Raw genomic sequence first — 72,089 nt, 5'->3', positions numbered from 1 at the left:
AATGCAGGGGAGTGAGGTACACAGTCCTACATGCTGGGATGGTAACTGCTCCTGGTATGCAGATCAATGTACTGGAGTGGTGTACGCAGTCCTAAAAGCTGGGAGGGTAACTGCTCCTGGGTTACAGATCAATGCACTGGGGTGGTGTACACAGTCCTACATGCTGGGAGGGTAGCTGCGCCAGATTTACAGATGAATTCATGGCTGATCACTGCGCAGGTCGCTGTGCTGCCAGACTATCTGTTTGAGGTTTATAGATAATGCAATGATATGGTCCGTGCAGCTCCTGGTGCTGGACAGATATCCAGTCTGGGTTTACCGATCAATGCACTGCTGTGGTCTGCACAGCTCGAAGCGCTGGACAGATATATGGTCGAGGTTAATAAATCAATACCCTGATCTGATCTGTACAGTGTTCCACTCTGGATAGATTGTTGGTTTGTATTGACCAGTGCAATGGATGAATCTGGACAAATTGCTGGATTGTACTGAGCAGGACACTAGTCTGGTCTACACAGTGTTCCACAGTGAACAGATATCTCCTCTGGGTTGATGATGTCTGGGCTGGTTCTGCGATATGGGTTGAGAATGTGGTATATCGAACCATTTCAGCTGATCTAGCAATGCCTTTAGTTCCCATTCCTGTGATTGGACCCTCCGTCTCTCAACCCATTAATGTTACAGTGTGCCCAGGCACAGTACATCATGTTGGTGGGCTGGGTAGGGGGCAGAAGTGATGGACAGGTCAAGGAGTTCCCAGGAACATTCTGTCCCCAACATTTTATAACTGACAATCCCCGGAACGTTCTGTCCCCGACATTCTATAACTGACATTTCCCGGAACGTTCTGTACCCTACATTCTATAACTGACATTCCCAGGAATGTTCTGTACCCGACATTCTATAACTGACATTTTCCAGAAAGTTCTGTCCCTAAAATTCTACAACTGACATTCCCCGGGACGTTCTGTTCCTGATATTGTTTGTGAACCGGTCGTCAGTGAATTGAACAAACGATAAGATCCCGTTCCAGGGAGAAGGAGACACTGTTTCAAAGGTCCCTCAAGCAGTTAAAGGGGTGAATACGTTTTCTCTACGTTTACATTTCTTCCCGACACAGGATCGTCCACAATTTAAACCAAAATACAGAAATTCCCAAACTCCATCTGTCTTCAGGAAACTGGGAGAAAATCCTTCAGGACAGCAACGTTTCCACCCTCCATATAAGGAACTGGGAAGGAGTGTCCTGTGTCCGGTCTCGAGTGATCGAGTGTGTAGGAATGTTCTAGAAACCATCTGGCCTTATGGGTGTGTCTCTGTGTGTTTGGGGAGGGAGGGTTTCTTGTGGTTTATGTCACATTTTTGTCAGTAATTCCGACCTTCCCAATTGTTATTCCAGCTCCAATTATTTCAATAAATCCCTGAATACAGGGATAAATTTGAAAATCTCTCTGCGTCCCCGATCAAACGGGTCCCTTTGCCTCCAGGCTGATGGATAATGGGTTTGTTTTCCTTCCTCACAGTTAACGTAGTGACCAGCTACGTCCTGCTTCCTAAAGATTGTGGATTGTCTCCATGTGTCAGACGTTACCTGGGGGCCATGGCAGCGGCGGATCACCTGGTCATTATCTTCGACCTGATTCTGAGACACATTCCCAATGTTTATCGGGAACAGTATTATATCCTGATGGACTCGGTCCCCGTGTGTAGTATCCACGCCGTCCTGCTTTATGCAAACACTGACTGCTCTGTCTGGTTCACCGTCACTTTCACCTTTGATTGGTTTGTGGCCATTTGTTGCCAGAAGCTGAAAAGTAAATATTGCAGTGAGATAACGGCGGCTGTGGTTCTGAGAGCAGTGACTGTGCTGAGCTGCTTAAAGAACATTTCCCGGTATTCTATGCTCACGGCTCGGTATCGGCTGCAGAACGTCAATGGTTTTGTGATGTAACACTCGCTGCCCGTTACTCCATTGTCTGGGTAACAATCGAGTTCCTCCACCACATTCTAACCCCGTGTGTCCCATTTCTCCTGATTCTGATGCTCAATGTTCTCACCGTCAGACACATTTTAGTGACCAGCAGAGCCCGCAGGAGACTCCGCGCTCACACCAATGGGGACGCTCAGTCTGACACTGAAATGAGAAACCGAAAAAAATCCATTATTTTACTGTTTGTGATCTCGGCCAATTTCATCCTGTTATAGTCAACGTTAATGCTGTTTTCTATATGGAGACGGATGTGGGATTTTGGGTATTGGACTGTGTATCTCCATTGGTTTGTGGGGGAATTAGGCTTTTTGTTGCAGCTCCTCAGTTGGTGCTCAAACACCATGATTTATGCCGTGACCCAGACTAACTTCAAGCAGCAACTGAAGAATGTGCTGAAATATCCCTTCACCCAAATCCGTCCATCCATCAAATTTCCTCATTAATCAATCCATTCGGGACTTTCTCATTTCAGTTCAGTTTTTCAGCGATGGAGCAGCCTGTCGCTATGGTAGCAGACTGAGGGTAGCGCTGGTTTGTCACTCCTTATCCCACAGTGGGGTTACAGGGAAACATTTCAATGTTTCTCACAACTCGGGGCCCAGTGAGAAAAGGCACAATCCCACTGTTTCTATCCATCACATGAAGCAGAGAGAATGATGTTGTTGTGTGTCTTTATGTTGGAGAAGCTCAGCTGGAGAGCGACAGACTCAGCCCCAAGTCCTGGTCCTCAGGGAAGGGGAGGGCACCGGGCCTGTGCTCAGGATCTGGGTTTAACTCCATCTAGCCCCATTCCACTGCAACTTGGCTTCCCATTTCCTCTCACTTACTCTTTCGCAACAATTCTCTCCCTCTCTCTCGCGTTCTGCACACTGTCTCTTTCACACCTCCTCTCCCTTTCATTCTCTCTGATCCCCTCTCAGACACCCCTCCAACCCCGGTTTCTCCACCTGCCTCCTCTATTCTTTCTCCCTCACCCTCCCCCTCTCCCTCTCTCTCTCCTGCCGTCTCTCTCTTCCTCCCGCAATTACATCACTGTCCCATTTCCCAAACTCCCACTTCCCACATCTCTCTCATCTCACCCCACCCCACACACGCAGCCTCACCAACACCACCAGTCTCTGGGTCAGAGGAAGAGGGAAGGACCAGGGAGACCTGAGTGTGTCAGATCGAGAGGGAGGGCGGGAGGGAGATTTAGTCAAAGAGAAATGATAGGAGGTGGGGAGAGAGAGACACGGAGTTCGGGGGATTGAGAGTGAGAGAAGGTGGAGAGAAAGTGAAGGAGCAGGGAGAGAGAAAGAGGGGCAAGAATGAGATCGGGTGAGGGAGAGTGAGAGAGAGACAGGGGAAAAGATAACGAGAGAGAGGGCCGAGAGAGAGGGGCGAGAGAGAGAGGTTGAGAGACAGGACCGAGAGAGGGGAAGAGAGGGGGAGAGAGAGTTGGCCGAGAGAGAGTGGGCAGAGAGAGAGTAGGGGAGAGAGAGTGGGGGAGAGAAAGTGGGGGAGAGAAAGAGGGGGAGAGAAAGAGGGGGAGAGAGGGGGGAGAGAGGAGGGGAGAGAGGAGGGGAGAGAGGAGGGGAGGGAGGGGTGCGAAGAGAGAGGAGAGAAAAAAGTGTAGGGAGGAGGGAGCAGGGAAGAGAGAGGAGGGAAGAGAGAGGAGGGAAGAGGGAGGAGGAAAGAGAGAGGAAGGAAGAGAGATGAAGGAAGAGAGAGGAGGGGGAGAGAGGAGACGGAGAGGAGGGAGTGAGAGAGGGGAGGGGTGGAGAGGAGAGGGTTAGAGAGAGGGTGAGGAGAGAGGGCATAGAGAGAGGGTGAGGAGCTAGGCTGAGGAGAGAGAGCGGTAGAGAGAGGGGTAGAGAGAGGGGAGTAGAGAGCGGGGGTAGAGAGAGTGGTGTAGAGAGAGGGGAGGTCGAGCGAGGGGAGGGCGAGAGAGAGGGGAGGGCGAGAGTGCGGGGAGGGCGAGAGTGAGTGGTGGGCGAGAGGGAGGGGAGGGCGGTAGAGAGGGGAGAGTGAGATAGAGGAGGGCGAGAGAGAGAGGAGTGGAGAGAGGAGGGGAGAGAGGGACGCAAAGAGGGAGGAGAGAAAAGAGAGTAGGGAAGAGGGAGAAGGGAAGAGAGGGAAGGGAAGAGAGAGGAGGGAAGAGAGAGGAGGAAAGAGAGAGGAAGTAAGAGAGAGGAAGGAAGAGAGAGGAGGGGGAGAGAGGAAGGGAGAGAGGAGATGGAGAGGAGGGAGTGAGAGAGGGGAGGGTGTAGAGAGGAGATGGTTAGAGAGAGGGTGAGGAGAGAGGGGAGAGAGAGAGGGTGAGGAGAGAGGATGAGGAGAGAGGGGGTAGAGAGAGGGGTAGAGAGAGGGGAGTAGAGAGAGGGGGTAGAGAGAGAGTTGTAGAGAGAGGGGAGGTCGAGCGAGGGGAGGGCTAGAGAGAGGGGAGGGCGAGAGTGAGTGGAGGGCGAGAATGAGGGGAGGGCGAGCGAGGGGAGGGCTAGAGAGAGGGGAGGGCGAGAGTGAGTGGAGGGCGAGAATGAGGGGAGTGTGAGAGAGATGGGAGGGTGAGAGAGAGGGGAGGACGAGTGAGAGGGAAGGACGAGTGAGAGGGGAGGGCGAGAGAGGAGAGGGCTAGAGAGGGGAGGGCGAGAGAGGGGTGGAAGAAAGAGGGGAGGTTGAGAGAGGGCAGGGAGAGAGGGGGAGGGAGAGAGGAGAGGGCGAGAGAGAGGGGAGGGCGAGAGAGGGCGACAGGGAGGGAGGTGAGAGAGAAAAGGATGCAAGAGCGAGAGAGAGGGTATGAGTGAGAGCGAATGGGGGAAAGAGTTTACGAGTGGGATAGGGGAGCGAGGGGGAGAGTGGGAGAGCGTGGGGCAATGGAGTGACAGAGAGGAGAGAGAGGGGTTGAGAGAGAGAGAGACAGACAGACACAGAGAGGTGGGGTGGGAGAGAGTGGTGTAGAGAGAGACAGAGAGAGAGGGGAGTACAGAGAGAGAGGGGATAGAGAAAGGGACAGAGGGGACAGAGACAAGAGAGAGTGAGAGAGAGAGAGAAAGAGAGACAGTGAGCGAGCAAGAGAGATGGTTGAGAGAGAGAAAAGGGGGCGGGAGTCAGAGAGAGAGAGGAGAGGGGGTGGAGAGAAAGGGTGTAGAGAGAGATAGTTCAAGAGTGAGAGAGAAGATGTGAGAGAGGTAGGGAGGACTGAGAGAGAGGGAGAGAGAGACAGTGAGTCAAAGAGAGAGTGAGGGAAGAGAGAGGAAGAGAGGCAGGGAGAGAGAGAGATTATGAGAAGAGGGTGGGAGAGTGAGAGAGAAAGAGAGCAAGAGGAAAAGTGAGAGAGAGAGGATGCGAGAGAGAGGGGGCGAGAGGGGGCACGAGAGGCGGAGCAGCAGGTGGGGTGGGGGGGCAGAGGGGTGGGCGAGAGGGGTGCGAGGGGCGGGGCGAGAGGGGGGTGAGAGGGAGGGGTTGAGAGAGAGAGATTGAGAAAGAGTGATGAGAGAGCGAGGGGTGAGAGAGCGAGGGGTGAGAGAGCGGTGTGAGAGCGCGAGGGGTGAGAGAGGGGGTTTGAGATTGAGGGGGGTGAAAGAGAGATGGGGTTGAGAGAGTGTGTGTGGGTGGGGGTGAGAGAGAGAGACAAGGGTGAGAGGGAGAGAGAGAGTTGAGAGAGAGGGGTGGGAAAGAGGCGGGTGAGAGGGAGAGGTGGGAGTGAGTGACAGGGAGGGGTTGGGAGAGGGAGGGGTGAGAGAGCGAGGTTGTGTGAGAGAGTGTGAGAAAGAGAGGGGGATGTGAAAGAGATTGGGATAGGAGAGAGGGGTGATGGAGAGAGAGGGGTGAGGGAGAGATCGATGTGGGAGAAGGAGAGGGAGTGAGAGAGAGAGCTGAGAGACTGAGGGGGTGAAAGAGTGAGGGGATGACAGATTGAGGGCGGGGGGGGCGAGAGGGCTGCGGGAGGGCGAGAGGGGAGGGCGAGAGGGGGCGAGAGGCAAGGGGATAGAGGAGTGGAGAGAGGAGGGTGAGGGAGGGGAGGGAGGGAGAACGGGAGAAGGGGCGGGAGTGGGCGCAGAGAGAGGGGGAGAGAGCAAGGGGGAGAGAGGGGGAGAGGGAGAGGGGATGTGAGAGAGGGGATGTGAGAGAGGAGAGAGAAAGAGAGAGAGAGCGAGAGGGCCTGAGACAGATAGGGTGAGAGTCGGGGTGAGAGAGAAGGGGTGTGAGATAGAGGGGCTGTGAGAGAGATCAGGGTGGGAGAGACTGGGGAGAGAGAGGGGCTGAGAGAGAGTGGGGCTGCGAAAGAGAGGGTGAGAGAGAAGGTGTGAGAGAGAGAGAGGTTGCGAGGGAGAGGGGTGAGATTAAGAGAGAGAAGGGTGAGGTAGAGAGAGGGGAGAGGGAAAGAGAGGGCTGTGTGAGAGGGGTGTGAGACAGAGGGTGAGAGAGAGAGAGAGAAGCGGTCTGAGAGAATTGGGTAAGAGAGAGAGGGTTGAGAGAGGGGTTAGAGAGAGAGGGTGAGAGAGAGGGGGTGTTAGAGAAACAGGGGTTTAGAGAGAGGTGTGTGAGAGAGACGGGTGTGTGAGAGGGAGAGGAGCTGAAAGAGAGGGGCTGAGAGAGAGGGTGTGAGAGAGGGGGTGAGAGAGAATGGGTGAGAGAGAGTGGGTGAGAGAGAGGGTGAGAGAGAGGGTGAGAGAGAGGGGAGAGGGGTGATGAGAGCTAGAGAGAGGTAAGAGAGTGAAGGATGAGAGAGTGAGAGAGAGGGTGTGAGAGAGAGTGAGGGGTGAGAGAGAGGGCGAGAGAGAGAGATGTGTTAGAGAAAGAGGGGTGAGAGAGAGTGGTGAGAGAGAGAGGGTGTGAGAGAGAAACGGTGTGGGAGAGACGGGTAAGAGAGAGAAGGGTGAGAGAGAGAGAGGGTGAGAGAGAGAGAAGCGGTCTGAGAGAGATGGATAAGAGAGAGAGGGTTGAGAGAGGGGTTTGAGAGAGAGGGTGAGAGAGAGGGGGTGTTAGAGGGACAGGGGTTTTTGAGAGAGGTGTGTGAGAGAGACGGATGTGTGAGAGAGAGAGGAGCTGAAAGAGAGGGTCTGAGAGAGAGGGTGTGAGAGAGGGGGTGAGAGAGAAGGGGTGTGAGAGAGACAGGCTGAGAGAGAGGGGGTGAAAGAGTGGTGTTGAGAGAGAGGGGGTGAGAGAGGGGGTGAGACAGAGTGGGTGAGAGAGAGTGGGTGAGAGAGAGGATGTGAGAGAGAGTGAGGCGTGAGAGAGGGTGAGAGAGAGATGTGTTAGAGAAAGTGGGGTGAGAGAGAATGGTGAGAGAGAGAGGCTGTGAGAGAGAAGCGGTGTGGGAGAGACGGGTAAGAGAGAGAAGGGTGAGAGAGAGAGAGGGTGAGGGACAGAAGCAGTAAGAGAGAGAGGGTATGAGAGAGGGTGAGAGAGAGAGAAGCGTGTGAGTGAGATGGGGTTGAGAGAGTGGGTGAGAGAGAGGGTGAGAGAGAGGTGTGTGAGAGAGAGACGTAAGAGAGAGAGGGATGAGAGAGAGGGTGAGAGAGAGAGGTGGATGTGAGAGTGAGGGATGTGAGATAGAGATTTTGAGAGAGGGGTGATTGAGAGAGAGGGTGAGAGTGAAAGAGAAGTAAGAGAGAGAGGTGAGAGAGAGAGGGTGAGAGAGAGGGTGAGAGAGAGGAGTGTGAGAGAGACAGGGGAGTAGAGAGAGTTGTGTGAGGGACGAGGTGTGAGCGAGAGTGGGTGTGAGCGAGAGAGGGGCTGAAAGAGAGGGCCTGATAGAGGGTGTGAGAGAGGAGGTGAGAGAGAGAGGTAAGAGAGAGAGGTAGGAAAGAGAGAGGGTGAGAGGGAGAGAGGCGGATGTGGGAGTGAGGGTTGTGAGATAGAGAGGGTGAGAGAGGGGTGATAGAGAGAGAGGGGTGAGAGTGAGAGAGGAGTAAGAGAGAGAGAGAGAGAGAGGTGAGAGAGAGGGGGCCTGAGAGAGAGAGGGTGAGAGAGTGGGGGTGAGAGAGAAGGGGGTGACAGAGAGAGGGGGTAAGAAACAGAGAGGGGCTGAGAGAGAGAAAGGGGCTGCGAAAGAGAGGGTGAGAGAGAAGGAGTGAGAAAGAGAGGTGTGTGTGTGAGAGAGAGAAACGGGTAAGAGAGAGAAGGGTCAGAGAGAGAGAGGGGGTGAGAGCGGGGTGAGAGATAGGTGGGGTGAGGTAGAGAGGGGGTGTGAGAGAGATCAGGGTCGAAGAAAGAGCGGGTGTGAATGAAACAGGGGCTGAGAGAGACAAGCTGAGAGAGAGAGGGTGAAAGAGTGGTGGTGAGAGAAAGAGAATGAGAGAGGGTTGAGAGAGAGAGGGGTAAGAGAGAGAGGGTGAGAGAGACAGACGGTTAAGAGAGAAAGGAGTGAGAGAGAGGGGGGTGAAGGAGAGATGGGGTGTGAGAGAGACTGGGGTGGAAGAGAGAGCGGGTGAGAAAGAGACAGGGGGTGACAGAGAGACAGGCTGAGTGAGAGGGGTGTGAGACAGAGCGGGGTGAGAAAGAGGGGGTGAGAAAGAGAGGGGTGTGAGAGAGAGGGGGTGAGAGAGAGAGAGTGGTGAGAGAGAGAAGGGTGAGAGAGAGAGGGGTGAGAGAGAGGGTGCTGAGAGAGAAGGGTGTTGAGAGAGAGGGGTGTGAGAGAGAGGGGTGTGAGAGAGGGGGGTGTTGAGAGAGGGGTGTGTGAGAGATGGGGTGGGAGAGAGAGGAGAGTGAGAGAGGGTGTGTGAGAGAGAGCAGGGTGAGGGAGACTGGGAGTGAGTAGGGGCTGAGAGAGAGAGACAGGAATTGCACGCAATATTCCAATACTGGCTTATCCAATGCCCTGTATTGCCACAACATGACCTCCCACCTCCTCTACTCAATGCTCTGATCAATGAACGCACGCATACCAAACTCCTTCTTTACTATCCTATCGACCCATAATTCTCCTTTCAAGGAACAATGAACCTGCACTCCCAGGTCTTTTTGTTCAGAAACACTCCCTGGGAACTTAACATTAAGTGTATCACTCCTGCGAAGAGTTGCTTTCCCAACATGCAGCACCAGCCATTTATGTAAATGAAGCTCCATCTGCCACTCCTCAGTCCATTGGCCCATCAGTTCACGAACCTGCTGTAATGTGAAGTAACATTCTTCACAGTCCACTACACCTCCAATTGTGGTGTCATCTGCAAACTTACTAACTATACCTGCTATGTTCACATTCAAATCTTTTATATAATTACTGGAAAGTAGTGGACCGATCCTTGTGGCACTCCACTGGTCACAGGTCTTCAGTCTGGAAAACCACCTCCACAACCACACTCTGTCTTCTACCTTCGTGCCAGTTCTGTATCCAAATGGCTGGTTTTCCTTCTATTCCATGAGATCTATCCTTGCTCTTCAATCTCCCATGTGGAAACTTTTCGAACACCTTACTGAAGTCCATATCACGCACATCCATCCCTCTGCTCTCATCAATCCATTTGTTACTTCTTCAAAAAACTCAACATCTTGAAACATGATATTCCACGCACATAGCAATGCTGACTATCCCCAATTTGACATTGCCTTTCGAAATACATGTAATTCCTGTCCCTCATGTTTCCGTATTTCAACGTGCCACGACTGACGTCAGGCGAACCAGTGTGTAGTTCCCTGGCTTGTCCTTGCCACCCTTCTTAAACAGTGGTATCACGTTAGCCAACCTCCAATCTTTTGGCACCTCACCTGTGTCTATCGATGATGCAAACATTTCAGCACGGGGCACAGCAATCACTTCTCTAGCTTCCCACAGAGATCGAGAGTACACCTGATAAGGTCCTGGGGATTTATCCACCTTGATGTGTTTCAAGAGATCCAGCACCTCCTCCTCTGTAATGTGGACAGTTTGCAAGATGAATCATCTATTTCCCAATGCTATTTCCCAAACTATCATTCTATTCTATATATTCCATGTCCTTCTCTACAGGAAATACTTGTACAGTATTTTCCCAATCTCCTGCAGCTCCACGTGCAGGCTGTCTTGATCTTTGAGGGGCCCTATTCTCTCCCCACTGACCGTTTGGACTTTATGTATTTGTAAAAGCTCTTTGGATTCTCCTTAACCCTAATTGACAAAGCAATCACATTTCCACTTTTTGCCCTCCTGCTTTCCAATCTACCCCTACACAACACCATCCCTGCCTGATCCCTATCAAAGACTGGAATCTCCCCATCCCTGAATGAACCCTACCCAACACTGCAATCTACCCCTCCCTGACTGATCCCGAACCCAACAGTGCAATCTCCCCCTCCAAGTCAGATTCCTACCAAACACTGCAATCTCTCCCTTCCCGAAAGATCCCTTCGCAACACTGCAATCTCCCCCTCCCTGACGGATCGCTACCCAACACTGCACTCACGCCCTTTCCGACTGATCCTTACTCAACACTTCACTCACCCCCTCCCGGACTGATCCCTACCCAACACTGCACTAATCCCCCCGCCGCCGACTGCTATCGACTCAACACTTCAATCACCCCTATCTGACAGATCCCTTCCAAAACTGCCATCTACCCCACTGACTGCTCGCTACACAACACTGAAAACTCTCCCTCTCTGACTGATCCCTACACAACACTGCACTCACACCATTCCCTGACTGATCCCGACACAACACTGCAATCACCCCCTCCCTGACTGATCTCTACCCAACACGGCAATCTCCCGCTTCCTGAAAGATCCCTACACAACGCTGCACTCACCCCTCCCTGAGAGATCCCTAGCCAACACTGCGATCTCCTCCTCCCTGACTGATCCCTACCCAACACAGCAATCTCCCGCTCCCTGACTGATCCCTAAACAACAATGCAATCTCCCCTCCCTGACTGATCCCTACCCACTACTTCCATTACCCCCACCCTGACCGATCACTACCCACCACTGCAATCTTCCCTCCCTGACTGATCCCGATCCAAAAATGCAATTTCCCTCTCCCTGACTGATCCCTACTCAATACTGCAATCTCCTCCTCCCTGACTGATCCCTACCCAACACAGCAATCATCCCCTCCCGGACTGATCCCTACCCAACACTGCAATCCCCCCCTCCCTGACTGATTCCTACCCAACACTGCACGCACCCCCAATCCTGACTGATCCCTACCCAACACAGGACTCACACTCCCCCAACAGAACCCTACCCAACACAGCAATCATCCCCTCCCGGACTGATCCCTACCCAACACTGCAACGTCCCCCTCTCTGACTGAGCCCTACCCAACACTGCAATCTCCCCCTCCCTGACTGATTCCTACTCAACACTGCACTCACCCCCACTCCTGACTGATCCCTACCCATCACTGCACTCACACTCCCCCAACAGAACCCTACCCAAAACTGCACTCAGCCCCTCCCTGGACTGATCTGTACCCAGCACTGCAATTACCCCATCCCTGACTGATTCCTACTCAACACTGCAATCATCCCCACAATGACGGATCCCTACCCAACACTGCACTCAATCCCTCCCTGGACTGATCCCTACCCCGCACTGCAATTACCCCATCCCTGACTGATCCCTACCCAACATTGCAGTTACCCTCATCCCTGAGTGATCCCTACCCCACACTGCGATCTCCCCCACCCTGACTGATCCCTACGCAACACTGGAATCACCCCCTCCCTGATGGATCCCTACCCAACATTGTAATCACCCCCCTCATCCCTACCCAACACAGCAATCAACCCCTCCCTGACTGATCGCAAACAAACACTGCAATCTCTCCCTCTCTGACTGATCCCTACACAACACTGCAATCTCCTCCTCTCTGACTGATCCCAAACCAACACTGTGATCTCCCCCTCCCTGACTGATCCCTACCCAACACAGCAATCTTCCGCTCCCTGACTAATCCCTAAACAACAATGCAATCTCCCCTCCCTGACTGATCCCTACCCATACTTCCATTACCCCCACCCTGACTGATCACTATCCAACACTGTAATCTTCCCCCCTGACTGATCCCTATCCAACACTGCAATTTCCCCCTATCTGACTGATCCCTACTCAATACTGCAATCTCCTCCTCCCTGACTGATTCCTACCCAACACTGCAATCATCCCCTCCCTGACTGATCCCTACCCAACACTGCATCGTCCGGCTCTCTGACTCAGCCCTACCCAACACTGCAATCTCACCCTCCCTGTCAGTTCCCTACCCAACACTGCACTCACACCCCCCGAGAGAACCCTACCCAATACTGCACTCACCCCTCCGTAACGGATATCTACACAACACTGCATTCTCCCCCTCACGGACTGATCTCTACACAACACTGCAATCTCCCCCTCTCTGACTGATCCCAACCCAACACTGCAATCACCTCATCCCTGACTGATCCCTACTCAACATGGCAGTTAACGCCATCCCTGACTGATCACTACCCCACAACGCGATCTCCCCCTCCCTGATTGACCCCTACCCAACACAGCAATCACGCCCTCCCTGATTGATCCCTACCCAACATTGTAATCACGACCCTCTCATCCCTACCCAACACTGCAATCAACCCCTCCCTGACTGATCCCAAACCAAAACTGCAATCTCCCCCTCCCTGACTGATCATACGCAACACTGCGATCTCCCCCTCCATGACTGATCCCTACTCAATACTGCAATCATCTCCTCCCTGACTGATCCCTACCCAACACTACAATCATCCCCTCCCTGACTGATCCCTACCCAACACTGCAACTTCCCCCTCTCTGACTGAGCCCTACCCAACACTACAATCATCCCCTCCCTGACTGATCCCTACCCAACACTGCAACTTCCCCCTCTCTGACTGAGCCCTACCCAACACTGAAATCTTTCCCTCCTTGACTGATCCCTTCCCAACACTGCACTCACCCCCGCTCCTGACTAATCCCTACCCAACACTGCACTCCCACCCCCCGACAGAACTCTACCCACCACGGCACTCACCCCTCCCAGACTGATCCCTACACAAGACTGCATTCACCCCCTCACTGACTGATCTCTACACAACACTGCAATCTCCCCCCTCTGACTGATCCCAACCCAACACTGCACTCACCCCCTCCCTGACTGATCCCCACCCAACACTGCAAACATCCCCACCCTGACTGATCCCTACCCAACACTGCACTCAACCTCTCCCTGACTGATCCCTACCCGGCACTGCAATTATCCCATCCCTGACTGATCCCTACCCAACATTGCAGTTACCCCCGTCCCTGACTGATCCCTACCCCACACTGCAATCTCCCCCTCTTGACTGATCCCGACTCAACACTGCAATCACCCACTCCCTGATGGATCCCTACCCAACATTGTAATCACCCCCCTCTCATCCCTACCCAACACTGCAATTTACCCCTCCCTGACTGATCCCAAACCAACACTGCAATCTCCCCCGCCCTGACTGATCCCTACAAAGCACTGCAATCCCCTCTCTCTGACTGATCCCAAACCAACACTGCGATCTCCCCCTACCTGACTGAGCCCTACCTAACACTGCAATCTCCCCCTCCCTGACTGATCCCTACCAACACTGCACTCACACCCCTCCACATAACCCCACCCAACACTGCACTCACCCCTCCATGACTGACCCCTACACAACACTGCATTCTCCCCCTCACTGACTGATCTCTACACAACACTGCAATCTCCCCCTCTCTGACTGATCCCTACCCAACACTGCACTCGCCCCCTCCCTGACTGATCCCTACACAGCCCTGCAATCACCCCCTCCCTGACTGATACTTACCCGAAAATGCACTCAACCCCTCCCTGGCTGATCCCTACCCAACATTGCTGTTACCCCCATCCCTGACTGATCCCTACCCCACTCTGCAATCACGCCCTCCCTGATTGATCCCTACCCAACATTGTAATCACCCTCCTCTCATCCCTACCCAACACTGCAATCAACCCCTCCCTGACTGATCCCAAACCAACACTGCAATCTCCCCCTCCCTGACTGATCCCTACACAACACTGCAATTCCCTCTCCCTGACTGATCCCAAACAAGCACTGCGATCTCCCCCTCCCTGACAGATCCCAACCCAACACTGCACTCACCCGCTGCCTGATGGATCCCTACCCAACATTGCAATCACCCCCTCTCATCCCTACCCAACCATGCAATCACCCCCTCCCTGACTGATCCCTACCCAACAATGCACTCAACCCCTCCCTGACTGATCCCTACCTAAACATCGCAGTTACCCCCATCACTGACTGATCCCTACCCCACACTGCGATCTCCCCCGACCTGACTGACCCCTACGCAACACTGGAATCACCCCCTCCCATATGGATCCCTACCCAACATTATAATCACCCCCCTCATCCCTACCCAACACAGCAATCAACCCCTCCCTGACTGATCGCAAACCAGCACTGCAATCTCTCCCTCTCTGACTGATCCCTACGCAACACTGCAATCCCCTCCTCTCTGACTGATCCCAAACCAACACTGCGATCTCCTCCTCCCTGACTGATCCCTACCCAACACAGCAATCACCCGCTCCCTGACTGATCCCTAAACAACATTCAATCTCCCCTCCCTGACTGATCCCTACCCACTACTTCCATTACCCCCACCCTGACCGATCACTACCCACCACTGCAGTCTTCCCTCCCTGACTGATCCCAAACCAACACTGCGATCTCCTCCTCCCTGACTGATCCCTACCCAACACAGCAATCTCCCGCTCCCTGACTGATCCCTAAACAACATTCAATCTCCCCTCCCTGACTGATCCCTACCCACTACTTCCATTACCCCCACCCTGACCGATCACTACCCACCACTGCAGTCTTCCCTCCCTGACTGATCCCGATCCAACAATGCAATTTCCCCCTCCCTGACTGATCCCTACTCAATACTGCAATCTCCTCCTCCCTGACAGATCCCTACCCAACACAGCAATCATCCCCTCCCGGACTGATCCCTACCCAACACTGCAACGTCCCCCTCTCTGACTGAGCCCTACCCAACACTGCAATCTCCCCCTCCCTGACTGATTCCTACCCAACACTGGGCTCACCCCCACTCCTGACTGATCCCTACCCAACACTGCACTCACACTCCCCCAACAGAACCCTACCCAACACTGCACTCAGCCCCTCCCTGGACTGATCCCTACCCAGCACTGCAATTACCCCATCCCTGACTGATCCCTACCCAACATTGCAGTTACACTGATCCCTACCCCACACTGCGATCTCCCCCACCCTGACTGATCCCTACGAAACACTGGAATCACCCCCTCCCTGATGAATCCCTACCCAACATTGTAATCACCCCCCTCATCTCTACCCAACACAGCAATCAACCCCTCCCTGACTGATCGCAAACAAACACTGCAATCTCTCCCTCTCTGACTGATCCCTACACAACACTGCAATCTCCTCCTCTCTGACTGATCCCAAACCAACACTGCGATCTCCCCCTCCCTGACTGATCCCTACCCAACACAGCAATCTCCCGCTCCCTGACTGATCCCTAAACAAAAATGCAATCTCCCCTCCCTGACTGATCCCTATCCATACTTCCATTACCCCCACCCTGACTGATCACTATCCAACACTGTAATCTTCCCTCCCTGACTGATCCCTATCCAACACTGCAATTTCCCCCTATCTGACTGATCCCTACTCAATACTGCAATCTGCTCCTCCCTGACTGATTCCTACCCAACACTGGGTAGGCACGGTGGCACAGTGGTTAGCACTGCTGCCTCACAGCGCCTGAAGACCCGGGTTCAATTCCCGACTCAGGCGACTGACTGTGTGGAGTTTGCACGTTCTCCCCGTGTCTGCGTGGGTTTCCTCCGGGTGCTCCGGTTTCCTCCCACAGTCCAAAGATGTGCGGGTCAGGTGAATTGGCCATGCTAAATTGCCCGTAGTGTTAGGTAAGGGGTAATGTAGGGGTATGGGTGGGTTTCGCTTCGGCGGGTCGGTGTGGACTTGTTGGGCCGAAGGGCCTGTTTCCACACTGTAAGTCTAATCTAAAAAAAAAACTGCAATCACGCCCTCCCTGATTGATCCCTACCCAACATTGTAATCACCACCCTCTCATCCCTACCCAACACTGCAATCAACCCCTCCCTGACTGATCCCAAACCAAAATTGCAATCTCCCCCTCCCTGAGTGATCATAAGCAACACTGCAATTCCCTCTCTCTGACTGATCCCAAACTAGCACTGCGATCTCCCACTCTTGACTGATCCCGACTCAACACTGCAATCACCCCCTCCCTGATGGATCCTTACCCAACATTGTAATCACGACCCTCTCATCCCTACCCAACACTGCAATCAACCCCTCCCTGACTGATCCCAAACCAACACTGCAATCTCCCCCGCCCTGACTGATCCCTTCACAGCACTGCAATCCCCTCTCTCTGACTGATCCCAAACCAACACTGCGATCTCCCCCTATCTGACTGAGCCCTACCCAACACTGCACTCACCCCTCCATGACTGACCCCTACACAACACTGCATTCTCCCCCTCACTGACTGATCTCTACACAACACTGCAATCTCCCCCTCTCTGACTGATCCCTACCCAAAACTGCACTCAGCCCCTCCCTGGACTGATCCCTACCCAGCACTGCAATTACCACATCCCTGACTGATCCCTACCCAACACTGCAATCATCCCCACACTGACGGATCCCTACCCAACACTGCACTCAATCCCTCCCTGACTGATCCCTACCCAGCACTGCAATTACCCCATCCCTGACTGATACCTACCCAACATTGCAGTTACCCTCATCCCTGACTGATCCCTACCCCACACTGCGATCTCCCCCACCCTGACTGATCCCTACGCAACACTGGAATCACCCCCTCCCTGATGGATCCCTACCCAACATTGTAATCACCCCCCTCATCCCTACCCAACACAGCAATCAACCCCTCCCTGACTGATCGCAAACAAACACTGCAATCTCTCCTTCTCTGACTGATCCCTACACAACACTGCAATCTCCTCCTCTCTAACTGATCCCAAACCAACACTGCGATCTCCCCCTCCCTGACTGATCCCAACCCAACACTGCACTCACCCGCTGCCTGATGGATCCCTACCCAACATTGCAATCACCCCCTTTCATCCCTACCCAACCATGCAATCACCCCCTCCCATGACTGATCCCTACCCAACACAGCAATCTTCCGCTCCCTGACTAATCCCTAAACAACAATGCAATCTCCCCTCCCTGACTGATCCCTACCCATACTTCCATTACCCCCACCCTGACTGATCACTATCAACACTGTAATCTTCCCTCCCTGACTGATCCCTATCCAACACTGCAATTTCCCCCTACCTGACTGATCCCTACTCAATACTGCAATCTCCTCCTCCCTGACTGATTCCTACCCAACACTGCAATCATCCCCTCCCTGACTGATCCCTACCCGACACTGCATCGTTCGGCTCTCTGACTCAGCCCTACCCAACACTGCGATCTCACCCTCCCTGGCAGATCCCTACCCAACACTGCACTCACACCCCCCGACAGAACACTACCCAATACTGCACTCACCCCTCCGTAACTGATATCTACACAACACTGCAATCTCCCCCTCTCTGACTGATCCCAACCCAACACTGCAATCACCCCCTCTCTGACTGATCCCTACTCAACATGGCAGTTAACGCCATCCCTGACTGATCACTACCCCACACCGCGATCTCCCCCTCCCTGATTGACCCCTACCCAACACTGCAATCACGCCCTCCCTGATTGATCCCTACTCAACATTTTAATCACCACCCTCTCATCCCTACCCAACACTGCAATCAACCCCTCCCTGACTGATCCCAAACCAAAACTGCAATCTCCCCCTCCCTGACTGATCATAAGCAACACTGCAATTCCCTCTCTCTGACTGATCCCAAACAAGCACTGCGATCTCCCCCTCCCTGACTGATCCCTACTCAATACTGCAATCACCTCCTCCCTGACTGATCCCTACCCAACACTACAATCATCCCCTCCCTGACTGATCCCTACCCAACACTGCAACTTCCCCCTCTCTGACTGAGCCCTACCCAACACTGCAATCTTCCCCTCCTTGACTGATCCCTTCCCAACACTGCACTCACCCCCGCTCCTGACTGATCCCTACCCAACACTGCACTCACACCCCCCGACAGAACTCTACCCAACACGGCACTCACCCCTCCCTGACTGATCCCTACACAAGACTGCATTCACCCCCTCACTGACAAACACTGCAATCACGCCCGCCCAGATTGATACCTCCACAACATTGCAATCACCCCGCCTCATCCCTACCCAACACTGCAATCACCCACTCCCTGACTGATGTCTACCCAACACTGCAATATCCCGCTCCCTGACTAATCCCTACACAACACTGCACTCACCCCCTCCCTGACAGATCCCGACCCAACACTGCAAATCTCCCCCTTCCTGACTGATCCTTACCCAACACAGCAATCTCCCACTCCCTGATTAATCCCTAAACAACAGTGCTACCTCCCCCTCCCTGACTGATCCGTATCCAACAATGCAATCTCCCCCTACCTGACTGATCACTATCCAACACTGCAAACTCCCCCTCCCTGACTGATCCCGACACAACACTGCAATCATCCGCTCCCTGAATGATCCCTACCCAACACTGCAACGTCCCCCCTCTGACTGATCCCTACCCAACTGCACTCACCCCCTCCCTAACTGATCCCTACCCGATACTGCAATTACCCCCCTCTCTGACTGATCCCTACCCCACACTGCGATCTCCCCCTCCCTGATTGATCCCTACCCAACATTGCAATCACCATCCCTCTCATCCCTACTCAACACTGCAATCAACCCCTCCCTGACTGATCCCAAACCAACAATGTAATTTCCCCCTCCCTGGATGATTCCTACACAACGCTGCAATCCCCTCTCTCTGACTGTTCCCAACTGAACACTGCAATATCCCCCATCCCTGACTGACCCCCTACCCCACACTGCGATCTCCCCCTCACTGACTGATCCCTACCCAACACTGCAATTACCCCCATCCCTTACTGATCCCTACGCAACATTGCAGTTACCCCTATCCCTGACTGATCCCTACCCCACACTGCGATCTCCCCTTCTCTGACTGATCCCTAACCAACACTGCAATCACCGCCTCCTAGATTGATACCTACCCAACATTTCAATCACCCCGTCTCATCCCTACCCAACACTGCAATCACCCCCTCCCTGACTGATGTCTACCCAACACTGCAATCTCCCGCTCCTTGACTAATCCCTACACAACACTGCACTCACCCCCTCCCTGACATATCCTTACCCAACACAGCAATCTCCCACTCCCTGATTGATCCCTAAACAATAATGCTATCTCCCACTCCCTGACTGATCCCTATCCAACACTGCAATCTCCCACTCCCTGACTGATCACTATCCAACACTTCAATCTCCCCCTCCCTGAGTGATCCCTACCCAACACTGCAATCATCCGCTCCCTGACTGATCCCTACCCAACACTGCAACGACCGCCTCTCTGACTGAGCCCTACCCAACACTGCAATCTTCCCCACTCTGACTGATCCCTACCCAGCACTGCACTTACAACCCCCGACTGAACCCTACCCAACACTGCACTCACCCCTCCCTGACTGATCACTGCACAACACTGCAATCTCCCCCTCTCTGAATGATCCCCACCCAACACTGCACTCACCCCCTCCCTGACTGATCCCAACCCAACACTGCACTCACCCCCTCCCTAACTGATCCCTACCCAACACTGCACTCACCCCCTCCCTGACTGATCCCTACCCAACACTGCACTCACCCCCTCCCTAACTGATCCCTACCCAACACTGCACTCACCCCCTCCCTGACTGATCCCTACCCAACACTGCACTAACCCCCTCCCTGACTGATCCCTACCCAACACTGCAATTACCCCCCTCCCTGACTGATCCCTATCCCACACTGCGATCTCCCCCTCCCTGATTGATCCCTACCCAACATTGCAATCACCATCACTCTCATCCCTACCCAACACTGCAATCAACCCCTCCCTAACTGATCCCAAACCAACTCTGCAATCTCCCCCTCCCTGACTGATCCCTACACAACGCTGCAATCCCTTCTCTCTGACTGTTCTCAACCGAACACTGCAATCTCCCCCATCCCTGACTCATCCCTACCCCACACTGCGATCTCCCCCTCCCTTACAGATCCCTACCCAACACTTCAATCACCCACTTCCTGATTGATCCCTACCCAACATTGCAATCACCTCCCTCTCATCCCTACCCAACACTGCAGTCAACCCCTCCCTGACTGATCCCTACCCAATACTGCGATCACCCCATTCCCTGACTGATCCCTGCCAACACTGAAATCTCCCCCATTCCCTGACTGATCCCTACCCAACACTGCACTGACCCCATTCCCTGATTGATCCCTACACAACAATGCACTCACCCCCTGCTTGACTGATACCTACACAACACTGCACTCACGCCATTCCCTGACTGGTCCCTACCAACACTGCAATCTCCCCCTCCCTGACTGATCCCTGTCCAATTCTGCAGTCTCCCACTCCCTGTATGATCCCTATCCAACACTGCACTCACCCGATTCCCTGACTGATCCCTACCCAACACTGCAATCTCCCCCTCCCTGACTAATCCCTGCCCAACACTGCAATCATCCCCTCCCTGACAGATCCCTATCCAGCACTGCAATCTCCCCCTCCCTGACTGATCCCTACCCAACACTGCAATCTCCCCCTCCCTGACTGATCCCTAAACAACAATGCAATCTTCCCCTCCCTGACAGATTCCTACCCAATACTTCCATCAAACCCTCCCTGACTGAACCCTACCCAACATAACAATCACCCCCTCCCAGAATGATCCCTACCCAACAATGCTCTTATCCCCTCCCTAACTGATCCCTGCCCAACAATGCACTCAACCCCCGGCTGATCCCTACACAACACTGCACTTACCCCCTCCCTGACTGATCCCTACAATACACTGCAATCTCCCCCTCCCTGACTGATTCCTACCGAATACTGCAATCTCCCCCTCCCTGACTGATCCCTACCTAATACTGCAATCTCCCCCACCCTGACTGATCCCTACCCAACACTGCATGACTGAGTCCTACCCAACACTGCAGTCACCCCCTCTCATCCCTACCCAACAATGCAATCAACCCCTCCCTGACTGATCCCAACCCAACACTGCAATCTCCCCTCCCTGACTGATCCCTATACAATACTGCAATCTCCCCTCCCTGACTGATCCCTATACAATACTGCGATCTCCCCCTCCCGTCCTGATCACCATACAACACTATAATCTCCCCCTCCTGACTGATCCCTAGACAACACTGCCATCTCCCTCTTTTTGACTGATCCCAACCTAACTCTGTAATCACCCACTCCATGACTGATCCCTACCCAACACTGCAACTTCCCCCTCCCTGACAGATCCCTATCCCACACTAAATTCACCCCCTCACTGACTGATCCCGATACATCACTGAATCAAACACTCCGTGACTGATGTGGACACAATAAAGTAATCATCCCCTTCCTGACTGATCCCCTCCCAGCACTGCAATCTCCCCCTTCCTTAGTGATACCTACACAACTCTGCACTCCCCACTCCCCCCCCCCCCTCCCCGCCCCGGAAGGTTAGATCGCATGGAATCCAGGGGGCGTTGGTAAACTGGATACACAAGTGGCTTGATGGTAGGAAGCAGTGGATAATAGTTAGATTGGAGTCCTATGACTAGTGGTGTGCCTCAGCGGTCATAGAATCATAGAATCCCTCCTATGTGGAACAGGCCCTTCGGCCCAACAAGCCCACTGTCCCTCTGAAGATTATTCCACCCAAACCCATTCCCGTACCCTGTTACTCTATGTTTACCCCTGACTAACACAACTTACACATCCATGAACAATATAGGCAATTGAACATGGCCAATTTTCCTGACATGCACATCTTTGGAGTGTGGGAGGAAACTGGAGCACCCAGAGGAAACCCACGCAGACATAAGGAGAACATACAGACTCAGTTGGTGTGGCATGGTGGCTCAGTGGTTGGCACTGCTGCCTCACAGCGCCAGGGAACCGGGTTCGACCCCAGCGTCAGGTGACTGTCTGTGTGGTGTTTACACATTCTCCCTGCGTCTGCGTGGGTTTCTTCCGGGTGCTCCGGTTTCCTCCCACAATCCAAAAATGTGCACGTCAGATGTATTGGCCATGTTAAATTGTCCATAGTGCTAGGTGCATTCGTCCAAGGTAAATATTGGGTAGGGAGAATGGCTCTGGGTGAGTTACTCTTCGGCAGGTCAGTGTGGGCGTGTTGGGCCAAATGGCTTGTTTCCTTACCATAGGAAATCGAACCATAACAGGATCTAACCCACACAGATCATCCTGTGAGGTTGGAATTGAACCCAGATCCACGGTGCTGTAAGGCAGCAGTGCTAACCACTGAGACACTGTGCCACTGAGCTGCTCAGTGCTTGGCCCATTACTGTTTGTGGGCGGCACGGTGGCACAGTGGTTAGCACTGCTGCCTCACAGCGCCTGTAGACCCGGGTTCAATTCCCGACTCAGGCGACTGACTGTGTGGAGTTTGCACGTTCTCCCCGTGTCTGCGTGGGTTTCCTCCAGGTGCTCCGGTTTCCTCCCACAGTCACAAAGATGTGCGGGTCAGGTGAATTGGCCAAGCTAAATTGCCCGTAGTGTTAGGTAAGGGGTAAATGTAGGGGTATGGGTGGGTTGCGCTTCGGCGGGTCGGTGTGGACTTGTTGGGCCGAAGGGCCTGTTTCCACACTGTAAGTCTAATCTAATCTAAAACATCATACCATCACTTAAGTGAAATTGTCTTCTCATTGGCTGTTGCTCCGATTCCATTCCCCGCCTCCTCGCATTTCCGGCTGTCCGATCTCACGTGACCTTCCCTTTTTCGGAAACCAAGGACCACCATGCGACCTCCTTTCGAGGGCGAAACGGCAGTCTCACCCACTTCCGGGGCGCGAAACGGCCGATCACGTGACGTCCCGGAGCGCGAAACACGGAGACCACGTGACCGCGCCAGCGGCCCGGAGCATCACGTGATCATCCTCTGCGCGCGCATCAGAACACCACGTGACCGCCAAGCGCCGAGGACACGCCCCCATGCCCGACAATCAGAGGACCACGTGACCTCCGAGCGCCGAGGACACGCCCCCCAGGCCCGACAATTGAGTTTTCCAGGTAAGTTAAGGTTTTTTATATATATATTTACATTGGACAATCTAGGGCATTTTCCTTAGTGTACAGGAAACTGAGGGGTGTTCTTATAGAGGTGTATAAGATCATGGGAGGCATGGATAGGGTGAATGCACTGAGTCTTTATCCGAGGCTTGGTGAATCGAGGGCGAAAGGGCATCAGTTTAAGGTGAAAGGGGAAAGATTAAAGGGGAACCTGAGAGAAAACGCTTTTATCCAGACAGTGGTACACATACGGAATGAACTACCAGTGCAAGTAATCGAGGAGGATACATTTAGTAACATTTAAAAGGCACTTGGACATATACATGGAGAGGAAATTATTGGAAGGATATGGGCCAAGTGCAGGGATCCAGGATTAGTGTGGATGGACCAGTTTGGGCCAAAGACCCTGTCTCCATACTGTAGAACTCTATGACTCTATGAACATATCCAGTTATCCCATAATACAGAAGCAGCCAAAGCAACACGAACGCGTGCCGGTACAAATGTGAAACGGTCCGGCAGAAGTTGGCAGGACGACAGCCTGGCTTTGCAGCGAAAGATTCCTGGCACAGGAGCTGTCGTAAGAAGCTGATAGAGTGCTGGGGAAGGAAGCTGAATCACTCCACTGCCGATAGCCTGGAGGACCCCCGGCTGGGATAAGTCAGCTGGGATCCGATCACCCCAGGGAAACCTACTGGCTGTGACAGAGTTAATTCTCCTACACAATGAGCAGGACAGAAATTTGAAGGAAAATCTCACCCAAATGGGACTACTCCAGTTACAATTGGGAAGAGACCAGTCCAGTGAAAGAAGTGGCCCTGGAGATGGGGAAGGAGTCTCAGGTTACATTGACAATCTGGAAGGACACTGTATGAGCAGCAAGCAGCTGCATGGGTCCGGTATGCCTGCAACACTGAGCAACACACATCAGGCCCTTGTAGGAGGTGCCAGGAGCAAGTACAATCCCTAGGAAACCAGGGCCTCTCCCAGAATGGGATAATGTGTGCCTTTGGGGTTCTACCTCCCCAGGGAGATAACGACAGGCCCCACACTGGCACATCCACACCCGCCTACAGATGGGAACTCCCATCGTCTTGCTTCGAGGTAACTGCACCTTTTGCCCTTAGCCCTGACCACAGCTGAACTCAGATTCCATGAACCCTACGGTTACCCAGTGTTAAGCAGCTGATGGTCTCACTCCGTACACAACAGCCATTCCAGGCACCCAGCTAGTGGGCAGCACCAAAAAGATCCGGTCTCAGACCCAGATACATGTTTGAATGAGATTGACCGACTGTCTACCCGGACTGGACGCTGAAGAGCAAACCAAATTAATCGCCATATGCCATCATCCAGCAGGCCATTCAGCTCTCCCTGAGGGCCAACAGCTAGGGAGGGTCATCCATGATGAGATTAAGGCAGCGGTCCTCACTGCTGTAGAGCAGGTTAAGGCAGACCCTGCAGAGCCGATACATAAACGAAGAACAACAACAAACGGAACGCCCCCCCCCCCTCCCGTCAGCTTCACACGGAGACTCTGGGTCCAATGTGTCTGGGTTTTCAGGGAAAAGACCTGCATCTCTCTTAGCAATGAGAAACTGGCCCGACCCTTTCTCTCCCATGTCTTAGAAAGAAGGAGGGACACCTGGGATTAGACTCTTCAGATGCCCCGCTGAATCGAGATTCTAGATTAGAGTGTTGCTGGAAAGGCACAGCACTTCAGGCAGCATCCGAGGAGCAGTAAAATCGAGGTTTCAGGCAAAATCCTTTCATCAGGAATATGGGCAGAGTTTGAAGGGTGGAGAGGTAAATGACAGAAGGGTGGGGTGGGGAGAAAGTAGCATAGAGTACAATAGATGAGTGGGGGAGGGGATAAAGGTGATAGGTCGGGGGGAGGGTGGAGTGGATAGGTGGAAAGAAGATTGGCAGTTAGGACAGGTCATGAGGGCGGTGCTGAGCTGGAAGTTTGGAAGTGGGGTAGGGAGATTTGAAATGTTGGGCCACAGGGCAGTGTGGTTGATTGATGCGGGTGTCCCAGAGATGTTCCCTAAAGCGCTCTGCTTTGAAGGCGTCCAGTCTCCCCAATGTAGAGGAGACCATATCGGGAGCAACGGATACAATTATTGATATTAGTGGATATGCAGGTAAAACTTTGATGGATGTGAAAGGCTCCTTTAGGGCCTTGGATGGAGGTGAGGGAGGAGGTGTGGGTGCAGGACGATTAGGCCCTCTGCTAATTAGCCGCTGAATATGAAATAAACTTTAGGAATTTGCACATTGTGTTACAGGAGCTCAGGGATCACAGACGATTGGTGGGGTTTCCCCGAGAACGTGTGTATGGTCATGAGATACTGAGCACACAGCCTGGACAACTTAAAACGGGCTGAGATCAGGAGGGAAGGTTCCTCCCACAGCTTGTCCCACACACACACACCAGGTTCTCGCAATGGACTAGTCACCAAACCCACAGGCAATGTACACAATGGCTTTTCACAGACAGCTGGCTACTCTGACAACAAGCATAACCAGCTAATAAATTTGGGTTTGTAATTTATTGCATAAGCTTCTTTCCATTCAAGTGGAAGAGTTGGGGGAAATGTTACAACCTCCTGGCTAAAACACAGATAGACAGCCAAGATATATTGGCCAAGTAAATCTCCCAAATCACAAAACCCACACACCAGGCACAGTGCAAACACAGCATAATGTAAAAGGCAACAGTTATTCTGGACGGATGTATCGACCAAACAAAGGATGGCCCACACAGGAAGGCAGCGGGTCCTGCTACACAAGAAATTAACGGCAACAAGCCAGCCAAATGATTGGCAATGTTTAAAACTATTAACTGATTCTCCTATTTGGCCAGAACAATAGAAATTTCCGGAAAACCATCCAGAAAATGAACAAAAACAGGGTTCACCTGAAGACTGATTTCTTGGATCTTTGGAGGCCTTCTGAGGAGACCAACATGGTAAGAAACATAGACCATCTGACCATCCAGAGAGAGAGAGAGAGAGAGAGAGAGAGAGACAGAGAGAGAGAGAGAGAGAGAGAGAAAGAGAGAGAGAGGCTGAAGCAAAAACCAGGAGCATGGGAGAGAGGCAATGTGAAAAACCATCGAGAGAGAGAGAGAGTTGGAAATAACTGGAATAACTCGTGTCACCCCTTCTGTCAGGCAAACAACAGGCCAGGTCTGCCATGTTCTCCATCTCCATTTCAGATGGCCACATGGGAGGGGCTTGTTTCCTGAATCAGTTTCCCGTGCTCTCCCTTCTGGGTTACGGTGGGGGCCGAATGGCCTTGCTCCTGGTTCCTATTGAGGTGCAGGCTGACTATGATTGGGTTATACTGGGCATGCCCCTGGAGTGAGGTCGATTAGCTCATTTGGCTGGGCAGTTAGCTTACCACACTTTAGATTAGATTACTTACAGTGTGGAAACAGGCCCTTCGGCCCAACAAGTCTACACCGACCCGCCGAAGCGCAATTCACCCATACCCCTACATATACCCCTTACCTAACACTACGGGCAATTTGGCATGGCCAATTCACCTGACCTGCACATCTTTGGACGGTGGGAGGAAACCGGAGCACCCGAAGGAAACCCACGCAGACACGGGGAGAATGTGCAAACTCCACACAGTCAGTCGCCTGAGGCGGGAATTGAACCCAGGTCCCTGGCGCTGTGAGGCAGCAGTGCTAACCACTTGATAGAGATAGTCTGAAGGACTCTCCTCAGCATGGGGCATGCTGATTAAAACACCACCAGACACCGCTTTCTAATGAGGAGCTGTCCCATGCTCTGGTAAGACAACAGTGACATTACTTTGGTTTGCACCTTTAGCACTGTCGGCAGGACTAGTCACTGCATTGCCAGAGGAATATTAGTGTGTGGGGAAGGTTTACTGGATGAACCCCCACGGGAATGAACTGCACTCTCTTTCCCCCAGTTAAGTCATTCTTGCAGCTTTTGTGTCATTGGAGACACAAGGAAAAATTCACCTGAAACAGCAGCTGCATTTTATATTCATGGACACCCGATAAGATCTGCTAGTTTACACACACACACACGCTCTCTCTCATATACACATACACACACAGACACGTTCTCTCTCTCTCTCTCACACACACACACACACACTCACACACATGAACACACGCATACGCATAGCCTTTCTCTCTAACTCTAACTCTCACTCTCACACACAGACACACATTGCCTCGCAAACACACAGATACTCTCTCGCACACACATACACACGCAGGCACACTCTCCCCCTCGCACACATACATACACACACAGACACACGCTATCTGAAACACACACAGACACACTCTCTCTCACACACACACACGTGGACACACTCTCTCTCACTGACACACTCTCACACACGTGTACACACACTCTCTCCCTCACACACACTCTCTCTACATACTGTCTCTTACACACACAGACGCACTCACTCTCTTACACACACATGCACACAGACACACACTCTCTGTCACACACATACACACCCCTTCTCACACACAGGCACACTGTCACACACACACGGACACACAGACACACTGTCTCTCACACACAGACACACTCTCTCACACACACAAACATACTCTCTCTCACACACACTTACATACTCTCACAAACACACACTCACTCTCACACACATGCACACACAGACACACACACCCTCAAACACACACACAGAAACACACTCTCACATAAACACACACTTTCTCGCTCACTCTCTCACGCACACACATACAGACACACAGAGATACATATGCATCCACTCCCTCACACACTCAAACACGGATAGCTTCTCTCTCTCTCTCTCTCTCTCTCACACACACACACACACACACACACACCTGTAATAGCATGGTTGAGATATTGATGAAGAAATTATTTCTCCGAGGACTGAATCCTGGTCTCGCATGATGACTGCTCCAGGGAGACAGGCGGCAGCTACAGATGACTTGTTGGATCTTCCTGTGCACCACCTCTTGCAACAATAGCGTTAGTCTGTTTGGGTGCCTGCTTTTCTAAACCGTCTCCAAGCAACAAGTGACAATAGATTGATTTCCTCCGAACTATGTTTCAGACACATGCTGCTGTTATTTTTCACTGATTGTTTAAAATGATCTGAGTCTTCTGAAATAAAGAGTGGCTTCCATTTCAAATTACAACACCGAGTGCCTCGGGGACCCTGACGAAATAATCAGGAATTTGCATCTGGTCCTTTCTATCCTCTGCACTATGTACCACCAGATAGTTCTCCCTCAGTACCTTAGATAGTTCTCCCTCAATACCTCAGAAAGCGCTCCCTCAATATCTAAGAAAGCACAACTTTGTTGTGTTTAACGCCCAAAGCCCATCAGACAGTACCTCCACAAAACATTGACATCCTCAACACTTCAGGATGCAGCCCATCTCCCCATCTCAGACTGCGTTCAAACCCTTTGAGACTGTAAGGACCCATAGTCACCCCGTCCAAAACTGGAGCCCCGGTCCCCAGAACATTACTTGTCTCTCTGGATTAATTTTAGAATTCCTACAGTGTATACATAAGCCATTCCGTCCATCGGTTCCACACCGACTGTTTGAACAGCATTCCACCTCGACTCACATCCTCTACTCTATCCCTGTAATTCTGCATTTCCCATGGCATCATTGGGCTGCGGGAGGAAACTGGAGCACCCGGAGGGAACCCGCACAGATACAGAGAGAATGCGCAAAATCCACACAGGCAGTCACCAGGAGCTATAATCAAACCACTGAGGCACCGTGTTGTCCTCTCTCCCTGAATGGCATTTCATCTAACCTTTTACTAAGCAATCTCCCATGTGAAACCTTCTCATCTATCTTCTTGGTCATCCCTTCAAAAGCTCTATCAAGTTGGACACACCATTTCCACAAACAAAGCCAAGCTGACTATACTTAATCAATTGTTGCTTTTCCAAATCCATGTAAATTGTCTCTCAGAATGCCCTCCAACGGCTTACCCACCACTGCCAACAGGCTTACAGCTCCATAGTTCAGTGGCTGTTCATTGCAGCCTTACTTCAGTAATGGCAAATCATTAATCACCCTCCAGTCTTCAGGCACCTCACCCGTTGTCACGAATCAGTCCATCTGACAAGGCCATCTACATCCTTCTGTAACCTAAGGCTATCTTCCTCAGTATTTATCACACCACCAATCTTCATATCATTCATGAACCCAATGATTAACCATCCACCATTGAAATCTAAATCTTGTCTCTCAGCCACATCAGCAAGACCCCAACAGTAACTTCTGTGAGACATGAACGGACAGAGATTTCTAATTGGGCCATCATTGTCTGCTTCCTGCCACTCAGCATTCTAACCAAATATCTTGGATCTTGAGTTTTTATGTTCACTATCAGTTTCCAGGATGAGTCGTGATAAAAGCCTTACTGACCTACAAGCAGATGACAGGAAAGCATTGCCCTTATTTACTCACCTGGTCAACTCCTTAAAAAAGTGCAATCCCATTAGTCAGACATGACACACACCCCCCCCACCCCCAACAGAACCATTCTGACTGTTCTTCAAGAACTCCAGTCTCCTTAAATGCTGATTAATTCTATCTCCGAAAATTGCTTCCAACAGACGCCCCACCCACGATATTAGCCCGACTGGCCTGTGGCTTCCTGATATACCCCATGCTCCTTCTTGAATAACGTTAACACATGGTCAGTCCGCCGACACCCCTCCTGTGGCCAGAGAGGATTTGAAAAAGTTAGCAAGTGTACCTATTGTTTCCTCCATTGCCTCACTCAGTAAACTGAGACATTGTCTTTGGAGATTTATTGAGTTTTAAGAAGGCCAGACCACTCCGAAACGCCTCTCTCTATATATGCTAATTCATTTAATTGTATCACAGAGCATCTCCATGATTTCAACGCAACCCTCTCCGGATGAGCACCGACAAAATGCATGCTTTCATTATAGCCTCTGTGTCCATGCAAAAATTCTCACTGTGTTCCACAACCTACTCTTTCTCTCATTATCAATTCACCCTTCATGTCACTGTAAGATACTTTCAGATTTCTATTTCCTCTCTTATCACTCCTCTCTTCCAGGCAACTAGCCTGCAATGTGATTTGGAAGAGTGTGAGATGTGAGTCTGGAAGTGGATTAGCGGATGGAAGCTCAAAAATAATGAACACACGACTCTGCTGAGTGTAGGGCAATGGGATTCATTCAGGATGAGCACACGGAAGCTGAAAATTAAAGCTCAGTCCTGCAGCATGAAAATATCTCTTTGAGCTGGCAGGTCAGTCACGTGAAACGAAAACTCCAACCCTGGAGAAAGAAGGTGGAACCTCTTCAGTTCAATATCCAATTGAAGACGGTCTGCATGAACAGTCTCTGGAATCTGAATGAGGGAATCTTGCTGGGTACGGTCTGTAGGAAGCAGAGGCAGAAATATACTGAACAATTTCAGATATTCCTCTGAGTCCACATGATATGGAAGCATAAATTAGGCCATTCAGCCCATCTAATAGTGTGGCACTCACTCAGTACAGACTCTCTTAACATGCAGGTATCCCTCAGACTGATGCGCTGACAATGCAGCACTCCCTCAGTACTGACCTTCTGACAGTGCAGCATTGACCCCATATTGACCCTCTGACATTGCGGCAACCCCTAATTACGGAACTCCTGATAGCACAGCACTCCCTCAGTAATGACCCTCTGACAGTGCTGCATTTCCTCACACTGACCCTCTGACAGCGCAGCACTCCCTCAGTACTGACACTCTGACAATATGACACTCCCTCAGAACAGACCCTCTGACATTGCAGCGCCTCCTCCCTCTGGTTCCTCTGACAATGCTGCACTCCCTCCATACTGATTCACTGACAGTGCAGCACTTCCGCAGTTCTGACACCCTGACAGTGCAGCACTCCCTCAATACTGACCCTCTGACACTGCAGCACTCCCTCAGTGCAGATCTTCTGGCAATGCAGCTGGCCCTCAGTATTGACTGTCCGACAGTGCGGCGATTCCTCAGTACTGATCCTCGAACAGTGCAGCATACCCTCAGTACTAAATCTTTGACAGTGCAGCGCTCCTCAGTACAGATGTTCTGGCAAAGCAGCAGGCCCTCAATACTAACTGACTGACAGTGCGGCGATCCCTCAGCACTGACCCTCTGACAGCATGGCGATCCCATAGTACTGACCCTCCGAGAATGAGCATTTCCTCAGTACTGACCCACTGACAGTGCAGCAATCGCTCAGTATTGACCATCTGACAGTGCAGCACTCCCTCAGTACTGGCCCTCTGACAGTGCAGCAATCCATCAGTACCGACCCACTGACAGGTCAGCACTCCCTCAGTACTGACTCTCTGGCAATGCAGCCCTCCCTCAGTACTGACTGTCCAACACTGTGGTGATCCCTCAGTTCTGATCCTCTGACAGTGTGAACCTGACTCATGACTAAACCTCTGAGAGTCCAACACTCACTCTGAACGGACACTCTGACAATGCAGCACACCTTTGGTCCAGCAATCCTAACAGTGCAGCACTCACTCAGTACTGACCCTTTGGCAGTGTCGAGCATGCTCAGTAAAGAATCTGAGATTTCAGTGCCTCCTCAGTACTGAACCTCTGACAGTGCAGCACTCTCTCAGTAGTGACCTCTCACATTGCGTCACACCCTGAGTACTGACCCTTTGGCAGTGCAGCACTACCTTCAGTACTGACCTTCTAACAGTGCTGTGCCCCCTCAGTACTGACACTTTGGCAGTGGCGCGCCCCCTCAGCAGTGATCCTCTGAAATTGCAGCACTCCATCAGTAGTGACCCTATGACATTGCAGCACTCGCATAGTACTGACCCTCTGAAAATGGTGCACTCCCTCAGTCCTGACCCTCTGAAATTGCAAAAGTCCCTCACTACTGACCCTCTGACATTGCAAAACTCCCTCAGTACTCACCCACTGACAGTGCAGTGATCGCTCAATACTGACCCTCTGACAGTGCAACACTCCCTCAGTACTGATCCTCTGACATTGCAGCGCTCCCATAGTACTGACCCTTTGACAGTGCAGCACTCCCTCAGTACTGATCCTCTAACATTGCAGCACACCCTCAATACTGACTGTCTCAGAGAGTAGCACTCCCGCAGTACTGACACTCTAACTGCGCAGCATTCCCTCAGTACTGATCTTCTGAAAGAGCAGCACTCCCTTAGAAGTGATATTTTTACAGTGCGGCATTCCCTTCATACTGACCCTGTGACAGCGCAGAACTCCCTCAGACTGAACGTCTGACTGTGCAACACTCCTTCTGTACTGACCTCTGACAGTGCAACACTCCTTCTGTACTGATCTTCTGACATTGCAGCACTCCCTCAGGACTGATCCTCCAAACAGTGCAGCACTCCCACAGTACTGACCTTCCGACAGTGCAGCACTCCGTCAGTACTGACCCTCTGACAGTGCAGCACTCCCTCCGTACTGAATCTCTGACAGTGCAGCACTCCCTCAGTGCTACCCTCTGCCAGTGCAGTGAAACCTTCAGTACTGATCCGCAAACAGTGCAGCGATCCCTCAATACTGACCCTCTGAACATTGCAGCAATCCCTCAGTACTGACCCTCTAACAGTGCAGCGATCCCTCATTACTGAACCTCTGACAATGCAGCACTCCCTCAATACTGACCCTCTGACAGCGCAGCACGCTGTCAGTACTGATCCTCTGAAAGTGAAGCACTCCCTCAGTACTGACCCTCTAAACAGTGCAGCAATCCCTCAGTACTGACCCTCTGACAGTGCAGCACACCCTCAGGACTGACTCTCTGACAATGCAGCATTCTCTCAGTACTGTTTGTCCAACAGTGTGATCATCCCTCAGTACTGATCCTCTGACAGCGTGAACCTGACTCAGAAATAAACCTCTGAGAGTGCAGCACTCGCGCAGTACTGACCCTTTGGCAATGTCGAGCTCTCTCAGTACTGACCTCTGAGATTTCAGTGCTCCCTCAGTACTGAACCTCTGAAAGTGCAGCTCTCCCTCAGTAGTGACCTCTCACATTACGTCAGTCCCTGAGTACTGATCCGTTGGCAGTATCGTGCTCCCTCAGTAGTGACCCTCTGACATTGCAGAACTACATCAGTAGTGACCCTCTGACAGTGCTATGCTCCCTCATTACTGTCCCTCTGAGACTCGGTTTGGGGGGAAGGGGGAGGGGGCATGGTGTCTCAGTGGTTAGCACGGCTGTCTCACAGTACCAGGGACCCGGTTTGGGAAGGGACGGGGAGGGGGCTTTATGTCTCAGTGGTTAACACGGCTGTGTTCCTGAACCAGGGACCCGGTTTGGCGGGGAAGGGGAGGGGGCATGGTGTCTCAGTGGTTAGCACGGCTATCTCACAGTACCAGGGACCCGGTGTTGTGGGGAGGGGGAGGCGGTATGGTTGTCCGTGGTTAGCACGGCTATCTCACAGTACCAGGGACCCAGCTTGCTTCCGCCCTCAGAACTTTTTGTATTGAATTTTCACAAGTGTTTCCTCCAGGTGCTCCAGGTTCCTCCTACAGTCCCACCAATCATGTGCAGCTCGGTGTATTAGCTATGTGAGATGCAGGGATAGATTAGTAGTCGGTGTAGCCATGGGAAATGCAGAAGTAGTGCATGAGGTGGGTCTGGCTGCATTGCTTTTCAGTTAGTCAGTGTGGATTCGAAGGGCCTATGTCCCATAAAATAAGGGAAAAAGCGTGCAATCAAACAATGGAAGATACTGGAAGTCTGAACCAAAAAGAAACAGAGTGCAGTGGAAATGGAGCAGGTTTGGCAGCCTTGTCGAGAGAAAAACACAGTTGACATTTTGAGTCCACTGATCTTGTATCAGATCCGAAAGCAGTTGGGAATTAATGTAATGTGTGTTGGTGAGGTGAGATAAATATATGGGGAAATAGAGAGATAGAATACATAAACAAAGGGATTCTTCATAATCAGCTGGGTTGGAAATAAAATGTGACATAATTTTAATTCATTTTTCACCTCCTCCCATATTTCCGAGTTTCATGCACGTGTGGGCATATATCCATCTCACTGTTTGAAGTGAGTTCTGTCCCCTCGATCTCTTTCCTCAGTGTGGCCATCTTCGTTTCTTTATGAATGGGACATGTTTGATGTTGGCTGGGCCAGAGTTTATTTCTCTTTCCTATTTGCTCTTGAGAAGCTGTTGGGGAACTGCCTTTCTGAACCATTGTACTTAGATATGCTATAGGCTACCAGTACTCAGGTCAATTTGGTTTCACTTCTTTTAAATCTTGTCGTGTTATAACTGAATGGTTGACTTGGCCATTTCAAAGGGCATTTGAGAATCTACCATTGCTGAGGGTCTGGAGTAACATGTAGATCAAACCAGTGACGGTAGCCAGTTTCCTTCCCTGTGGGACACGAGTGAGCGGGGTTTTTAATTTTAACAACCATCAATCTTTCATTTGGATTGTTATTTCCAAATATTTTATTGAATTCAAATTCTACTATCTGCAGTGGGGAGATTGAAGGCTGGGTTTGGGTCATTACCTGGGTCGCTGGATTTATAGCCTGGAGAAAATAACACAAGACCATCACCTCCCCAAAAACTCCATCCGAAATAGCAGTGTTGCTATTAAGATGACAGGTAAAGACAATTGTGCAGTTATATTGTTAAGGAGTTCCATGGAGAAAAAAGCTTTTAATATTTCAGGTACAGCGACTATACAGAGGTCCTTTGGATTTCGGCCCATAGTAGAAGTAAAAAGCATTCTTAACATTGAGTGGATGTGCCTGTCTACAGCGTTTTGACATGTTCCTGTCGTGGAAAGTCAGTGGAGGTTCTATGGATGATTTTCTCGGATTTATGGAGTCAGTTGCTGCGATCATTCAGGGAGATTCGAGTGTCTACTGTTCCCACTCTGGACAAGGTGTAGACACTGCATTTATAGAGTGTCTGGGTCTACAGGGACGAGCAGGACATTGCGCTATGTTTTCTGAAATATCCACAAATATTTCCCAATGACATACCTTTCCAGTTGCAAAGTGTGGAGCCAGTTTATTTCAACAAGGTGGAGGTCACAGAGCTGTGAACATCCTTCAGCATATCCAATAGTCTCACACCAGGGAGATGACTGTATTCACAAACTCTAACAATGGTTATGTTCTGGAACATTCCAGGCAGGAGTGGGTGACATACCCATTATGCCAGAGTGCCATCCTCTCGTGTATTCATGAGGTGACAGAGGCTACATCTGTCTGGCGAGGTAAATATGTTGGTTCTGTCTCCATCGAGGAAGCAACAGAAAATCCTCCTGAACTATTAAGGAGCAGAGTGACTGGGGAAGAGGAGGCACTGCGAGAAATTAGAATTATTAAACTGGAAATACTGGGGGATAAGCTCATTGTATTGAAGCTTAGTAAGTTTTTGGACCAGATGAGTGAAGAATTGAGAGGGTCACAGATTTAGGGCTCAAGAATTGCGTTTGCTGGATAGATCTGCCCGGAGCAGGAACGGACGCAATGGGTCAGTGTCCTCCTTTTATACTGTCAATTCCATAACTCTATGAGGGAGGTCAAAGTTGGTCAAAATGCTTTATATTATGGAAAGGGTCCTGCAGATTTGAAAGTAGCTACTGTTATCGCAAATGGTTAGAACAGGATGGGGGGGCGGGGGGGGACAACAAAATATCAACTGATGGGTAAATTGATGTCCGTTATGAGGAAAATATTAGATTTTTTAGTCATTAATAACAACTAGATCTTTGAAGAATAATGATATGATTTGCAGAGTCAGCTTAGATTCAGGCAAGGGAAAACAGTTTTTGATAAACTAGTAGGAGTTTTTGGAGGATGTAGATTGTGACATCGACAAGTGAGACCAATGGGAATGGTGTATTTGAATTTTCAGAAAGCATTTGACAGGTGAGTGAAGAACGTTAGAGTCCTTCTGTTAGGGGTAAATATACTAAATGGATTGAGAATTGGACAATAGGGAGAATACAGAGAGCAAGGTCCTGCTCTGAACTGAAGGTCATTGCTCAAAGGGTATCAAATGTATCAGTTCTTGGAACAAAGCTGTTCACAAGGCAAAAAAATAATTTTAATGTCAGCAACAAATACAGTCCTTTCCAATTTGTATTGGTTAGAGGATGAGAGGTTGGGAACTGCAGTTGTTAAAAGGCAAGTAATCAGGACAGTGAATGGTATGTTGTCATTCATTATAAAATTATTCAAGTAAAGAAGTAAAGACATCTTCCTACAGTTGTAGAGTGTTTCTGGGACAGTATTTGGGGAATTGTTTGTGGCAGATTTTCTCTCGTTTGAAAGGAACGATTTTGTTGCGATCGAGAGTGCAAAGGAGTTTCACGAGACTAATTCTTGGATGAGAAAGAGAGTATAAAGGAAATGAGTGTTTAATCTGTAGCACTTCGAGAGAATAGCAGGCGATTACATTTAAACTTGAGGATTATGAACTAACACTCATTATGTCAAGATAAATGTCGGTGATTTTGTGCGAAATTGAATTTTCCACATGATACATTTTTCCCAATATTTCACGTGCCTGTGTGGAATCTCTATGTTGGTTGAAATGGAGTATTATGCTCTAAATGAACTCTCACCATCTCAGAGTGCAGTTGTATGCGACTCTGCACTGTTCATAAATCTGTCAGTAGCCACAATGCCTTATTCCTGAAAGAGTTAGCCATTCCCACCAGCTACTGACCTCCACAGGAATGCCAGTCTGTCTTCTCAGAGATAGAGGGTATTTTCTTGAGACATTGCACAAAACATCCATTTTCCATCCTCACCTTCAGAAAACCACATTAAAGTGACACGTGTCTACCACAAGCAATAGAGCCAGAAGGAACAGCATGCAGCAGTCTATCTGTGGTGTATCAGTAACATCCTCCTATTTCTAAATATGTAGCTTGACAGGCTGCAATGCCTCTTCCTGATCATATAGAAGGGGCTCAATGACCTGATGTAGCGACTCCTGGTTCCTCTTTAACACCTCGATGTGCTGACTACACTCTTTCCCTACTTGTGTAATAGACAGAAAGGACTGAATGGGCTTATCCAACAGTTTCAATGTGTTGAATTGCGTCCTTATATTCCGTTGAAACCAGCGTGAGGTACTGAATGAGCTCCTCATGATTAACTGTGGAGATGAGCAATGTCTAGCAGGACTGTTACATGAATGTTATCAACAGCACAGTTTAAATGCTATCCATGTCTTGCTGCACGCGGACACAGACTGCTTCAGCGGCAGAGAGGTGACGACTTATTCCGAACATGATGTGATCTTCAGAGAACATCTCCCACTTCTGACTGTATGCTCTGGGAAAGGTGTTGAAGGAGCTGAAGAAAACTATCGAGACGATGCTTGCAGAGATGCCCTGTGACTGAGATGGTTGATCCTCACCAAACACAAACATCTTTCCTTGTGCTCTGAATGGCCTCTAACCATTGGGGAGTTTACAGGTCATTCCCATTCCATTCAATTCTCTTCAGGTTCCTTGATACCATCCTCAGTTAAATCCTACATTGATATCAAGGCCTGTCACTCTTACCTTGTGTTCATATTTTGCTTCATGTCAATAGGTCATGGTGCTTGTGCACGGAGTGTTTCCTTCTCACAGAGGGTAGGGACTGTCGGGACTTCTCTAATCCAGAGGGTTAAGGGAGATGGATCACTGAGAAGTTTGGGGGTGGGTGGGATGCACAATGGATATTTGACGCATCAGAGAGTTTAGGGCTACAGAAATTGGGCACAAAAGAGGAGTAGAGGCATTGAGCAGATCAGTCATGATCTTATTGAAGGAAAAGACAGGCTTAAAGGGCTGAATGAGTTATTTGTGTTTCTGTTGTTCTCGCATTCGATTATTGGAAAGTTATTTTCCTGGAAATCCTGTTATTGAAGATTGCAGTCAAGGAGACCAGATGATTTTGTGAGCCACCTCTGGGTGTGGTATGGGAGTTGTACACATAATGAATCTGGGTCTGCAAAATAATCAACAAGTGAACACAGTTCTGTAAAGAGAGAAGAGTAGGATGTTTCATACTGTCACCGACTCTTTCCTTTCCCAAGAATATTTTCCAACACCATACCAAACTATGTGTGACAGTCTTCAGGCGCTAAGAAAAAGTGAGGACTGCAGATGCTAGACATCAGAGTCGAGAGTATAATGCTGGAAAAGCACAACAGGCGAGGCAGCATCCGAGGAGCAAGAAAATCGACATTTCGGGAATAGGTCTTTTGTCAGGAATCCTGAAGAACAATTTATGACCAAAACGTTGATTCTCCGGATCCTTGAATGCTGTCTGACCTGCTGTGCTTTTCCAGCACTGCATTCTCATGTCTTCAGGCCCTGAATGGTCTGCTCTGTTTCTGTGTATCGAAGTAAATGACCTGCAAATGCTCTTGTCTGGCAGGTTTGAGGAGCTGAATGGAACATAGGGACGTTGGACTGAGGAGCAGGAGTGGGTAATTAGACACTTTGAGCCTTCTCCAGCAGAACATTCTCGGGATTGTATGACTCCATCCCTGTAACCTGCTCCCTGCAGCGGCAATTTATGAAGTATAATTTGAAGATATGTTTGTACTTTTCCTCGTAATTTTTGTCCAATAAATTCACATCTTCAAAATATCTGTCTTAAAATGAGTACATCGTTCACTTAAATTTGAATCCTTAGTTCTAGTCTCACATAACCATAGGAAATGTCCATCAGCTATGCAACTGATACACTATCCTCAAGATCTTATATGGTTCAGATTGAACATCACTCTTTCTCAATCCTGAAGTACTCTGGTCATGTAGAGTTTTATAAAATGGTGAGGGGCATGGGAATGGTGACATTTCCTTGATTGGGGTAATGCAAAACTAGATCACATAAATTTAAGACGAAAGGGGAAAGATTTAAAAGAGACAAAAGTGGTAACTTTTTCATGGAGTGTATGGAATGAACTGTCAGAGGTAGTGTTGGAAGCTGGGACAATTACAGTATTTAAAGCCCATTTGGTTTGGTGCTTGAATAAGCAGTGTTCAGTAGGATATGGGCCAAATGCTGGAAAATGGGACTAGATTCATTTAGGACAGACAGTTGGCATGGAAAAGTTGGACAAAAGTTTCTGTTTCCATGGTGTATGACAGAATAAGGCCTTCTTTCCTGGAAAAAAAAAGTGAAGTGAAATATCTTTGCAAAGACAATTGAGTATAGATGAGAAAGAGACCAAACAAGCCCACACCGACCCGCCACTCATCCCGCTACATTTATTCATTCTTCTAAATCTACAGGCAATTTAGCACGGCCAATTTACCGAACCTGCACGCTTTTGGTCTGTCTGGGAAAACCCACGCGGACACCGGGCGAATGTGCAAACTCCACGCAAATAGTGGACTGAAGGTGGAATTGAACGCGGGCCTCGAGAACTGTGAGGCAGCAGTGTTAACCACTGTGCTACCGTGCCGCCCAGTGCCCTTGCTATTCTGTTTAAGAAATCATAGCTACATACAATGCATCTAATGTGATGTCAGGAATGCGATTTACAGATGCAGTAAAATGTCCTGACAACCTTTGTATAAAGTAGTCATTCTTTTTACCTTCCTAATCACTTGCTGCTTTTGCATAATGACTTTGATGTCTGTACCAGGATTTATAAATCCATTTGCACACTGAGTTTAGCGATTTCGCGCCATTTAAACAGTTTACTGTTGTTATACCTTTCTTTCACAGTACAAATCTCGGTAGCCCAGCTTACACTGTTTCTGCTGAAGGTTTGCACACTAAATCCCCTATCGAGATCCCATTACAGACTCTCTACCTCTACTTGACATCTTATTGTATGACTATCTTGGTGGCTGAACTAATTGAGCTCCAATGCAATCAGTCCCCAAATCCAATTCATTGACAGTTTCGAAATAGTTGTTGATCTTGCACAGATCTCTGAGGTGCTACACTAAGTGAAAGGTTTCCAACCTGAAAATAAACGGAGGTATGGCATTGAGGGTGCATTAGAGGTTTGGATTAGGAATTGGCTGGCTGGAAGGAGACAGAGGGTAGTAGTTGATGGACTAGGTTCATCTTGGAGTGCAGTTACTAGCGGTGTACCACAGGGATCTGTTTTGGGACCGTTGCTGTTTGTCATCTTTATAAATGATCTAGAGGAGGGGCTTGAAAGCTGGGTGAGCAAGTTTGCGGATGACACAAAGGTCGGTGGAGTTGTGGACAGTGAAGAAGGATGTGGCAGGTTACAGCGGGATATAGATAGGTTGCAGAGCTGGGCAGAAAGGTGGCAGATGGAATTCAATGTAGCTAAGTGTGAAGTCATTCACTTTGGTAGGAATAACAAGAAGATGGATTACTGGGCTAATGGTAGGCTACTTGGTAGTGTGGATGAGCAGAGGGATCTTGGTGTCCATGTACACAGATCTCTGAAAGTTGCCACCCAGGTAAATAGTGCTGTGAGGAAGGCATATGGTGTACTGGGCTTTATTGGTAGAGGAATTGAGTTCCGGAGTCCTGACGTCATGTTGCAGTTGTATAAGACTCTGGTGCGGCCTCATCTGGAGTATTGTGTGCAGTTTTGGTCGCCATACTATAGGAAGGATGTGGAGGCATTGGAACGAGTGCAGAGGAGGTTTACCAGGATGTTGCCTGGCATGGTAGGAAGATCGTATGAGGAAAGGCTGAGGCACTTGGGCCTGTTCTCATTGGAGAAAAGAAGGTTTAGGGGAGATTTGATAGAGGTGTATAAGATGATTAGGGGTTTAGATAGGGTAGACACTGAGAACCTTTTACCGCTAATGGAGTCAGCTGTTACTAGGGGACACAGCTTCAAATTAAGGGGTGGTAGGTGTAGGACAGATGTTAGGGGTAGATTCTTTACGCAGCGGGTTGTGAGTTCATGGAATGCCCTACCAGTAGCAGTGGTGAACTCTCCCTCTTTATGGTCATTTAAGCAGGCATTGGATAGGCATATGGAAGTTATTGGGCTAATGTAGATTAGGTAGGGTTTGGTCGGCATAACATCGAGGGCCGAAGGGCCTGTACTGCGCTGTATTTTTCTATGTTCTATGTTCTATTTATCCCTTATATCAACTTCCTGATAGTTACTCAGGGCTCCACATTCCTGTGACGCAGTCTAGAAAGGTTGGATGGCCTCCTCCTGTGCTGTGAATTGTACTCAAACGGCTGAATAGCTTCATCCTCTTCCTTTATAAGTCCTTAGGGGGCACAAAGGTCTCCTCGTGTCTCATTTTACCAATCCTGACTGGCTGAATGGAATCTTCCTCTCTCTGTAACAGCCCCGAGGGGTTGAGTGAGACAACAACACATGGGGGAGGAGCAGCAGTTGGCCACTTAACCCCTCGTGCCTGCTGCACTTTTCGGAATGTGCATTGTGACTACACATCCCCTTCCTGTCTGTTTCCAATAAGCATGGATACACTTGTTCATCAAAGGGCTATGAAATTCAGCCTTGAGTGCTTTCAGGAACCCAGTCTTCACTGCTCCCTGGGATGAGAACACCACATATCACACAATCGTAAAGTGAAAGGAATATTCTCATCTCAGTCTGAAATGGGAAGGTCCTTATTCTCAAAATGTGTTCCCTCAAACCAATCACCACTGTTTCGAAATACAAGGACTCAACAATTAGGAACAGATATAGACCATTCAGTGCCTCAAATCTGTCCACATTTCCATTAACTCTCTTCAATCAAATACTTACCGAACGTAGCCTCCACTGAAGTTAAAGAAATTTCAGATACCATAAGCTCACAAGAGTGCAGGAAATAAGAACATAGAACAGTACAGCACAGTACAGCCCTTCAGTCCTCAAAATTGCGCCATGCTTTTGGCCTATTTTAAGATAAAACTAACCGACATAGCCTTAATTTTACTTTCTTCCACGTGCCTATCCAAGAGTTATTTCACTGTCCCTAATGTATGTGATTCTACTACCACCGCTGGCAGTACATTCCACGCACCCACCACTCTCTGTGTAAAAAAAAACACTGCCTTTGTCATTTTCCAAAACCTTGCTCCAAACACTTTAAAATTATATTAACATGTAATAAATTCATCACATCACCTTACAAAGGTTTGGTCAGAGTTACTTGGATGTAGTTGCAGGGGAAATACTCTTTTAGGTGTACACTCTGTGCAACTAATGATCTTCAAAGACAAATCACTTCCACATTGCAGAGCAAGCACAGATATTACTCCTCAGGAGCATTCGCCACTTTGAGTGACCCAAGTGTGTGTGTATGTGCATATGCAGATAGTGCTGTCAGTTTGGATGGTGCTATGATCTCCCTCCCTCTCCCCACCTCCTAGACTGAATCCCTTACGGTTTTCTCCCTCCACTGCCATCATTGCAGTAGAGTATGAAGGCCAGCAGAGGCTGACATTGAATCACTTTAAACACCACAGAGGCTGGCAGATCCGCTGTGCACACGGATACGCACAGAGACACGCAGATACACACAGATATGAATATAGATACACAGGCACACGTAGAGACTGGTGCAGTCACACAGATACTAAAGCACATAGGGGCAAATGCCAAAACACTGATGCACGTGCACACACAGATATACAGGCATCAGTACAGGCCCACCACAAACACTAACACACTGACGTTTATACAGACATGGAGAATCTGCCAGCATTTATTTTTCGCGTGGTCACTTCCTCAATATTTCATTCATTCGTGTGGTGTGTGCTAATATTTCTGTTGATCCGTTGGGATTCCTCCCTACCCTCACTATAGCTTCCACATCTTTCCTATAACAAGGCGACAAGTACTGAATGCAATGTTCCAAGTGTGGTGTTACGACTCAGCAATGAGCCCGCTTGTTAACTAAACCAAACACCCAGAAAAGCTCACCTTGCCTTATAATCTGTTAAAGCACGAGTGACAGAGAACTCGAAAATTCAATTATTTAAAGAAAAATACTATCAATTCATTCCTTAACTCTAAAAGTGAACATTGGACACTGACTATTCGCAGCTCTAATCTCCCTTTTCTCTGGACTGTTTGTTATCTGCCTCCACCTCTTTAAAAATATACTCTTCCCATTTATAAAGAAAACTAAATTAAAACTACATCAATGTAATTTCAAAACCCAGGAAGCAGCTGTCATCTCCAATGTCTTCGTTTTTTCAGCTGATGATCTCACTGTGTCGTCTTTTACTACAAGGAGGTTTCATGCGAAAAAAAAACGTAACTTTAATAAAGAGTGTTTTACATGGCAGTCTCTGCCGATGGCAGTTTATTCTCTGATTAACTTTCATTATGCTTACCTCTTTATCCCCTCAAAATCAAATCATCTCATTGGTTCAATGTTGGCAAAACTATCAATTCAAAATCGGTTGGGTTTATTGTCCTGAAGCATAATTTAAACAGATTTGGTAAATATGAAAAGTTGTCAAAAGAACAACCAAAACTCAAGGTATCTGTTTCACAGCCAAATGTTACTTATTTTCAACTTTCCAGTACCCTCTGAAACTGCTAGCTAGTCATAAGACAGGTGCTTACAAGCTCTCAATGCAGAACAGCACTCAGCTTCATCGAGCTGCAGCATAACCTCACAGCTCTGAAATCCAATTCCCTGGCTTGTGAAAGCCAACACACCTTGCGCCCTTTCAACAACCATATCAACCTGGGTGGCAACTTTGTGGATCTGTGGACATGCAACCCAAGATCCCTCTGTTCCTTGACACTGCCAAGAATCCTGCCTTTAACCCTGTATTCTGCATGCAAATTTTACCTTCCAAAGTGAACGACTTCACACTTTTTCAGATTTAACTCAATCTGCCACTCCTCAGCTCAGTTCTATCAATGTCGTGTTGCAACGTACAACAACCTTCCACACTATCCACAACTCCACCAACCTCCGTGTCATCGGCAAGATTCCGAACCCACCCTCCAAATTCCCCATACAACTCTCTTTTAAAAATCACAAAGAGCAGAGTTCCCAGAACTTATCCCTGCAGAGCACCCCTGGTCACCTAGCTCCAGGCTGAGTACTTTCTATCTACCACTACCTTCTGTCTTTTATGGGCCAGCCAATTCGGTATCCAGAGAGCCAGATTTCTCTGTATCCCATGCCTCCTTACTTTCTGAATGAACCTACCATTGTTAATTTTATCAAATTACTTGCAAAAATCCAAATGCACCACATCCGCTGCTCTAACTTCATCAAAGTGTTTTTTTCACATCCTCAAAAAAATTCAGTAAGACTTATAAGGCATGACCTACTCCTCACAAAGGCAAGCTGACTGCCTCTAATCAAACTATGGTTTTCCAAGTCACCATAAATCGTGTCTCTCAAATCCTCTCCAATACTTTGCCCATCACTGGCGTAAGACTGATTGTCCTCCAATTCCCAGGAGTATCCCTATTCCCTTTCCTGAACTTCGGAATGACATTTGCCAACCTTTTATCATCTGGCACAAATCCAGTGGACAGTGAGGACGCAAAGATCATCGCAAAACACACAGCAACCTCTTCTCTCGCTTCCTATGGTATCCTAGATTATATCCCATCTGGCCAAGAAGATTTTTCTATCCTTGTGTTTCTCATAATTTTCAGCACATCCTCCTGTTGTAGCATATTAGCCTGTTTCACGCTGTACCCAAAAACATAAAGGTCCCTATCAGTACTGAATATTGAAGCAAGGCATTCATTAAGGACCTCCCCTACCTCCTCCGACTCCTGGCGCAAGTTCCTCCACTATCCTGATGAGCCCTACCCTCACTCAGGTCATCATCTTGTTCCTCACATAAGTGTTGAATGTCCCAAGATTTACCTTAATCCTACTCACCAAGTCTTTTTCATGCCCACTTCTCTCTCTCCTGAGATTATTTTTCACTTCCTTCCTGACTAACTTGGAACCCTATAGAGCCCAGTCTGATCCTTGTGTGCTTCACCTAAAGTCATCTTCCCCCTTCCTGTTGAGATATTCTGTATCTATTGACACAATGGAGATATGGAGCTGTTAATGGATGGGAGGTACACAACCTGTCACTTCCAGCATGGGCTGCAAGTTTCCCAACACTGGGCAGTGATACAACACAATGTTACTGAACAATGCACTGGAGCAATGTACGCAGTCCTACACGCTGGGGAGGCATCTGCTCCTGGTTTACAGATCTATGCACTGGGGTAGTGTACACGGCTCTACATGCTAGAAGCGTAACTGCTCCTGGTTTACAGATCAATGCGCTGGAGTGGAGTACAGAGATCTACAGGCTGGGAGGGTAACTGCTCCTGGTTTTCACAGCAATTCACTGCTGTGTACTGCATAACCCCCAGTGCTGGAGAGATAGTTCATGGTGTAGTCTGCACAGATTGTTGGGTCGTACTGAGCAGTACACAAGCCTGGTCTGAACACTGCTACATGCTGCACAGATATATCATCTGGATTATGGTGTCTGATTCTGTGACGTGGATTTCAGCTGATTTATCAGCACATTTACATTATATTGTTATTTTTGTTATTGGACCTTCGAAAGTACGACTCATCCAGTTAATCCCATTTGTCTGAGAGGAGCCACGTTTACTGAACTTGTCGATCAAGTAATCATCCAATTATAACCTGAATATCCGTCCTTCTGTACCTTAACCTGGTCGTTGGTGCTCATATTCCTGGAATCCCGGGGAAATCATTATGAAGCTCAGAAACAATGTGCAAAATGTATGGCTCGTGCTGTCCTGTACGTCCTGGCTGTGGGTCTCATTTGGCTCCCTAGTGTATCGAGAGCTGGCATTGTGAAGTTCAGAAACAATGAAATGGTGTGTGCCAGGCTGTTTACTTCCTGGTGTGTCCCATGTGGTGCTCCATAGACAGGGAGGTGTGTGCTGCGTTGATGTTCACTTCCCAGTATGCCCCATGTGGTATTCCATGGTCAGGGGTGTATGTGTTTGTCTGCTGATCACTACCCAGAGTGCCCCATGAGGTTTTCCATGGAAAGGTCTGGGTGCATTTGTCTGTTGCTCAATTGCTGGTGCGTCCCATGTGGTATTCCATGGAAAGGTGTGTGCGTGCTGGGCTGTTGTTAACTTCCCAGTGTGTCCCATGTGGAATTCCATGGACAGGTATGTATGTGTGCTGTGCTGTTGTCCACTTCCCAGTGTGGTCCATGTGGTATTCCATTGACAGAGGTGTATGTGTTTGTCTGCTGTTCACTACCCGTTCTGCCCCATGTGGTATTCCATGGAAAGAGTGTGTGTGTGTGCTGGGCTGTTGTTAACTTGCCAGTGTGTCCCATGTGGTATTCCATTAACAGAGGCATATGTGTTTGTCTGCTGTACACTACCCGGTGTGCCCCATGTGGTATTCCATGGACAGGGGGGTGTGTATTCGTCTGTGGCTCACTTCCCCGTGTGTCCCACGTGATGCCCCATGGACAGGGGTGTGTGTGTTTGACTGTTGCTCACTTCCCAGTGTGTCCCATGTGGTACTCCATGGACAGGGCTGTGTGTGCTGGGCTGTTGTTCACCTCCCAGTGTGCCCATGTAATGCTCCATGGACAAGGGTGTGTGTGTTTGACTGTTGCTCACTTCCCAGTGTGTCCCATGTGGTACTCCATGGACAGGTCTGTGTGTGCTGGGCTGTTGCTCACCTCCCAGTGTGCTCCAAGTGGTGCTCCATGGACAGAGGTATATATGTGTGACTGCTATTCACTTCCAGGTGCGTCCCATGTGAAACTCCATGGACAGAGGTGTGTGTTGGCCTGTTGTTCACTTCGTGGTTTGTCCCATGTGGTGCTCCAAAGACAGGTGTGTGTGTGTGTTTGACTATTGCTCACTTCCCAGTGTGCCCCATGTGGTGCTCCATGGACAGGGGTGTATGTTTTTGACTGTTGTTCACTTCCAGGTGTGTCCCATGTGGTACTCCATGGACAGGGGTGTGTGCTGGGCTGTTACTCACTTCCCAGTGTGCCCCATGTTGTACTCCATGGACAAGGGTGTATGTGTTTGGCTGCTGTTCACTATCTGCTGTGTCGCATGTGGTGCTCCAAGGACAGGGGTGTGTGCGTGGGCTGGGCTTTTGTTCACTTCCCAGTGTGTCCCATGTGGTGCTCCATGGACAGGGATATGTGTGTGTTGTGCTGTTGTTCACCTCCCAGTGTGCCCGATGTGGTGCTCCATGGACAGGGGTGCATGTGCTTTACTGTTGATCACTTCCTGATGTGTCCCATGTGGTACTCCATGGACAGGTCTGTGTGTGCTGGGCTGTTGTTCACTTCCCGGTGTGCCCCATGTTGTACTCCATGGACAGGGCTGTGTGTGCTGGGCTGTTACTCACCTCCCAGTGTGCTCCATGTGGTGCTCCATGGACAGGGGTGTGTGTGATGGGCTGTTGTTCACTTTCTGGCGTGTCCTATGTGGTACCCCATGGCTAGGGGTGTATGTGTTTGGCTGTTGTTCACTATCCAGTGTGTCGCATGTGCTGCTCCAAGGACAGGGGTGGGTGTGTGCTGGACTTTTGTTCACTTCCCATTGTGTCCCATGTGGTACCCATGGCCAGGGGTGTATGTGTTTGGCTGCTGTTCACTTCTCGGTGTGTCCCATGTGGTGCTCCATGAAAAGGTGTGTGTGTGTTTGGCTGCTGTTCATTTCTCGGTATGCCCCATGTGGTGCTCCATGTTGGACAGCGGTTCCAGCAACTTTAGACATGCCTTGGATCCTTGGTCTGTGCGTGTCCACTGAACAGCTGTGCTTGTCTCTCTCAGTTGATTGTGTGGTCAGAAACACGAGGAAAATCCTGGAGTATAATTGTAAAGGACCATGCATCTACCTTGTAGCTGAGGAGCTTCTGATTGATTCCTGTTATTGAAAGGTTCGTGGAGGCACTGGGGATGGTTTGCTGGAGATTGTGCTGTGACCCGCCTCAGACATTCAGGGACACCTGAAGATTTGGTGACCTAACTCTGGATGGAGCATAGGGACTGCAGTTACAACATCTGTGTTTGTAAGATGAACAACAAATGGGGCAGAGGCTACACAGAGAGGAAGATCTGAAACCTCGGAGTGAGTGTGTTTGGGGAAAGGGATCTGCTGTATCCACTCCAGGTTTTCCAGGACCAGCTTCCCAAATTACATTTAATTCAGGAGCAGAGTGTGAGGGGACACTGATTGATTAAGGAGCTGGTCACAGAGCAGTGTCCCCTCCTTCAACAGGACCTGCAACTTGACACCAGGGGGAGGACAGTGCTGCCAGTGGCTGTTAGGGTCACTGTTTCATTCAGCTTCTACGATTCAGAATGTTCCAGGCATGAGTGGGTGACAGCTCCATCACCTCCCATTATGCCGACGTCAATGTCACCATTTGGAGTCGGAGGATATTTTTTGGTGGTCGAGAGCGATGGGGTACCTGGGAACATCAAGGAGATGGAACAATACTTCCCGTGTCTGATCGGGTCATAATGAACCCTCCAGTACACACTGCATCACTAAGTCTTGTAGTCTTTCTCTGTTTCAGTAACATACTACCTGCCATTCTTCCTAAAGAAAATGACAGACTATATTATCTTAAATCCCATTTGCTAAACGCTTATCCATTGATTTCACCTGTCCATATCCAATTACAGACTGTCCACCTTCCCTTAATAATTTAGTTTCCTGTTTATCTTAGTTTAGTCGGCAAAGTTAGTTCCAGTACATTTGTTCCACTCCTCCTGATCATTGATATAGATTGTAAAGAACTGTGGACCCTGCACTGGTCACTGTGTGACTCCACTGGTGATGTTCTGTCAAACTGATGAAGACTGATTTATCCGGAGTGCCTGCTTCCTGTTTGATAACCAGTCCTCTCCCATATATGTGTTACTCATTCGAAGGGCTGAATAAGAACGAGGAGCATCAGTCGGCAATCTAGCCCCTCAGGCGTGTTCCGACATTGAATACAATCATAGCTCATGTCATTGCGGCCGCAGTTCCACGTTCCTGACCGTTCTCCATATTCCTTCATTTACTCAATATCCCAGCACCTACTGCACTCTGGGGCAGTGAATTACACTGATTCCCAACCCTGTGACAGAAATATGTTCTCCTCACCCCTGTTTCAATTCTCCCCCACCTCATTCTAAAATTATGGTTTTAGGATAGTTCTAGATTGTCCCACTTGAGGAAATATCAACTTCACATCTACATTGTAAATCGCCTTTAACATCGTCCAGACCTCTGACATCTCCTCTCATTTTTCTATGCTGCAGGCAGTGTTGGCCTGAACTGCTCAATCTCTCTTCAGAGGACAAACTCCTCATCTCTGGAGTCAATCGAATAAACCACTTCTGAACTGCCTCCATGGCAAATACATCCCTCCTACAGTCAGGGCAGCAAGACTGCACACAGTACTCAGTTGCGATCTTACACCTCCCTCCCTTTATAATCCATTGTTTTAGAAATAAATGCCAAAGTTGCACTTGTCTTTCTCATTATCTGCTGTACCTACATCTGATATTCTGTAGTATGGACGCAGGCAGCCAGATGTCTCTGTACTTAATCATTCTGAAGTCTCTCTCCATTTGGATAATAATTTTCCTTTCTGCTACACTGATCCAAACGGATACACTCATGCATTTCGTTGTTCAGTTTCTTCGGTCAAATGTTGCCCATTTTTTCCATCTCACTGCATTTTGTTGCTTCACCTAGCCTGTATCCAAGCTGATAAATTACTTTCAATCGTAAACGATCTTATTTTGCAGATTATTCATTTGTGCAGAGCTATTCAATGCCTTCTGGAAGTCCAAATATTTCATCTGTAGGATCCCCATGATCCAAATCATATTGAGTCTGATGGATTGTGGTTTGACTTTTCAAATTTCTTGTCATTAATTCCTGAATAATCGACTTTAACAATATTTCCTAAATTTCAACAGTTTTTTTCCCCCTAATATATATTCCATCGCGAAGGTGATAATTCTAAATTCTTACCTCTCTATAATCTCTTTGTTCACTACAATCCTGTATAATTAGCTCATGGCGTGAAATTACCTGCTCTGATTGCTCTGTAAGAGGTCTGAGTGGCTGAATAGACTCATTCTCTTCCTTGTGCACAAAACCGATGGGCTGATGTTTTTCTGGTATTCAACATCACCATTTCGATGGTCTGCCTGTCCTCCTCCTGTTGATGCGTCAGAGTCGTGAAGGCTTATGCAATCTTCCTGTTGCTGCGTAACAGTTTGAGGGGCTGAAAAACCTTCTCATATTCCTCCATCACAGGCTGGAGATACTGAACGGTCTCTCCTGCATCCCTGATATAGGACTGAGGGAATGATTGGCCTCCTTCTGTTCCCATTCATCATACACGTGACGTAAACTTCTTCCTCCTTTCCCATAAGAAATCTTATAGCTTGCATCCTTCTCCAATTCCCGTGCAACAGGCTCGATGGGACTGAATGTCTTCCTGGTATCCCAGTGCACCAGTCTGCAGTCCCTGTGTGACCTCTTCCAGTTCATATGTTACAGACTTGAGGAGGCTGAATAGATTGATCTTATTGCTGCACAACAGGGTACTGGTGCTGCATGGCCTACTCTGGGACCAGTGCTATCAACTCGAGGAGCTGACTGGCCTCCTCCTGTAACTGTATATCAGGCTCCAGGGGCTGAATAACCTCCTCCTGTTCTGGTGTAACAGGATCAATATCCTTAGAGACACTATTTCCTAATAAATGACAGAAGGCACTGACCGAGAGACTGCCCGTACTCTGAATCACTCTCGATTCCATATCTGACTTACAGAGATGAAATATTAATGTAGTTTTTTTTTCAGTATAAAGTCCTGAAGCTGAAAGTAACAAAAGAGGTCTCTCACAGACACCTCATATTCCTGGCTCAGCTGCTCAAAATTGATCATGACCTCCCCGTCAAAAAATCTCCCAATCAGAAAACTCACCTGGACTCCCAGAGCGTAAAGCTAGAATCCATCAGTCCCAGCTGGAATCCTACCAATCCTACAATGGGAGTGAAAGCCGAAGTTTTTGTTTTGGAAAGTGCCCTCAACTTGTCCCATCATTTTCCATGCTTTCACTGTGTTAAGGACAATCGGTTTCTGCAATTCTCCATAACAGTCCTCATCTTGTCCATGAACAACAGATTAATGATGGGACATTTTGCCTGGAAGGCCTCAATGTCCAGCCAAATTGACCATGGGTCCTGACAAACCTAATCAGCCACTTTGGATGGCAAGGAACTTAGTTGGTATTTCTTAAAGTATGGAAAATAGACAGGCCCCCATTCACTGTGGAAGTTGCAATTTGTCCAGCTTAATAGGAGGCCATCTGTGACGCCAGATGAAAGATCAAAACCAACTGTTAAGCCTGCGTAGCGCCTGCCTGGGCAGCGTCAAAGGGAGCATTAGCATGGGCTATCATAAAAAAAGGAAGGACAATCATTTTAACCAGAGCTAACCTAAACAGGATATTGGAAGATTCCGTCTTGTCTTCACTAGCAACTGCTCGAAGTTAGCTTTATATAATTGATCGAAGGCTTGGGTGATAAAAATATCTAAACCTCCTTGTGACCATCTGGAAGGGAAACAGATTCCACCCCAGGTTTGGGTATTCTAAGAAGACCCACAACAGGGATGGCCTCCGATTTCATAAAATTGATATTATACCTGAGAAAGATCCAAATAAATTAATCATTCGTATTAAACAGGACACATATATCATTGGGTTAGTTAGAAAGAAAGGAACGCCATCTGTTTAAAGGGTAATCTAATGCCGTGCTGATCCTACCTCCTTGGCAGTGATATTGGCGTCCCTCTGGGTGGCTTCTGCCAACGGCTCAATCATTAATGCAAATGGTAACAGTGAAAGTGGGCAAATTTGTTGGCTTCCACTGTCAATACTAAAATTGTCAGACCTTATACCATTAGTGAAATCCGCTGCTTTTGGGTCACTATATAACACTGCCACCCACCTGGCTAAGACCCCTCCAAGGCCAAACCATTCAAGGACAGAGAAGGTGCACATCTACTCCATCCTGTCAAATGCTTTCTCTGCATCCAGGGAGAATACTGTGCCTTGAATCGAAAGTTGCTGGCGCACTGGAACAACATTTAGTACTCTTCGAATATTTTCAGAGGACCTACGGCCCCTAATAAAAACGGTCCTCTTTCACAATGAAGGGCAAGACCTTCTCCAGCTTCAAAGTCAGCATTTTCGACAAAATTTTAAAGTCCACGTTTAATTATGATATAGGCATATACAAGTGCAATCTTCTGAGACTTTCCCTCTCTTGAGAATAAGAGAAATATTTCCTTCTCTCAGAGAGGATGTGAGGCAGTCCAACATTGGCCCAGCCAGCATGTCTATAAACTCCTTCTAAATCTCACAGCGAAAATCCATGTGGGGCGGGGGCTTTACCACTCTGCCTGACTGTCTCCTGTATCTCTCGGATTATAGAGGGGCATTTTAAAGACACGCCTACTCTTAACTTACACCTGGGAGGTCCAAGATCTTAATAAAGTTCTCCATCATCGCCAATCGGCCCTCCCAGCCCGCTGACTGGAACAATCCAGAGTAGACTTCCTGAACGCTGCATTAACCTTGTTGGGATTGCGTGTGATAATAGCAGCAATCTTCTTTCTCGCCAAGTATGCCTAATATCGACCTGGTTATCGCCATATTCGAATAAATTCTGTTTCACAAAGGAAATCTTTCTCTTTGCTGTCTGGGCAGTGCAGCACTCAGAGCAGTCCGGAGGGCTGTAATCCGGTGCGATTTAGTTACAGACGGTCTGGCAAAATATGGTGTCTCAGCTCTCTTCAGACGAGTTTCAAGCATGCGCTGCTTCTTTCCCTTCTGCCGCTTCTGAGTCGCCAAGTAAGAAATAATCAAAACCCTTGTATAGGCCTTGGCAGTCTCCCAGAGTACAATCGGAATACTGACCAAACACAAGTTAATGTCCACAAAAAATTAACTTCCCACGAAAAATGCTCAATGATTTGCTATCCTTCAGGAGGAAATGATCCACGTGCCAGTGTCGTGAGCCTGTCCTATCTCCACCATCCTTGACCTCCATGTAAACTACCACATGATCAGAAATGGTTATATTCCCAATTCTACAGGACAGAACCGAATTTAAAAACACCAGTGGGGCATACAACATGTCAATCCTAGTATACCACTTATGTCGGTTAGAAAAAAAAGCGAAGTCCCTATCTTCAGGGTGAAGACATCTCACACATTCACCAAGCCAGCTATCTGTTCAGGTCCACCAGATGCCTGGGTGGCGGGGAAATACCCGCGAGACCCCTCGATATCCTACCACCTCGGGGTCCACACATCAGTTTAAGCCTCCCCTTTAATTGTACGACGTGCCCCAACCTGGAGAGCGCATGTATTTGAAATTTGAGGGAGTGTGCTGGAGGCAATATAATATTAGGTCCCATATTCCTCTCCATGTATTAAAGCTTTAAGGATCAGAGACCACCCACATTCGTTCTTAATTTGCTCAAACAACTGAAGTGGAAGGTTCTTATAAATGAGTATAGCTACCCCTCTACTTGTTGAATTAAAGGATGAAAAAACACCCGGCTGAACCTTCCCTGCTGTAAGTTTAAATGCTCCTTATCAGTTAGATATGTTTCTTGCAGCAAGGCTGCATCAATCCTTTCCATTTTAAGGCTTGAAAGTATATATTTGTTCTCTTAATCAGTTAATGGCTCTCCTTAACATTCCAGGTGCACCATTTAACCGAGTGGTTAGTCATAACCATCCGAAGCAGCCCATGACCCATTGGGAGAAGAACCCCATTTATAGCTCGCCGAGGGAAAGCTGTAAACAGTTGGTATAAACTTGAAAATATAACTGTAAAAACAACCAAATCAAAACTTCTAACAACTACTTCTACCATGAACCAACATAGAACACAAATAAGCAGACACTTTCCCCCTGGCCACAGGGGACGCTCATATTATCACTAATTCCCCATGACTCCTCCTCGCTGAAGCCGCTCCCAACCCAGACAAAGCAAAGTTTAATAAGTTTACATGGGTCTTACAACAAGAAAATTGAAAGTGAGCATTCAACCCTGTCCCATCCATACTTACACCCGAGGAGGTCCTGGTGAAACAAAATGTAACCACCCCACCTCCCTCAACCTCTTTCCTATTCCGTACCAAGAGAGTGAAACGAAAAGCAAATGATAGAAAAAGCAAATGACAATGAGAGGGGAGGAAAAAAGGAGGAGAGAGAAAAAGGAAAAATGAGACTTCCACATACTCACATACTAAAAAAAAACCTACAACGAGCTAAACCAGGCAAACACCAGAGAAAACAAAGGGAACGCATTTGTCCATATTATTTGAACCAGCAGTCTATTTTAACGTGTACAGGAAGTCCTTTGCGTTTTCTAGTAAGTCAAAATTAACACAGACCCTCCATGGCTGTAAGGTAATGTTGCTGGATATCTTACCAAGTACAGAATATGAAATTCCCTCAGCATCCTTTTGCCTTATCAAAGGCTTGACTCTTGCGAATCACAGCCGTAGAAGGGTCTTGGAAAAAACATAATTCGTGATGCTTTGTAGATCAGAATCTATGGATCCTTCCGCAGAGCTCAAGAAACTTCCAGCTCCTATTTTTCTCCATCGTGTTGGAGTTGCACTAGGACCGAACGGGGCACTGGTCCAATCCGGGCCTGCACACGGCAATCCGGTGGGCACGCTTGACCTGCGCTCAGTCTGCCCTGACATGCAGCCTCAAAAACTGTGTGAGCCGTTGTTCCAAGTATCTTACGAGCTGGCTTTCTTGTTCCCGTTCCGGCAGCCCGACCAAGCGGATGTTTTTTCTGGCAGCTCCGATTTTAGAGGTCCTCGACCTGCTCTACTAAGGCCTGTACTTACCATTCCAGCGCTTGGATCCAACCCGCTGAGGATTCTGCCATGGTATCCAAAGCCGTGACCTCTGTTCCACCTCCGAGACGCGTGGCCTGAGATGCTTGATCTCCTGGTCATGCTTCTGCAGCTTGGCTGAGATCAGTTTCATCACGGTTCTGGTCTCCTCCATTGCTGAATCAATCTTCTCTCACAGGCTCCTGCACTCCGAGTCCAGGCTCTGCTCCTCTGGGGTGCTCGCAAAGGCCTACATCACAGCCGCAGGCGTATCAATTGCTGCAGTGCCCTGCTGGTTGTGATCCTCGTGGTCATTTTCCCTTAGTCATTTTCCTTACTCACTTAAAATGGCAGAGATCAATCCTGGGGATCAAAAACGACCGATGTTTACCACAATAGGGAAGAAATCGAGGTTGAACTCACCACTTTGTCTGGGTTCTGGTGCAGAGCTCAGCAGGGCAGTCCTACTGGATCGCTGCCATCATGGATATCCCCCGAATAATCACTGTTAACAGACTTTTTAAAAATTGTTTGAAGATGTTTCTTGTAGATGGAAACAACTGAGAACCATTGTATGCTATATTGTTGGATATTCACCCGGATGTTTAACAGTTCAGAACGTGAATAGTAAATAAAATTAAACCAACGTATTTCAGGAGGGACAATTGGAAATGGAAAGGTAAAATGAAGTTGGCCTTCACTTAAAGGGAATTGGAATATCGAAGTAAAGGAGTTCTGCACCGGCTGCATGCAGCGCGGATGAGATTATACCTGTGCACTGTATTGTTGCAAAGAATTAGAGGTGATCTCAGGGGTTCTTAGAAAATTCACGCGCAGCAGACTGACTAATACAGGGGCATGGAGAACTGCAGCAGGCAAGATTAGGGGGAATCCCAAGACATTCTTCAAAAAACATCAAGCAGAACAGAATAACCAGGGAACAATTAGAACCTATTTGGAAGCCAAGGGGGCTATCTCTGTGTGAATCTGGTGAACATTGACAGATTGTGACACGAGAGCTTCACATCTGTTTTAATTGGGAGAAGGAGGAGGCAGATACAGAATGCAAGAAGGTGCATTGCGAAGCTCTCAGACAGATTGACATAAGATGCAAGTTGGGATTAATGGTTTTGGATGATGTAAAGTCCAGATGAGTTGTATCTAAGGTTGCTTTTGGAGACACGAGAAGAAATGATTTGAACTAAATATTTATGTCGAATCTGACCACAAAGGAGATGCCAGAGGACTAGACAACAGCTAGATGTTCCCAAGTTACTGGAAAGGTGATGGAGATAGACCAATGTCTCGTGGTGTACCTCAGCGAGCAGTGCAGTGTATCTTATTATTTGTGGTATTCATAAATGATGGTAGATGTGAATGTTGAGGGGAGAGTGGGGATGGGGTAGGGTGGGGGGCGAGTGTTATAAGTAATTTTGTGTTTGATACAATCATTGGTCGGGTGGTTGGCAGTGAGGAAGTAGGCCTTATTTTACAGGAAGAGACAGATCGAATTGTCAGATGGGCAGATCAATGGCAGATGGAATGCAAACCTCAAAAATATGAGATGATGCAGTGTGGAAGAAGGAACCACACAGGGGAGTATTCAAGGAATGGCAGCACACCAGCAAGCTCAGAGGGGATTTCTCCACATATCCGTGAATGCAACTGGACAGTGTAATAGGTAGTTAAGAAAGCACACGGGAGTTTATTCATCGAGGTGGAATACTATGAACTAAACAGGCCACTGGTTAGGCCATAGATAGAATACTGTGTGCAGTTCTGGGATCCACATTAAAGGAAGGGTTTTGGTTTCTCAGTAACATCAGAATCTATTGGGGTCTGAAAAGAGTTGGAAGCTACAGTGAAGTCTCCTAGCTGCAACTCTGTGAATTTTCACTTGATTTTTTTTCCATCCTCGATTGGAGAACTGCATCTGAAAATCTGTGTAAGAACTTTCGTTTTTGCCAAGTATGTGTTTATGGGATATTACAGTGTCATAACTCTTAATTAATAATGGTTGCTCTATCTGTCATTGTGATAAGATTTCCAAAAGACTTATTTTTCTGAATTCCGGTTTATTTGTCTATATTTTGTTTTTCTTAAAGACTTGTAGTTTAACCAGTCACATTGAGTTAGGGACAGACTCTTTACATTTCCTTTAAAATTAGAAAACATTAGAATCTAGAATACTTCCTTCAAATATTTTTGAGTGGCTCTGATGTGGTCCGAAACACGTTACTCCTTCCCTTCTTGTGTAATTGGTTGGAGGCACTAAATGGGCTAACTCTACTCTTCTCCAATCATTTCATTGAGCTGAATGACTTCTTCATATTCCTTTGAAACTAGCGTGAGGAGCTGAATGAGCTCCTCCTTTTCACTGTGGAAATGTGCAGTGTCCAGCAGTACTGTTACATGAATGTTGCCAACACTTCAACAGTACAAGCCTGAATGTTGTCCAGGTCTTGTTGCACATGGACACAGACTGGTTCAGGAGCTGAAGGGTTCTTTTTTTCTGACTATTGCGTGATTTTCAGTAAACACCCCCACTTGTAATCTTATAGTGTGGTCAAGACATTTGCAAAACAGCTGAAGATATTTGTGCTGAGGAAGCTGCCTTGAGGATCTTTTGCAGACATGTCCAGGATTGCATGGTAAAATGTACACAAAGCACAATCATTGTGTTTTATGCTTTACATCACTTTAACCAGGGAAGTTTGCAACTCATTCCCATTAAATGAAATCCTACTCGGGCTCCTTGAGACCGACCTCAGTTAAATGCTGCCTTGATGTCAGAGCGAGACACACTTCCCTGTGCCCTTGTGTTCACATCTTTTGCTCATAGCAACAGCTCGCGGTGTGAGGGCAGGGAATGCTTTATAACCAGTCAGAGAGTTATGGGCTGTGAAGAGAAAGAGAATATGAGACGTTATGATCTTATTGTGGGGCAAGGCAGTTTTGCGGGGGTGGGGATGTTCGGGGGTGCGGATGGTGTGGATGAATGACATACTACTGCTTGTGATGTTCTGACGTTCTGTTATCGGAAATTAGAGGCTGTTATTTTCCTGGAAGCTCTGTTATTGAATATTGCCAGATTTTCTGGACATCTCCAGGTGAGGAATGGGGTCTGTATTCACACTGAAACTGGGCCAACAACTTGACCAACAAACGAAGCGTAGGTTGCAAAAAGGGGAAGCTCAGTTAAGAGTGATGAGGAGCCTCTTTCACACCCCAGCCTGGGTTTTCCAATTACACTTTCCAAACCAGTCCAAAGTGTGTTTGACAGTTTTGAGGGGTTGAATGGTCTCCTCTGTTTCTGTGAAAGGAGTAAATAACCTCTAATTGATCCGGTCTAGCAGGTTTGATGTGCTGAATGGAACACAATAACATAGGACTGAGTAGCAGGAGTGGGTCATGAGGCACTTTGAGCCTTCTCTACCAGGGATGAAGATTGTGGCTGATCAGGTTGTCGTCTCAACTCCACTTTCCTGTCTGTGTGTCATTATCCAAGAATCACTTCTCTGTCCAATATTTAACTAACTCAGCGTTGAATAAATATCAACAAAAGACATATCAAACTTGTGGGGAAGAGAATTCCCACTTGAATTGCCTGTTTAGAATTTCTGCTCATCCTTCTTATAGAGTCATAAAGTATGCAAATGTGTAAGTGCTGACCAGACTTCCCATTATGATCGAATCTGATTTGACAGCATTTGGCTCATATTCCTCTAACCCTCCTTATTCAGAAACCCATCAAGATGTCTGACTCCAGTACTTCTTCTGGCAGATAATTCCACGTGGACACTTCCCTCTGTATTAACACTTTGCGTCTAAGTTCCCTCCAAAATATTTCCCCTCGCACCTTTAAACAGGCCTCCAGTCTGAAAATCAACCCTCTCCCTAGTTCCGACTCCTCCCTTCAATCTAATTTTGTATTCAATTGGCTTGGCTGCGCAGTTACCCATGTGATCTAACCTTACTAACTTGCCTAATATGCAGAATCTTGTCGAACGAATTGTTCCAGTCTGTATGGAAAACATCTACAGCTCTGCCTTCATCAATCAGCTTGGTCACCTCTTTAACAAACTCAGTTAAATTAGTGTGACACGATTTCTCATGCAAAAAGCCATGGTGACTATCCCCAATCAACCCTTGCCTTTGAAAATGCATACAATTGGCTATCCCTCAGAATCCCCTCCAACAACTCACCCACCACTAATATGAGGCTCACTGGTACACAGTTTCTTGGATTGTTGGGTAACTGTTTTCTTTTCTACTGCCATTCCTCCATTGGTCACAGTAATTATCGGTGTAATCAGGTTGATGATATAGATCTCACAATGGGTTAGGGTCATCCTCGGAAGAGGTCAGGTTGATTTCCTTCATTTGTTAAAATAACAAATTTATGACGAAAATAAAGTTCCCCAAACTATGAGGAAAGGTTAATGTCAAACAGAACATAAATTACAAAAATGTACATTGATATTTCCATTTCTAAAAATAATGAGGAGCACAAACACACACAGATACATATACAGACAAGCACACTCAGGCACATTCAAAAACACACAGAGACATTTACACACAAACAGACTCAAACATCAAAACACAGACACAAAAACACGGACACACACAGACACAGGCAATCACAAGCACACGCACAAACACAGACAAATGCATGTACTGTAGACTGTAATAAATTAGTGCAGAAGAAACACCATTTGGCGTATTCAGTCTACTGAGCTAGTGATCATGGCTGACATACTGTTCAAGCCAATTCTCCTGCCTTCTCACAACAAGCCTTGATCCCATAATTAAGCATAACTTATCTAATTATACCCTAAAGACGCTAATGTGTCTGTGTGCGTGTGTATCCCAGTGTCCTGCCCTGTGCTCCATGTTGGAGAGTGGGGTTTTAGCAGTTTTGAGGCACATCTTTGTAACTTGCTCTGTGTCTATCCATTGAACGCGTGTGTTAATCACTCTTTGCTGCTCATGTGCTCAGTAACATGAGGAATCCAGACAACTGTTAGTGATTCAGAGCAGGCTTCTCACTTGCATTTGAATGACATTTGATTAAACTCTCGTTTTTTACGTTCGTGCAAATGCTGGGGCCTATTTCCTGAGGCTGTGTTTTTATCTACTGTGGAAATTCAGGAAGACCAGAGGCTTTGGTGACCCAACTCTGGAAGAAACATGGGGACTGTTGTCATAGCATCTGGATCTTCAATATGACCAACAAATGGAGCAGAGGCTGCAGAGAGGGGAATCTCTGAAAAATGGAATGAGGGAATTACAATTAGATCAGCCATGGATTTGAAGAATGTTGGAGCAGGATTGAATTGCTCGCTCATGCAACTTATTCAGATATTTCTATTAGTAACAAGCCAATTTCCCTTTTCTCACAGTGTCCCAGACTGGTGGGTAGTGAGTCACCTCCTCCTGTTTATGGGGAACAGAAATCTGCGGCCTCACTACTCTCCAGATTTCCCTGTATCACAGTCTCGAGCAGTTGAGTGACTGCTTCCTATTCCTGTGTCCCAGTGTAGAGCGGTTGAGGGACTACCTCCTGTTCTTGTGTCCCCGCCTCGAGCAGTTGAGCGACTACCTCCTGTTTCTCCCTGTTCCTGAGCAGCAGTTTCAATAATCTGAATGATGTCACAATGTTAAGAAAGGACTTGATAACAGGGAATTTCAAACTTGGAGCAGCATTAGACAAAGGTATCTGGAAACATCTCCATTTTATGCAGCTCGTCTGTTATTTTATTCCTGTCTCCTTTTATAAACAGGGTGAAACATATACAACAGTGCAATGTTCCGACTACTCCCACATACAGGGAAGACAGATTAAAAAGATTGAAAGATTTATGGTCTATCCCTCAGCGATCCTCATCCATTCCATTCAAACTGAGGCTACATAAATCTTTAAACCGTATATTGTAACGAGTTAGTACAGTAAATGTCACATTTTAATACAATAGTCACTGATGACAGCACTGCACCTTTCACCAAGATCTTCACTAGAAAGCGCGCGAGCTGACCGACCACGTGATGCCGATGCGGAATTCCAGTTCTCTCCAAGATATTCCCCTCCCGGTTTGGAATAAAGTTCCTTCAAATGCAGACTACAAATCCCACATTCAGGCTCAGTTTCAAGGCTTGTAGAGCGCATTACATTCCTGCTTCAGGTGAACATATTGAGAGTGCATTTGACAGACAGTGGGATCCTGAGGCTGGGCTTTGCTGTTCAGCTGGTGCCAGAAATGGCCTCCCATAACAGTGAACGGGTGCTCGCTTTATAAAGAAAGGGACGCAATTCACTAATTGTGTTGCAGTGAAATTGAGTTTAATAAACACCTTATTGGATAACTGCCTGTATAATGCATGGAGGATCAAAATTGATGGACCAAAGCGAATACAGTAGTTCCTATTTTATATGTTCCGATGTTTAAACATACTGAAGGATATGAACACTGTGTATGGAAAACTGAATTGAGGAGATTTTCAGCATGAACTAGAATGGAGGATGCTCAGTGTGTTGAATGACCTACTCCATTCCCGCTGTATCTGTGCAGTCTGTGGGAAAGCTCTGTAAATGTTGCCATCAGCTCTCAGATGTTAGGAAGTAGGTCGCTGCAGGGTCAACAGGATAGTGTTTCCCGTTCCAATACTGAGGCTGGTGCTGGGTGATCTGTACGGCTTTATCCTATAAGACACCGCAACAGTTTGATACAATAGAGTGTCTTGCTTGGCCGTTTCCGAGAGGATTGAAGAGTTTGTCACATCTCTGTGTGTCTGGGGTCACGTTTAGGCCAGAGCAGGAAAGCACGGGCGATTCACTTCCAGAAAGTACATTGGGGAATGAAATTGGTGTTTACAATCGACATTGGCTTCAAGGTCATTGGTAATGACTCCAGGTTTTACATCTTGATATTTTATTCATTATAACGTTCACCAGCTGCCAGAGCATTAGCCTGGTCTGGATTAGTAATCCAGTGATATTTCCACAACAGCACCATCTCCACATGGGGACCTATCTGAAACCACACTGAGGTGATTATTTCTTTGCAACTTGACAGCTCTGCCAAAAAGAACTCCCACCAATGTGACTATCGTGATGGGGTTCAGGGCGTGGTAAATGGTCAGACTGTAGTTATTCCCTTGTTATGGGATTGGACCTAGCTGAGTAAATTTCCACATTGCCAGTGAGATGCCAGAGTTGGAGATGGAATAAAACCGCTGCTCCAGGGATACAGCTTGTTATGCAGCAACAAGTCTTCAGTGCTATTGCAGGAATGGGGTCAGGGCCCATTGCCTTTGCCGTTTCTACTATGTTGAGCTGTTTATTCATGTTACATACAGCAAATCAATTGATTAAAGACTAGCATCAGTGTTTCTGCGGGTAGCATGACGAGGGTGAGGTGGATCATCAACTCAACACTTCTGGCTGAGGGCGGTGCAGATTATACAACCATGTCGTTTACACTGCTGTACAGGGCTTTCCCGTGACTTAGGATGGCGAAATTTATAGAGTGCTCTCCTCCAGTGTGTTGTTTAATAGTTCATTGACATTGATGTCTGGATGTGGCAGCACTGCAGAACTTCGATTTGATCTATTAGTCTTGGGATCATTTCACCCTCTCTATCAGATGTTAGTCCTGCTGTTTCGAATGTAACCAGTCAAGTGTTGTAGCTTTAATAGATTATCATCAGGTTTAGGAACACATGGTTCGCACCCTATTATGTTCACTCACACTCGTTACTGAACCATAGATCAGCTTGATGGTAATGGTAGGCTGAGGGATTATCCTGGGGAAAATGTTACAGAGTGTAGTTGAATACAGTTCTGCTGCTGCTGTGGTTGTACCGCACCACATGAATGCCCACTTTGAGCTCCAATATGTTCAATTCAATTCTACTGACTATCCCCCAGTTCACATTCACCATTCACCCATCAACCCTGTACTCAGTGTCTTAACCTGGTTTCTGATGTGGTAACACGTGAATTTTCCTGTTATCATTCTGCTGAGGGTCTCTCCCTGGTGTCAAGCCTCCAATATGTTACTTTACTCAAATCGCTTAACATACGTATCTGAATCTTTTCCTTTCCTCCAATGCCATCTTCTGTGTTTGATTAGAATGTGTTCCCCTCTGTTTATCTCCCTGACCATGATTAAGAGGTCTGCAGTGTCAGTGATGCCAGCCTTATGCAGTTCCAGATCAAGGAATTTGTGCACCTTGTATTATCAGTCACTTCCCAGTGCACGGCGTTCCGTGTTAGACAGGGCGTTTGAGCAGCTTTAACGCACGTATAAACGTGTTTAAAAACAGAAATTGCTGACGAAACTCGGCAGGTCTGGCAGCATGTTGTGGAGTGAAAGCAGAGTTAATATTTCAGCGCCAGTTACCCTTCTACAACGCTCCCATTTTCTCCAGTAAGTTTTACATTTTCATTTCCAGTATTCATAGTTATTTGTTTAATTGAAAATTTCTGCTGAGCATATTCATTTCTGGAGAAACTCAACAGGTCTGGCATCATCTGCGGAGACAGAGAAACAGAGTTAGCGTTTCAAGTCCAGTATGACATCTACTCAGAACTGAAAAGGATTGGAAAATGAGCTTGATAATCCCTTGACAGATGTGGGGAGTGGGTTGGCGGGTAAAAGAGGTTGTGGCAGAAGATAAACACGATTTTAGTAGAACGAGAAGATCATGTGAAATAGCTTTAAATTAAGCTGCGAGTGGGGAAAAGGGGTTCTCTTTATTGAGTGAATGATAAAAAAAGACACAACCACACAAGACAATAGGGAGGCCAGGAGGGAGAATGTACGGAAACTAGAGAACAGTTATAATGGGGTCAAACTGTGAATAATGAAATTGTACATTAACTCCTACAGAATGTAACATAAGAAAGTGTAAAGTGAGTTGGTACTCGAGCTTGGGTTGTGCCTTCTTGGAACATTGCAGCAGTCCAGGGCCCAAATGTTAGCATGAGAGCAAGGTAGGTTATTGAAATGGGAAGCAATGAGAAGGTCAAGGTTATTTCTACAGACAGAGTCAGAGTGTCCCTCAAAGCAATCTCTGTTTGGTCTTGCCAATATCGAGAGACTGCATTGTGAGCAGCAATGATAGAAGACGAGATTGAATGTTTACAAGTGAAATGCTGCTTCACCTGGAAGGTATGTTTGGGGTTTTGGACAGTGAAGAAGGAAGAGGTGAATGAGCAAGTGTTGCAGCTTCTGCAATTGCATGGGAAGGTGCCATGGGGGAGTGGGGAAGTGTTCGGGGTGATGGAGGGTAACAGAGGGAACGGTCCCTGTTAAATACTGACAGTGGGCGGGAGGGGAAGGTATGTTTAATAGTGCTGTTCTGCTGGAGATGGTGGAAATAGCGTACGATGATTATGCGAATCTGGATTCTAGTGCGGGAGGCAGTGTGGAAAAGGAGGAATCTATCATTGTTCTGTGATGGAGGGGATGGATTGAGGACAACACCGTGGGCGATGGGACAGTGACAGCTGAAGGCCCTGTCCAACAGAGTGAGGGGATTTTTGGTTTGAAGGAAAATGAGGTCAAGTTCGACGCAGCTCACAAGAATGTGGCATCATCAAACAGAAATAACATAGATGGAGAAACTGGGAGAATTTAGTCAGCCTCCACTAATCATGCGTTCAACCACATGCAGAAGACTCCCCTGAATGATTGAAAAGAACCAGGCGTCTAAATTGAGGATTTTGCCTCACATCTGGTCTGAAGCGGCATATGAAAATAGACCCTGAGTAAGGTCAGTGAGTATACGTGAGCAGACATTCAAGCAGATATCCCAAACTGCTCTGTTCAAAAAGAAGAACTCGATAAGAAGGTGAACTACTCATGGTTGAGAAAAGCTCTCAAGGATGAGCAATAGCGTAGGGCCAGATTTATAAGTTTATTTCAGGGACCATGAACAGATGTTAAGCATTAATTTCAGCTGTGCTTCCTGATTTACCCCCAAGATAACCCTGCCATTGCTGCTCCATCCTCTTCCCTGCTCATCTTCCTTTTCTGATTCCAGGTTCTTCCTCTCAAATTACAGAGTACATTCTTTCACATTACGGTCCCTACCCACTTCACCTGAAATTCTTTGATCAAGCCTATCTACTCTGCAGTAGCATCAGGCTGCGTGCTATTCTGCCACTTTGCCTCTGGTCTCAGTGTGACTCGGCCTCTACATTCATGCTGTTTTACACCTCCCACTCACATCTCATTCTGAAAAGTTTCCTTCTTGGCGTAAACTTTATTGAAAACATATCTCCCCCTTTGCACTTAATTCACACTGTGATTCAAATTTCAAAAAGTATACTCAGCCTTCATCTCACTCTGTTAAAAGTAAATCTGACCGTGAGGTGCAAGAAGTCCCCTTCTTATGTGGTTCAGGCCAGAGATGCGCTTTCACTGTAGAGATCATCACCCCATTTAGACAAAGCAATTCAGGTGTTTGACGTGTTATTGGTACTCGTAAGAGTTTCCTGCTGCCTTAGTATTGTAACATGAAGAAAAACAAATCACAGTATGCAGCTTGGGCTGAGTGTTATTCACCTGTCATTTGAATATTTTCTCAAATTTGCAGTGCTTATTTTTAACTGCTTTTTCGTGAAGTTAGTGTCAGATAGCGTGAAGGACGTTGAAGGATAACATTGTAGAAATTTATAAAATCATGAGGTAGGAATAGAGTGACCAGCCAAGGTATTTTCCACGGGATGGGAGAGTTCAAATATAGAAGGCATAGGTTTTAGGTGAAAGAGGGAAGATTTGAAATGGACGAAGGGTCATTGTTTTCACACAGGAGGGTAATGTGTGTATATGGAATGAGTAGTCAGAGGACGTTTGGGAGATGCAAGTACAGCTAAAACATTTAACACTCATTAGGACAAACATATGAATGGGAAAAGTTGAGAGGCATGTTGACAAAATGGAATCAGATGGGACTAGTTTAGTTTGGAAAACCTGGTCAGCATGGACAAGTTGGACCAAAGCGTCTGTTTGTGCGCTATATGACTATATGAATCTAGAAAGCGAGGAAAAGGGGAGAATATATATGATGTAGTCAATTGGCAAGAAATACAAAATCAAGCAGCACGAGTTTTTCCAAGCATATAAAAAATGTTAAAGATGAGTGTGTGATCTTAGGCAGAAATTAAGTCAGGAAAGTATACCGAGGATAATTGGAGGGTGTGACTGAAAAATTGGCTATAGGGATCAAACAGATAATTTACACCCGTGTTTTACATCTTTCTTCATATGGGAAGGCACAGTCAGTATTTCAAAGATATAAACAAAATGGTAATAGGAGGGAAGTTCTTGAACCGTCTCCAACAAAAGGAACAAGGATTTTTCTAGCAGATATTTGTGAGAGTAGACAGGTAATCAGTAATTCATAGCTGGTTTTAAAAGAGGTAGTCACAGTCTTGGGGTCATGGCGCCCTATCTATCAGATGTTAGTTCTGCTGTTTGTTAATGTAAGCATTAAGCACGGTAGCTTGAATGGGTTGTCATCAGGGTTAGGTGCACATGGTTCTGACCGTGGCATGTTCACCCACACACATCACTGAACCGGAGATTGGCTTCATGGTAATGGTAGACTGAGAGATTATATTGTGGTTGAATATAATTCTACTACTGCTGCTGCTACTACAGCTGCTATGATTTGCAGCAGCACATGAATGCCCAGTTTGAGCTGCAATATCTGCACTACAATTCTGCTGCCTGTCCTCAATCTGCACGGGGACCCGGTCACCCTTCTCCCCTGTGCACAGTGCCCTATCCCGGTTTCTGATGTGGGAACGCTTCCTTTTTTGAAATTCTCATGCTGTTAGGGTATGTTCATGATGCTATGCCTCCAATTTGTGTCATTCCTCAAAAGCATTTAACGTTTTCATCTGAATCGTTTCCCCACCAATAATGCCATCTTCTGTTTAAAGCGAATGCGTTTCCCTCTGTTCCTCTCTATGACCATGATTAAGTGTAGTGATGACAGCTTTATGTAGTTTCAGAACAAATGAATTTGTATACCTTGCATTATCATTCCCTTCCCTGTGTATGGCGCTCCCTGTTGGACAAGGTGTGTGAGCAGTTTTGACACACGTGATTGAAACTTGTTCAAAAACAGAAATTGCTGAAGAAACTGACAAGTCTGACAGCATCTGTGGAGTGAAAGCAGCGTTAATCTTTCGGGTTCTGTGACTGTTCTTCAAAGCACCCAATAAGTCCAATATTTTTTGTTTTTGTTTCAGATTTCCTGCATCAAATGATCTTTGCTATGTTGAAAATGTGTTCTGTAATTTTTCATTTTTGGAGAAACTCAGTGAGTCTGTCAACATCTCCAGAGACCGAGAAACAATGTTAATGTTTCACGTCCAGTGTAAATCTTCTTCAGAAGTGTAAAGGATTGGAAAGTGAGCGTTTTAGTATCTTGGCAGAGTTGGGAAAGAGTGTTTGGAGGTCCAATGTGAAAGGCAAATTGGCTTTAAATTGTGTTGAAAGAGACACAGATATATAATGGGTGTAAATTAATGTGTAAATATTAGAAATTGATTTTCTCTGTTGAATGCAGCATAAAAATACACGATCGTAGGGAGCCCAGGAGGGAGAGTGTGCGGAAAGGGAGAACAGCCATAATGGGTTCAGGCTGTGAATTTATGGCAATGAATATTAACTCCTACAGACTGTAACGCACCAAAGTGTAAAGTGAGATGCTACTCGAGCTTGGGTTGTGCTTCATTGGAACATTGCAGCAGCCTGCATTTTCTTAGATTCCCCACAATGCGGAAAAAGGCCCTTCAGCCCAACAGGTCTATACTGACCCTCCAAATAGTATGTGAATCAAACCAATTCTCAACCCTAATACCATTCATAAACCTTTGACTATTGCACCTAACCTCAACATCCCTGAACAAATCGGCAATTCAGCATGGCCAGTTCACCTAACCAGCACAACATTGAACTGTGGCAGGAAACTGTATCTCCCAGAGGAAATCGAACCTAGCTCTCTGATGCTGTGAGGCAGCGATGCAAACCAATGAGCCACCGTGCCATCCAGGACCGAAATATTATAAGGTCACAAGACAATCCAGGCAGATATGAAGCCATTCGGACCATCAAGTCTGCTCTGCCATTCGATCACGACTGATAGATTGTTAAACCCATTTCCGTGCTTCCTCTCAGTAACCTTTGATCCCCTTGTCAGTCAAAAAATTATCTGTGTCTGTTTTAAGTATGCAAAATAAAACATAAAACATGGAATAGTACAGCACAGAACATTTCCTTTGCCCCACGATGTTGTCGCGAGATTTAATCCTAATGTAAAATATAATAATTTAACCTACGCACCCCTCAACTCACTGCTATCCATGTGCATGTCCAGCAGTTGGTTAAATGTCCCCAATGACTCTGCTTCCCCCACCACCGCTGGCAACGCATTCCATGCATTCACAACTCCCTGCATAAAGAACCTACCTCTGACGTCTCCCTTATAACTTATTCCTAATATATTCAAAATATGACTTCTTGTACTAGTCGATCCTGCCCTGGGGAAAATTCTCTGACTATTGACTCTATCTATACCTCTCATTATTGTATACACCTCGATCAGCTCTTCTCTCTCCTCCTTGTCTCCAAAGAGAAAGGTCCAAGCTTGTTCAAACTTTCTTCATAAAGCAAGCCCTCTAGTCCAGGCAGCATCATGGTAAACCTTCTTTGCGCTCTCTCCAAATCTTCTGTGGTAAGGCGACCACAACTGGACACAATATTCCAAGTGTAATCTCACCAGGGACTTGTAGAGCTGCAGCAAAACTTCACGGCTCTTAAACTCGATCCCCCTCTTAATGAAAGTCAAAACACCATATGCTTTCTTGCCAGCTTATTCATTTGGGTGGCAACTTTGAGGAATCAATGCACTTGCGCACCCAGCTCCCTCCGTTCCTCCATACTGCCAAGAATCCTGTATTTAATGCTATATTCAGGATTCGATTTGACTTTCCAAAATGCATCATTTCAAATTTATCAGGTTGAACTCCATCTCCCATTTATCAGCCCAGCTCTGCATCCTGTTTATGTCATGCTGCAGCCTGCATTAGCCCTCGATATATCAACGACCCCTCCAAACGTTTTGTCATCAGCAAATTTACGAATTCTCCCCACAACTTCCTTGTCCAAGTCATTTATAAAAACTACAAAAAGCAGAGGCCAAAGAACACAGCCCTGTGGGATCCCACTCAACACTGTCCTCCAAGCAGAATACTTTCCAACTACAACTATTGTCTGCCTTCTGCCAGCCAGCCAATTCTGAATCCAAATAACCAAATCTCCCTGTATGCAATACTTCCTGACTTTATGAATGAACTTTCCATGGAAAACCCTATCAGATACCTTGCAGAAGTTCACATGCACCACACCCATTGCTCAACTGTCGTCCACCTGCCTTGACACCTCCTCAAATAAATCAATAAGATTTGTGAGGTATGACCTGCACCTCACAAAGTCATGCTGACTGCCTTTAATCACACTATGCTTTGCCAAATAGTCATAAATCCTATCCCTCAGATTTTTCTCCAAACTTTACTGACCACAGACGTAATGCTGACTGGTCTCTAGTTGCCAGGGATTTCCCTATTACCCTTCTTGAAATAAGGAACAACATTCGCCTCCTTCCAATCCTCCGGTACAACTCCTGTCGAGAGTGAGCAGGCAAATATCCCCACCAGCGGCTTAGAAACCTCCTTCCCCTCTTTCCGGAGCAATCTAGGATAAATCTGGTCTGGCCCTGGGGACGTATCCATCCCAATGTTTTCCAAAATTGCTAGCACACCTACTTCATCAATCTTGATCTGGTCAAGACTGAGTTGTCCCAGCTCCTCTAAGATTTCATTTACAACAAATTCCCTTTCCTTGGTGAAAATCGAAGCAAAAAACTCACTTCAGGATTCCCCTATCTGCTCAGCCTCCACGCATAAGTTTCCTACGCTGTCCCTGATGGCCCAACCTTCTCCCTGATTATTCTCTTATTCCTCGTGCATGAGAAAAATGTCGTTGGGTTCTCTCTAATCCTCCTTGCCAAGCCTTTGTCGTGCCACATCATGGCTCGCCTCTGTCCATTACTGAGCTCCATTCTAGCAATCCTGTAATCCTCAAAAGCTGTGCTAGATCCTTGCTTGCGCCATTTTATGTAAGCTGCCTGCTTCCTTTTGACGAGAATTTCCTCTGTTCTCGTCATCCAAAGTTCCTTAATCTTAGCCCTTCTTACCTGTCGCAGAGGAACAAATTTATGTATCACTCCAAAAACAACTGCTCCTTAAATAGTCTCCACATGTCTGCTGTGCCCTTTCTGTGGAACTATTGCTCCCAGTCTGTACTTCCCAACTCCTGCCTGATAGCATCATAATTTGCTTTTTCACAATTAAATACCTTCCCACGGAAACTGCTCCTTTCACTCTCGCAGACTATGCTACATGTGAGGCAATTGTGATCACTTTCACCAACTTGCTCTCCCACTGTGAGTTCTGACACCTGTCCTGGCTCGTTGTCGAGCACCAAATCCAAAATAGCCTCTCCCCTCGTCAGTGTGTCTACATACTGAGCAAGGAAACCATCTTGAACAGGCCTGATAAAAACGGCTTCATCCACACCATCTGCGCCTTAGGAGGTTCCAGTCGATATTGGACAAGTTGAAATCACCCACAACAATAACCCTGCTACTTTTTCATTTTTCCAGAATCTGCCCGCCTATGACATCTTCAATCTCTCAACTGCTATCTAGTGGTCTATAGGAAGCCCCCAAATGCGGTGACTGTTCCCTTGCTGTTCCTAACCTCCACCCATACTGACTCAGGAGACAAACCTTCCTCAACAACCTTCATTTCTGTAGCTGTGACGCACCCTCTGATAAGCAATGCTACACCCCCTCCTCATTTTCCACCCACCCTGTTCTTTTTTATATTAGGTTACTTACAGCGTGGAAACAGGTCCTTCAGCACAACAGGTCCACACCAACACTCCATAGAACAACCCACCCAGAACCATTTGGCAACATTTACCTCTTCATCTAATACTACATTTTCACCCAATCTCCACATTTTTGGATTGTGGGAGGAAACCGGAGCGCCCAGAGGAAACCCACGGGGAAAAATTGCAAACTCCACACTAAAGGTTCCCGCAGGTGGGAATTGAACGCTGTTCTCTGGTGCGGCGAGGCAGCAGTGCTAACCACTGTGCCACCAGGCTGCCCATACACAGCAGTGAACATTCTAAATTCTGGAACATCAAGCAACCATCCCTGCCCCTGTGAAACCTACGTGTCCATTATTGCCACGACATCGTAGCCCCAAGTACTGATCCATGCTTAAGTTCGTCACTCTTATTTCGGACATTCCTTGCATTAAAGCAAATGCAGTTTAACCGACCCCTTTGTTTCATCGCGTGAGAAACCTTCCCGATAGATTCAATATATCCTGTCACTGTCCTGTCTGCAACTAGCCCCCTCTCAGGCATGTGGTCTGATTCCTACTCTCACCCCCCACCAAACTAGTTTAAACCAGTCAGAATCACATGAGCAAACCTCCCAAACAGGATATTTTTTGTCCCCAAGTTTCGGTGCAACCTGTCATTCGTGTACCGGTCCCACCTTGCCCAGAAGGTATCCCGATGGTCTAGGTATCTGAAGCCCTCCCGTCTGCACCAGCCTCACAGCCACATGTAAAGCTGCATTCGCTGACTGTTCCACATTTCACTATCTCGTGGCACTGTTGCAAACCTGAGATCACTATTCTACTCGTCCTGCACTTCAGCTTCCAAACCAACTCTCTGTAGTCACTTTTCAGATCTTCAGTCCCTTTCCTGGCTATATCGTTGGTGCCAAATGATCTGGTTTCCACAGCCTTCTATGGTAAGGAATTCCATAATTTCACCATTCTCTGGCTAAAGACGTTTCATCTTATCTCCGTTTATTTTTAGATT

Source organism: Hemiscyllium ocellatum, chromosome 20, assembly GCF_020745735.1.
Source record: "Hemiscyllium ocellatum isolate sHemOce1 chromosome 20, sHemOce1.pat.X.cur, whole genome shotgun sequence".
Taxonomy (NCBI): Eukaryota; Metazoa; Chordata; class Chondrichthyes; order Orectolobiformes; family Hemiscylliidae; genus Hemiscyllium; species Hemiscyllium ocellatum.
Note: the sequence above shows the minus strand (reverse complement) of the source record.